The sequence below is a fragment of the Gobius niger genome (assembly GCF_951799975.1).
Source record: "Gobius niger genome assembly, chromosome: 12".
NCBI lineage: Eukaryota > Metazoa > Chordata > Actinopteri > Gobiiformes > Gobiidae > Gobius > Gobius niger.
In genome coordinates, this window is record NC_136863.1 from 33,246,344 (window position 1) to 33,318,432 (window position 72,089).

Here is a 72,089-nt window from a genome sequence, read left to right on the forward strand (position 1 = left end):
AAAAAACTATTTTTCTTTTTCCTAAATTGGCAGAAGTAATTTCAGTTTCAGCAACATCCCAAGGTGCTGTTTTGTGTCTACATACTGTATAATCTTTTAACCTCTTTATGATAGTGTTCTAGATGTGTATACTGTACCTGCTAAACAGGCCGAGGACCCGACAGCAGACCCACAGTGTCAGCCTGTAGTGGGTTTGTCTGGACAGTAATGTGCTCTGTGATGCGTCTCATTCAGCGCTGGCTCGCTGACCACACGCCTGTTTCTTCTTCATGCCTCTCCACTTGTACACATATGTTTGCCTCGGGGTCGGCTGTGAGCGCCCTTACAGACGTCACACCTGACAGCGCTGACCGCCGCTGCCCACGCTCATGTCCCCTCGTGACACACGTATCCGCGGCAACCAGCGCACGGCGTGTACGAGCACAATGGAGGACGGTGCGCCGGTCATGCACCGTCATTATTGCAGGATGTGAATGTATTTTTCGTGTTCCGTTTTAGTACTATTCGTGGGAAGGTGAAATGGTCGTTTGGCCAAAGTTCTGTTTAAAGATATTTTGCAACTATGTCACAACAAAAGAGATGACCGTAAATTCCAGACTATTGAACACACCTGAATTCTCCAGAGCGAAGATGCGTAAGGATTAATGACAGAGATCTTGGGGGCTTTTCTGTGTTTTAAGGCGTTCTGACGAAAGTTACAGCATTTAGAGGCTATTTTCCGCAGCCACACAGAGCCCAGTGACAGCGGGACTGAAGGCGGTGCGGAATATACTTTGAGCAGGGGCAAGTCCGAGCATACAGGGGCTGGGGCATCACAGGGGAACCACTGCCAGAACAACTGCCAGAAACTAACTAAACATAAAAATATAATTGTATATTTATGTTTCAGACTACAGAGAAAAGCAGCTCATGTTTAAAAGACTGTTGCCATTTTTCTTTCAGTAACCCCCAGTGTCCCAGTCATTTTGTACATAGACTGGATCATTTAAAATAAATATATTTTAAATTTTGTGGCTATCGAAATATTAATGAGACTTTAAATCCAAATACATAAGATTTTAAAAAGTTTGATATTGGCCTAAATTTTCAAAATTGCTAAATCTTGAGAAATTGAGTCAATATTTATTGACTAGGTTCGGGAGCAGGACCTCGCCTCAGCCTTCTGCATACCAACCACTCCTGCTTTCTCCTTGCCATGCCTCTAATTACCCACAAGCCTTAAGGTGCGTACACACCAAACGATTTTCGGGCGTCAAAAACGCGCCTAAGGCCCATAGCAAGACGCTTGTGCTTACCTAAAGTCAGACGCTTGTCACGCTCTGGCTGCACGTCAGTGTGTGTTCGTAGCTACAACAGGCGGGCGATGACTGCCCAAACACATTCCCAGCGTAGATTCAGCCACTGAAATAAGTTTTCTTGTCTTTTAATCCTGGGTGTTAAAGAAACACTGATGTGTCTTTGTAAAAGTCCCAGAGCTGCTGTAGCTCCGGTTCACAATGAAGCTAAACCTCCGTGACTTGTTTTCATTTTATTTTATTTTTTTCTTGGCCGGCATAGAATCTGCCCCGGTGGCTCAGCTACAATGTACGTCACTGTTGGAGAAAGCTCCTGATTGGTCGACGCTCGCAAATTTCTACAAAAAAGTTCAACATTTCCCAACTCTAGCGTGGGCCGCGCTGGACGCCCTGGAGGCGCGTCTAAAGCTTACGACGCGCGGAAAGCTTCAAAACGCGCCGCACGGGAGGCGCGTGACTCGCTGCGGGATATTTTGACGCTCCCTGAGGCGCGTCCTTTTCAATTTCATTTTCAATGTAAACCTGACGCTTTGCCGCGTTTGGTGTGAATGCACCTTTATATATACACCAGGCCAAGCCTCTTCACTCATGTTTGCTCGAAACTGTTGACCCCACCCTCCCTCCCTCTACGTCTGTTTTATCTTTCAGCCCTGATTCTTCTGCTGGGAGGGGGGTCCTGAAGAGCTGGGTTCAATCGAGACGGCGCCCCCACCCACAGTCTCACCCAGCACGTTTAAAACATCAATAAATTCTTCAACTGCAACTTGTTGTGGTGTGGTCCTTGCTAGTGAAAGCACTTCATAATTTCAAGTAGATTAAGCACATTTTGAAAAGAAGAATTAGGCTTAACGCTGACGTTTGTGACTTGAGACGACTTGCCGGCCAAAGAAAGACTTGACAAATCTTTCAGAGGAAGATGGATGTTTAAAAATGAGATTATATCATTATTTAAACCAGTCATAGGGTTTGCACCGGTCCCAGTTATTGACAGATGAGTGGGGTTCGTCTCCACCATCTCCAACTCTGTCATCTTTATTGTGTCTTTCTCACATCACAGTTCTTTCACCAGAAACAACTGAAAGTTTTTGGACCCAGGTGCATTGTTATTGATGCCAAGTCACGACACAATATTCAGTATGACCATAGAAACATATAAATCAGGCGTACTAGTTCATAGTCCGGTAGTTTTAGTGTTTTGCTACTGTCTTGTCCCCCAGTTCTATGATTGAATTAAAGCTCTACCAGAGAACTGTCTCAGGTCGCGTTCACACCTGAGACTCCGTTCGACTGGGGACCAACACTGTAACACTGTTTCACTTTTCTACCTGCCGCGGTTCACGTTCACACCTCTTTATTGTCTAGCGAATCCTCATTTTAGACGGAGAATCTTCTGCAGCCGGTGGTGGCGCTGAGGAGACGTACTGACAAACTGTGAACAGGAAACGCGCTTGTTTACACACTTTGTAACACCTGGCAGACTTAAAAGACTTAAAAGCTTCAAACATGCATCTGTCCTTTTCGTCGTCGTGCTCCTCGTTTGTTTTGGTTGTAACATAGCGGTGTTTCCACTCACGGAGGTCGCATGAGGAGGAATATTTGTGGCCGTGTTTCCGCATCAGCAAAGCCCTCATCATCCGCAAAATCATCAGAAGAAGCCTTTTGTTATGCAGCGCTAATGCGTGCTAATCACTGATTGTTAAGACTAGCATTTCTGTCAAGATAGAACACAAAATGCAAGACCAGGTCCAGAACACTGGACTTTAAACCCTTGTTCTTTGTCCCTGTGCATTTTTCAAGGTTCTGGACTTTTGTTGTTTTGCTGGAGAATGGATAACCACTGACTTTTGGCTGCACATGACTCACACAACCATCATCTTCTGAAATCCCATTTGAAATTAAATTAAGCTGAATGTAACCTTGACTCACCTATACTGATATCAGCCATCATTTCCGACGTTTATTTCATTTTCTCTCCATTAATGCCCCGAGCCCCATTCCTTTCTCATAAAGCCGTTCAAATGAACACCTCTGGAAGTCGTGTGATAAGGGACTAAAGAGGCCTCTGTGTCCTGGAGCAAAAATTAGAAAAAAAAAAAAAAGCATAAGAGAGAGAAAGGTGACACTTAGCGGGTCTGAGGCGAAACGGACTTACAACCTCGGAGAAGAGCGGAGCAAGGGCAAAAGCAGCAAAAATCCTATTTCCGCCTCCCCTTACGCTGACTGAGCGGGCGCCACGACGGGGCTGGATAAATGGAAGGACATCAGAGAAGGAGAGGGAGAGGGGGGGGATTATCCAGCTTCGGGATTTGGATTGAGGCCTTTGAGGAAATGCTGAAGGTGGGACGCAGGCAGAGAAGCTCTCACCTGTGAGCGAGAGTGTGGCAGGTCGGGATAAAGAGGAGAGAGGAAAGCTAAATCTATAAGCGCTCATGAAACGAGAGGAAGTGGAATAACACGTAGGCTACTGTGTGTCCACCTCACTGAATTGAATTTGTACAATTTGAGTAGTTTTTTTTGTTTCTTCAAAAGTTAACAGACAAATCACAGGATAGTTGTGTTGAAGGAGGTAAATCAATGAAAAACTAAAGGTTAAATAGTTTAGTATTTGAATAATCAAGTGAAAAATAAGTCTGTATTAAGCAAACAAGTAAACAAGAAGTAAGTAAATAGTTAAGTAAGTATGCAATTACACTAACAAGTAATTAAGTAGATACCAGCAAGTAAGTTTCTTGTTGCCCCAATGTGACGCTTTGAGTTGTCCTGTTGTTCCATGTTTATGCCAGTAGGAGCACGCGCTTTATAGAACTCTAAGTATAGGTTAAAGCGACTTTATTTAGGGAAATGATCTGTGTTTGACCCAGCCTTCGCCGCCGCGGGGCGACCTGAGGAGCAGTGGGCGACCGCAGTGCAGCATTTGGGAACTAATATCTAGATGTGGGGCCAGGCTGATGGTCAGAATCACCTTGGCTGGAGGATTCACCTATTGTGCATGTTTTGTTTTTTTGCATGTTTGAAACCCATCAACCAGAAACATGCAAACTCCACACAGAGAGAAGGAACGGTCCGGGAGTCAAACCCAGGACCTTATTCCTGACCTCTACACATCTCTCTACACAGTGTGCGAATTCAACCCTTTTACTGAAAACTCAGCTTTTCCTTAAAAGACTTATTGAAATTCTTCCCTGTTTGACCTTTTAGGTAAGGGGGCTCAAGTACCCCAGGGGTCCCAATGCTGCACTGGCCGAGAGAACCTCAGATAAAGTGATCTTTTTCATGTTAATTGTCCATAATGATAGATGCTGTCCACTGCTAACTACTCGGATACCCTGAGTGCAGCAGGCAGCCAGTCGCTGAGTCATTACTGATTTGTGTTACAGCTGCCCAGGGGAGGAGAGGCTGAATGAAATGAGGGTATTTTAATCACAAATGAAAGCTTGGCGAGGACATTCCTGAAATTAATGAAAACGTATTTCCATTTCTTGGCCATGTGGAACAGAAAGTCCCTTCAGGGCTTCTGTAGGTGACTTTGTACTGTAGACTTGGGAGAAACATGTGCAAACTGCAATGTAATGACAAGAGGCCAAGCAGCTGCTCTGACACCAGAGCTGGAGGACACACTCAATATTGGTACGAGTACAGTACAGTTACTTTGAAGGTCATGCTTCATTTATAAGCTTTATTGCCCTTAGCCATGATATTAGCTCATATATATCCATACATGCATATGCATACAAACATACATACATACATACATATTGTATATACATACATCTTCTAATATCCATGACTGTGCTGTAGTTTCCCGATTGAAATATTTTGGTTTTGTCTTATATATCATATAAACGATAATAGAAACCCAAAAATAGCAGTTTCCTGGTAATGAGAAACCCGGATTCTCCGACAGTAACCAGGATATAACTTCATGTATACGCTATTTTCCAGTTTTAAGCAACTTCCCATTCCTTGCTCATGCTCCGTTAATCGTAACATGTCGGTGGCAAGTCTGAAGAGCTCCTACTTCTGGGGTTAAGAGGAGACTTTTTTTATTTAAAACACCAAGCAACTAAAGGTGGTGAATTTAAATGGAAAGAAGCGTTGTTACGAGGATTTATGAAAAACTGTCGGCAACCGTTTCAAGATGGCTGGTAGTCCTCGGGACACAGAGAAGGGTCGGCCACGACTAAAGTTGTCCCTCCACTAAGTTTCGATGAACTCCATCATCTCCACTCTCTCCCACCAGCGGGAACCTTCACTCAGGGCTCCCTGGTCTGCGTCGGTGCCACAAACAGCCCCATTATAGTTAAAGGTACGGCATTATCCACAATCTGCAGTCGCTGTCGTCCGCCGTAGCTCAGGAGGTCGTGGATGAGCATTTAGCAGCCAAATGTTTTAACATTTAACAGCTAAACATTTAACAGCTAAACATTTAGCAGGTAAATGTTTTAGCTGCTAAATGTTAGTGGCTAAATGTTTTTGTCGCTAACATTTAGCAGCTATGTGAAAAGACATACAAGCCTACATTTTTGGGCTAAAATTTAGCCCAAAGTGGACATTCAAAAGAACAAGCCCCATAATAAGCTATGTATTTATGCATTTAAAATATTTTCACCGTATTCTGCTCAAATAGATTCCTTATTTGATCATGTAAACAGAGGATTTCAGTTTTCCAATTTCTCAGTGACATATAAACACTGTATCCCGAAAACTGCCATAACCATGGCTAGTGACCGGGAACATCGAGCACTTATTAACACACTCCATATGTTTCATGATATAAAATGCAGTTACACAAAAGGTCAACAGAGGGCAGACTTCCTGCAAAGTGAAACTTGTAATAGTGGTGCAGTTGGTAGTGCGGGTCATCTCATGATCGGAAGGTCGGGGGTTCGAATCCCGGCTCCTGCAGATGCACATTGTCGTTGTGTCCTTGTCACCCACCTTGCCTCCAGTGTCTGCATACATTGGAGTGTGAATGAGAGTGTGAATGGGTGACTAACCAACCACAACATCTCCAGGCTGGGGCCAAGACTTCCAGCCCAGTCGGAACATCTCCAGGACGGCCACAACAAATGCAGGCTGAGGCCAAGACTTCCAGCCCACGTCTGGCATCAGTGTAACTTTGGTTGTGTGTGAGTGCAAGTGGGTGCTGATGAAGTCAGTAAGACAACGGGTGTAATGCGTGTGGTGTTGTCAGTGAAAGTGTTGGTGTAAAAAGGCTATGACACTTCCAGCCGTGGTCTTGGACGTCCAGGCGGGCCCCCAGACATCCAGGAATGCGTGTGGCGTCTTCACTCTGGATCTAGCACCTCCTGACCAACCACAACATCTACAGGCTGGGGCCAAGACTTCCAGCCCATGTCTGGCATCAGTGTAACTTTGGTTGTGTGTGAGTGCCAGTGGGTGCTGATGAAGTCAGTAAGAAAACGGGTGTAATGCGTGTGGTGTTGTCAGTGAAAGTGTTGGTGTAAAAAGGCTATGACACTTCCAGCCGGGGTCTTGGACGTCCAGGTGGGCCCCCAGACATGCAGGATGCGTGTGGCGTCTTCACTTTGGATCTAGCACCTCCTGACCAACCACGACATCTCCAGGCTGGGGCCAAGACTTCCAGCCCGGTCCTAACACCTCAAGGACGGTCACGACATCTACAGGCTGGGGCCAAGACTTCCAGCCCACGTGTGGCATAAGTGTAACTTTGGTTGTGTGTGAGTGCAAGTGGGTGTTTATGAAGTCAGTAAGAAAACGGGTGTAATGCGTGTGGTGTTGTCAGTGAAAGTGTTGGTGTAAAAAGGCTGACACTTCCAGCCGGGGTCTTGGACTGCCAGGCGGGCCCCCACACATCCAGCCCGCGTTTGTCATCAGTGTAAATTTGGTTGTGTGTGAGTGCAAGTGGGTACTTTTGAAGTCAGTAAGACAACGGGTGTAATGTGTGTGGTGTTGTCAGTGAAATTGCTGATGTAAAAAGGCTATGACACTTCCAGCCGTGGTCTTGGACGTCCAGGCGGGCCCCCAGACATCCAGGATGCGTGTGGCGTCTTCACTCTGGATCTAGCACCTCCTGACCAACCACAACATCTACAGGCTGGGGCCAAGACTTCCAGCCCACGTCTGGCATCAGTGTAACTTTGGTTGTGTGTGAGTGCAAGTGGGTGTGCTGATGAAGTCAGTAAGAAAACGGGTGAAATGCGTGTGGTGTTGTCAGTGAAAGTGTTGGTGTAAAAAGGCTATGACACTTCCAGCCGGGGTCTTGGACTGCCAGGCTGGCCCCCAGACATCCATTATGCGTGTGGCGCCTTCACTCTGGATCTCGCACCTCCCGCCCAACCACACCTCCAGGCTGTGGTCAAGACTTCCAACCCGGTCCCAACAATTCCGGGCTTGCCACAACATTTGGCAGCTGGAGATAGGACTTCCAGTCCGGTCCGAACACCTCGAGGATGGTCAGAACACCTGAAGGTTTCGGGCCACGACATCCAGCCCGGTCCTAACACCTCCAGGATGGTCAGAACACCTGAAGGCTCGGGCCAAGACTTCCAGCCCGATCCTAACACTTCCAGGAAGGCCACAACCCCTCCAGGCTGGAGCCAAGACTTCCAGCGCGGTACACTCACCTCCAGGATGGCTACAACACATGCAGGCTCGGACCAAGACTTCCAGCCGGGTCTCAACACCTCCAGGCTGGGGCCACGGCTTCCAGGTTATGAAACTTCCAGCCCTTTTGGTTCAGATTAAAAGTCCTGTTTCCTTTTATGGGAAGTGTCAAAAACGTAGTCATTGGTGTGGAAATTAAAATTCCTCCATAGAGAATGAATGGGGGGCTTAACTGGGCACATCTCCCCGAAAATGAGTCCCAGAGGCTGGCTAGGCACAGCAGCAGGCCTGGTGGTCCCTCAGTTACCGGCCTTTCAATTATTTTTTTTTTAAAAACCTCCCCCCAAAAAACTTCCCAACAGTCCCTTGAGTGCAACCCTAATTACGAAATTGGCCCAAAAGCAGCGCACCCCTGCTGATTTTCTGGGGAATAAGGCTGCTTCCGGGCGAAAACCGTTATTGGGTGTACACCCAAGGGACGCCTTCATAAAGAATGAATGGGGGACTAAACTGGGTATAACTTCTGAACGGAAAGGCCCACAATCTGGCCAGACACACCGGCGTGTTCGGGCGAGTCCCCTCTATCAGCACATACACATTTGGTTTGGATTAGAATCCGTGCTTTCGTTTTAATGAAGTATACATCTTGGTGTGCAAAACAGGAATATCTACCCCAAAAAAAGGCACAGAGCCCAGCCGCACACATCAGTGTGACCGGGTGCTTCTCATCTCCTGGGCCATTAACCTTTTGGACTAATTAAAGAAAGATTCTGTCTCTGTAGTGACATAGAATATGTGACACATATGCCCCAGACTTTTCAACTGTAAAAAAAAAGCCTTTAACAGTTTTTTTTCGGCTTATTTTTTGCATCAGTGTGTGTGGGGTTCTCGCCTCTACGTGCCCATATATTTTTTTATGAGAAATGTCCAAAACTTTGTAATTAGTGTTGAAATTAAAATTCCTCCTTGAGAATGAATGGGGGGCTTAACTGGGAATATCTCCCCGAAAATGAGTCCCTGAGGCCGGCTAGGCACAGCAGCAGGCCTGGGGGTCCCTCAGTTACCGGCCTTTCAATTTTTTTTTTTTTAAAAACCTCCCCCCCAAAAACTTCCCAACAGTCCCTTGAGTGCAACCCTAATTAAGAAATTGGCCCAAAAGCAGCGCACCCCTGCTGATTTTCTGGGGAATAACGCTGCTTCCGGGCGAAAACCGTTATTGGGTTTACACCCAAGGGACACCTTCATAAAGAATGAATGGGGGACTAAACTGGGTATAACTTCTGAACGGAAAGGCCCACAATCTGGCCAGCCACACCGGCGTGTTCGGGCGAGTCTCCTCTATCAGCACATACACATTTGGTTTGGATTAGAATCCGTGCTTTCGTTTTAATGAAGTATACATCTTGGTGTGCAAAACAGGAATATCTACCCCAAAATAAGGCACAGAGCCCAGACGCACACATCAGTGTGACCGGGTGCTTCTCATCTCCTGGGCCATTAACCTTTTGGACTAATTAAAGAAAGATTCTGTCTCTGTAGTGAAATAGAATATGTGACACATATGCCCCAGACTTTTCAACTGTAAAAAAAAAGCCTTTAACAGTTTTTTTTTCGGCTTATTTTTTGCATCAGCGTGTGTGGGGTTCTCGCCTCTACGTGCCAATATATTTTTTTATGAGAAATGTCCAAAACTTTGTAATTAGTGTTGAAATTAAAATTCCTCCATAGAGAATGAATGGGGGGCTTAACTGGGAATATCTCCCCGAAAATCACCTCAAGGACGGTCACAACATCTACAGGGTGGGGCCAAGACATACAGCCCGCGTTTGTCATCAGTGTAAATTTAGTTGTGTGTGAGTGCAAGTGGGTGTTTATGAAGTCAGTAAGAAAACGGGGGAAATGCGTGTGGTGTTGTCAGTGAAAGTGTTGGTGTAAAAAGGCTATGACACTTCCAGCCGGGGTCTTGGACTGCCAGGCGGGCCCCCAGACATGCAGGATGCGTGTGGCGTCTTCACTCTGGATCTAGCACCTCCTGACCAACCACGACATCTCCAGGCTGGGGCCAAGACTTCCAGCCCGGTCCGAACATCTCCTGGACGGCCACAAAAACTGCAGGCTGGGGCCAAGACTTCCAGCCCGGTCCTAACACCTCAAGGACGGTCACAACATCTACAGGCTGGGGCCAAGACTTCCAGCCCGGTCCTAACACCTCAAGGACGGTCACAACATCTACAGGCTGGGGCCAAGACTTCCAGCCCACGTCTGGCATCAGTGTAACTTAGGTTGTGTGTGAGTGCAAGTGGGTGTTTATGAAGTCAGTAAGAAAACGGGTGTAATGCGTGTGGTGTTGTCAGTGAAAGTGTTGGTGTAAAAAGGCTATGACACTTCCAGCCGGGGTCTTGGACGTCCAGGTGGGCCCCCAGACATGCAGGATGCGTGTGGCTTCTTCACTCTGGATCTAGCACCTCCTGACCAACCACGATATCTCCAGGCTGGGGCCAAGACTTCCAGCCCGGTCCGAACATCTCCTGGACGGCCACAACAACTGCAGGCTGGGGCCAAGACTTCCAGCCCGGTCCTAACACCTCAAGGACGGTCACAACATCTACAGGCTGGGGCCAAGACTTCCAGCCCACGTCTGGCATCAGTGTAACTTTGGTTGTGTGTGAGTGCAAGTGGGTGTTTATGAAGTCAGTAAGAAAACGGGTGTAATGCGTGTGGTGTTGTCAGTGAAAGTGTTGGTGTAAAAAGGCTATGACACTTCCAGCCGGGGTCTTGGACTGCCAGGCTGGCCCCCAGACATCCATTATGCGTGTGGCGCCTTCACTCTGGATCTCGCACCTCCCGCCCAACCACAACACCTCCAGGCTGTGGTCAAGACTTCCAACCCGGTCCCAACAATTCCGGGCTTGCCACAACATCTGGCAGCTGGAGATAGGACTTCCAGTCCGGTCCGAACACCTCGAGGATGGTCAGAACACCTGAAGGTTTCGGGCCACGACATCCAGCCCGGTCCTAACACCTCCAGGATGGTCAGAACACCTGAAGGCTCGGGCCAAGACTTCCAGCCCGATCCTAACACTTCCAGGAAGGCCACAACCCCTCCAGGCTGGAGCCAAGACTTCCAGCGCGGTACACTCACCTCCAGGATGGCCACAACACATGCAGGCTCGGACCAAGACTTCCAGCCGGGTCTCAACACCTCCAGGCTGGGGCCACGGCTTCCAGGTTATGAAACTTCCAGCCCTTTTGGTTCAGATTAAAAGTCCTGTTTCCTTTTATGGGAAGTGTCAAAAACGTAGTCATTGGTGTGGAAATTAAAATTCCTCCATAGAGAATGAATCGGGGGCTTAACTGGGCACATCTCCCCGAAAATGAGTCCCAGAGGCTGGCTAGGCACAGCAGCTGGCCTGGTGGTCCCTCAGTTACCGGCCTTTCAATTTATTTATTTTTAAAAACCTCCCCCCCAAAAACTTCCCAACAGTCCCTTGAGTGCAACCCTAATTACGAAATTGGCCCAAAAGCAGCGCACCCCTGCTGATTTTCTGGGGAATAACGCTGCTTCCGGGCGAAAACCGTTATTGGGTGTACACCCAAGGGACGCCTTCACAAAGAATGAATGGGGGACTAAACTGGGTATAACTTCTGAACGGAAAGGCCCACAATCTGGCCAGACACACCGGCGTGTTCGGGCGAGTCTCCTCTATCAGCACATACACATTTGGTTTGGATTAGAATCCGTGCTTTCGTTTTAATGAAGTATACATCTTGGTGTGCAAAACAGGAATATCTACCCCAAAAAAAGGCACAGAGCCCAGCCGCACACATCAGTGTGACCGGGTGCTTCTCATCTCTTGGGCCATTAACCTTTTGGACTAATTAAAGAAAGATTCTGTCTCTTTAGTGAAATAGAATATGTGACACATATGCCCCAGACTTTTCAACTGTAAAAAAAAAGCCTTTAATAGTTTTTTTTCGGCTTATTTTTTGCATCAGCGTGTGTGGGGTTCTCGCCTCTACGTGCCCATATATTTTTTTATGAGAAATGTCCAAAACTTTGTAATTAGTGTTGAAATTAAAATTCCTCCATAGAGAATGAATGGGGGGCTTAACTGGGAATATCTCCCCGAAAATGAGTCCCAGAGGCCGGCTAGGCACAGCAGCAGGCCTGGGGGTCCCTCAGTTACCGGCCTTTCAATTTTTTTTTTTTTAAAAACCTCCCCCCCAAAAACTTCCCAACAGTCCCTTGAGTGCAACCCTAATTACGAATTTGGCCCAAAAGCAGCGCACCCCTGCTGATTTTCTGGGGAATAACGCTGCTTCCGGGCGAAAACCGTTATTGGGTGTACACCCAAGGGACGCCTTCATAAAGAATGAATGGGGGACTAAACTGGGTATAACTTCTGAACGGAAAGGCCCACAATCTGGCCAGACACACCGGCGTGTTCGGGCGAGTCTCCTCTATCAGCACATACATATTTGGTTTGGATTAGAATCCGTGCTTTCTTTTTAATGAAGTATACATCTTGGTGTGCAAAACAGGAATATCTACCCCAAAAAAAGGCACAGAGCCCAGCCGCACACATCAGTGTGACCGGGTGCTTCTCATCTCCTGGGCCATTAACCTTTTGGACTAATTAAAGACAGATTCTGTCTCTGTAGTGAAATAGAATATGTGACACATATGCCCCAGACTTTTCAACTGTATAAAAAAAAGCCTTTAACAGTTTTTTTTCGGCTTATTTTTTGCATCAGCGTGTGTGGGGTTCTCGCCTCTACGTGCCCATATATTTTTTTATGAGAAATGTCCAAAACTTTGTAATTAGTGTTGAAATTAAAATTCCTCCATAGAGAATGAATGGGGGGCTTAACTGGGAATATCTCCCCGAAAATGAGTCCCAGAGGCCGGCTAGGCACAGCAGCAGGCCTGGGGGTCCCTCAGTTACCGGCCATTCAATTTTTTTTTTTTTAAAAACCTCCCCCCCAAAAACTTCCCAACAGTCCCTTGAGTGCAACCCTAATTACGAATTTGGCCCAAAAGCAGCGCACCCCTGCTGATTTTCTGGGGAATAACGCTGCTTCCGGGCGAAAACCGTTATTGGGTGTACACCCAAGGGACACCTTCATAAAGAATGTATGGGGGACTAAACTGGGTATAACTTCTGAACGGAAAGGCCCACAATCTGGCCAGACACACCGGCGTGTTCGGGCGGGTCTCCTCTATCAGCACATACACATTTGGTTTGGATTAGAATCCGTGCTTTCGTTTTAATGAAGTATACATCTTGGTGTGCAAAACAGGAATATCTACCCCCAAAAAAGGCACAGAGCCCAGCCGCACACATCAGTGTGACCGGGTGCTTCTCATCTCCTGGGCCATTAACCTTTTGGACTAATTAAAGACAGATTCTGTCTCTGTAGTGAAATAGAATATGAGACACATATGCCCCAGACTTTTCAACTGTAAAAAAAAAAGCCTTTAACAGTTTTTTTTCGGCTTATTTTTTGCATCAGTGTGTGTGGGGTTCTCGCCTCTACGTGCCCATATATTTTTTTATGAGAAATGTCCAAAACTTTGTAATTAGTGTTGAAATTAAAATTCCTCCATAGAGAATGAATGGGGGGCTTAACTGGGAATATATCCCCGAAAATCACCTCAAGGACGGTCACAACATCTACAGGGTGGGGCCAAGACATACAGCCCGCGTTTGTCATCAGTGTAAATTTAGTTGTGTGTGAGTGCAAGTGGGTGTTTATGAAGTCAGTAAGAAAACGGGGGAAATGCGTGTGGTGTTGTCAGTGAAAGTGTTGGTGTAAAAAGGCTATGACACTTCCAGCCGGGGTCTTGGACTGCCAGGCGGGCCCCCAGACATGCAGGATGCGTGTGGCGTCTTCACTCTGGATCTAGCATCTCCTGACCAACCACGACATCTCTAGGCTGGGGCCAAGACTTCCAGCCCGGTCCGAACATCTCCTGGACGGCCACAACAACTGCAGGTTGGGGCCAAGACTTCCAGCCCACGTCTGGCATCAGTGTAACTTTGGTTGTTACACTGATGCCAGATGTAATGTAAAAAGGCTATGACACTTCCAGCCGTGGTCTTGGACGTCCAGGCGGGCCCCCAGACATCCAGGATGCGTGTGGCGTCTTCACTCTGGATCTAGCACCTCCTGACCAACCACAACATCTACAGGCTGGGGCCAAGACTTCCAGCCCACGTCTGGCATCAGTGTAACTTAGGTTGTGTGTGAGTGCAAGTGGGTGTGCTGATGAAGTCAGTAAGACAACGGGTGTAATGCGTGTGGTGTTGTCAGTGAAAGTGTTGGTGTAAAAAGGCTATGACACTTCCAGCCGGGGTCTTGGACTGCCAGGCGGGCCCCCAGACATGCAGGATGCGTGTGGCGTCTTCACTCTGGATCTAGCATCTCCTGACCAACCACGACATCTCCAGGCTGGGGCCAAGACTTCCAGCCCGGTCCGAACATCTCCTGGACGGCCACAACAACTGCAGGCTGGGGCCAAGACTTCCAGCCCGGTCCTAGCACCTCAAGGACGGTCACAACATCTACAGGCTGGGGCCAAGACTTCCAGCCCACGTGTGGCATCAGTGTAACTTTGGTTGTGTGTGAGTGCAAGTGGGTGTTTATGAAGTCAGTAAGAAAACGGGTGTAATGCGTGTGGTGTTGTCAGTGAAAGTGTTGGTGTAAAAAGGCTGACACTTCCAGCCGGGGTCTTGGACTGCCAGGCGGGCCCCCACACATCCAGCCCACGTCTGGCATCAGTGTAACTTAGGTTGTGTGTGAGTGCAAGTGGGTGTGCTGATGAAGTCAGTAAGACAACGGGTGTAATGCGTGTGGTGTTGTCAGTGAAAGTGTTGGTGTAAAAAGGCTATGACACTTCCAGCCGGGGTCTTGGACGTCCAGGCGGGCCCCCAGACATGCAGGATGTGTGTGGCGTCTTCACTCTGGATCTAGCACCTCCTGACCAACCACGACATCTCCAGGCTGGGGCCAAGACTTCCAGCCCGGTCCGAACATCTCCTGGACGGCCACAACAACTGCAGGCTGGGGCCAAGACTTCCAGCCCGGTCCTAACACCTCAAGGACGGTCACAACATCTACAGGCTGGGGCCAAGACTTCCAGCCCACGTCTGGCATCAGTGTAACTTTGGTTGTGTGTGAGTGCAAGTGGGTGTTTATGAAGTCAGTAAGAAAACGGGTGTAATGCGTGTGGTATTGTCAGTGAAAGTGTTGGTGTAAAAAGGCTATGACACTTCCAGCCGGGGTCTTGGACTGCCAGGCTGGCCCCCAGACATCCATTATGCGTGTGGCGCCTTCACTCTGGATCTCGCACCTCCCGCCCAACCACAACACCTCCAGGCTGTGGTCAAGACTTCCAACCCGGTCCCAACAATTCCGGGCTTGCCACAACATCTGGCAGCTGGAGATAGGACTTCCAGTCCGGTCCGAACACCTCGAGGATGGTCAGAACACCTGAAGGTTTCGGGCCACGACATCCAGCCCGGTCCTAACACCTCCAGGATGGTCAGAACACCTGAAGGCTCGGGCCAAGACTTCCAGCCCGATCCTAACACTTCCAGGAAGGCCACAACCCCTCCAGGCTGGAGCCAAGACTTCCAGCGCGGTACACTCACCTCCAGGATGGCCACAACACATGCAGGCTCGGACCAAGACTTCCAGCCGGGTCTCAACACCTCCAGGCTGGGGCCACGGCTTCCAGGTTATGAAACTTCCAGCCCTTTTGGTTCAGATTAAAAGTCCTGTTTCCTTTTATGGGAAGTGTCAAAAACGTAGTCATTGGTGTGGAAATTAAAATTCCTCCATAGAGAATGAATCGGGGGCTTAACTGGGCACATCTCCCCGAAAATGAGTCCCAGAGGCTGGCTAGGCACAGCAGCTGGCCTGGTGGTCCCTCAGTTACCGGCCTTTCAATTTTTTTTTTTTTAAAAACCTCCCCCCCAAAAACTTCCCAACAGTCCCTTGAGTGCAACCCTAATTACGAAATTGGCCCAAAAGCAGCGCACCCCTGCTGATTTTCTGGGGAATAACGCTGCTTCCGGGCGAAAACCGTTATTGGGTGTACACCCAAGGGATGCCTTCACAAAGAATGAATGGGGGACTAAACTGGGTATAACTTCTGAACGGAAAGGCCCACAATCTGGCCAGACACACCGGCGTGTTCGGGCGAGTCTCCTCTATCAGCACATACACATTTGGTTTGGATTAGAATCCGTGCTTTCGTTTTAATGAAGTATACATCTTGGTGTGCAAAACAGGAATATCTACCCCAAAAAAAGGCACAGAGCCCAGCCGCACACATCAGTGTGACCGGGTGCTTCTCATCTCTTGGGCCATTAACCTTTTGGACTAATTAAAGAAAGATTCTGTCTCTTTAGTGAAATAGAATATGTGACACATATGCCCCAGACTTTTCAACTGTAAAAAAAAAGCCTTTAATAGTTTTTTTTCGGCTTATTTTTTGCATCAGCGTGTGTGGGGTTCTCGCCTCTACGTGCCCATATATTTTTTTATGAGAAATGTCCAAAACTTTGTAATTAGTGTTGAAATTAAAATTCCTCCATAGAGAATGAATGGGGGGCTTAACTGGGAATATCTCCCCGAAAATGAGTCCCAGAGGCCGGCTAGGCACAGCAGCAGGCCTGGGGGTCCCTCAGTTACCGGCCTTTCAATTTTTTTTTTTTTAAAAACCTCCCCCCCAAAAACTTCCCAACAGTCCCTTGAGTGCAACCCTAATTACGAATTTGGCCCAAAAGCAGCGCACCCCTGCTGATTTTCTGGGGAATAACGCTGCTTCCGGGCGAAAACCGTTATTGGGTGTACACCCAAGGGACGCCTTCATAAAGAATGAATGGGGGACTAAACTGGGTATAACTTCTGAACGGAAAGGCCCACAATCTGGCCAGACACACCGGCGTGTTCGGGCGAGTCTCCTCTATCAGCACATACATATTTGGTTTGGATTAGAATCCGTGCTTTCTTTTTAATGAAGTATACATCTTGGTGTGCAAAACAGGAATATCTACCCCAAAAAAAGGCACAGAGCCCAGCCGCACACATCAGTGTGACCGGGTGCTTCTCATCTCCTGGGCCATTAACCTTTTGGACTAATTAAAGACAGATTCTGTCTCTGTAGTGAAATAGAATATGTGACACATATGCCCCAGACTTTTCAACTGTAAAAAAAAAAGCCTTTAACAGTTTTTTTTCGGCTTATTTTTTGCATCAGCGTGTGTGGGGTTCTCGCCTCTACGTGCCCATATATTTTTTTATGAGAAATGTCCAAAACTTTGTAATTAGTGTTGAAATTAAAATTCCTCCATAGAGAATGAATGGGGGGCTTAACTGGGAATATCTCCCCGAAAATGAGTCCCAGAGGCCGGCTAGGCACAGCAGCAGGCCTGGGGGTCCCTCAGTTACCGGCCTTTCAATTTTTTTTTTTTTAAAAACCTCCCCCCCAAAAACTTCCCAACAGTCCCTTGAGTGCAACCCTAATTACGAATTTGGCCCAAAAGCAGCGCACCCCTGCTGATTTTCTGGGGAATAACGCTGCTTCCGGGCGAAAACCGTTATTGGGTGTACACCCAAGGGACACCTTCATAAAGAATGTATGGGGGACTAAACTGGGTATAACTTCTGAACGGAAAGGCCCACAATCTGGCCAGACACACCGGCGTGTTCGGGCGGGTCTCCTCTATCAGCACATACACATTTGGTTTGGATTAGAATCCGTGCTTTCGTTTTAATGAAGTATACATCTTGGTGTGCAAAACAGGAATATCTACCCCAAAAAAAGGCACAGAGCCCAGCCGCACACATCAGTGTGACCGGGTGCTTCTCATCTCCTGGGCCATTAACCTTTTGGACTAATTAAAGAAAGATTCTGTCTCTTTAGTGAAATAGAATATGTGACACATATGCCCCAGACTTTTCAACTGTAAAAAAAAAGCCTTTAATAGTTTTTTTTCGGCTTATTTTTTGCATCAGCGTGTGTGGGGTTCTCGCCTCTACGTGCCCATATATTTTTTTATGAGAAATGTCCAAAACTTTGTAATTAGTGTTGAAATTAAAATTCCTCCATAGAGAATGAATGGGGGGCTTAACTGGGAATATCTCCCCGAAAATGAGTCCCAGAGGCCGGCTAGGCACAGCAGCAGGCCTGGGGATCCCTCAGTTACCGGCCTTTCAATTTTTTTTTTTTTAAAAACCTCCCCCCCAAAAACTTCCCAACAGTCCCTTGAGTGCAACCCTAATTACGAATTTGGCCCAAAAGCAGCGCACCCCTGCTGATTTTCTGGGGAATAACGCTGCTTCCGGGCGAAAACCGTTATTGGGTGTACACCCAAGGGACGCCTTCATAAAGAATGAATGGGGGACTAAACTGGGTATAACTTCTGAACGGAAAGGCCCACAATCTGGCCAGACACACCGGCGTGTTCGGGCGAGTCTCCTCTATCGGCACATACATATTTGGTTTGGATTAGAATCCGTGCTTTCGTTTTAATGAAGTATACATCTTGGTGTGCAAAACAGGAATATCTACCCCAAAAAAAGGCACAGAGCCCAGCCGCACACATCAGTGTGACCGGGTGCTTCTCATCTCCTGGGCCATTAACCTTTTGGACTAATTAAAGACAGATTCTGTCTCTGTAGTGAAATAGAATATGAGACACATATGCCCCAGACTTTTCAACTGTAAAAAAAAAAGCCTTTAACAGTTTTTTTTCGGCTTATTTTTTGCATCAGTGTGTGTGGGGTTCTCGCCTCTACGTGCCCATATATTTTTTTATGAGAAATGTCCAAAACTTTGTAATTAGTGTTGAAATTAAAATTCCTCCATAGAGAATGAATGGGGGGCTTAACTGGGAATATCTCCCCGAAAATCACCTCAAGGACGGTCACAACATCTACAGGGTGGGGCCAAGACATACAGCCCGCGTTTGTCATCAGTGTAAATTTAGTTGTGTGTGAGTGCAAGTGGGTGTTTATGAAGTCAGTAAGAAAACGGGGGAAATGCGTGTGGTGTTGTCAGTGAAAGTGTTGGTGTAAAAAGGCTATGACACTTCCAGCCGGGGTCTTGGACTGCCAGGCGGGCCCCCAGACATGCAGGATGCGTGTGGCGTCTTCACTCTGGATCTAGCATCTCCTGACCAACCACGACATCTCTAGGCTGGGGCCAAGACTTCCAGCCCGGTCCGAACATCTCCTGGACGGCCACAACAACTGCAGGTTGGGGCCAAGACTTCCAGCCCACGTCTGGCATCAGTGTAACTTTGGTTGTTACACTGATGCCAGATGTAATGTAAAAAGGCAATGACACTTCCAGCCGTGGTCTTGGACGTCCAGGCGGGCCCCCAGACATCCAGGATGCGTGTGGCGTCTTCACTCTGGATCTAGCACCTCCTGACCAACCACAACATCTACAGGCTGGGGCCAAGACTTCCAGCCCACGTCTGGCATCAGTGTAACTTAGGTTGTGTGTGAGTGCAAGTGGGTGTGCTGATGAAGTCAGTAAGACAACGGGTGTAATGCGTGTGGTGTTGTCAGTGAAAGTGTTGGTGTAAAAAGGCTATGACACTTCCAGCCGGGGTCTTGGACTGCCAGGCGGGCCCCCAGACATGCAGGATGCGTGTGGCGTCTTCACTCTGGATCTAGCATCTCCTGACCAACCACGACATCTCTAGGCTGGGGCCAAGACTTCCAGCCCGGTCCGAACATCTCCTGGACGGCCACAACAACTGCAGGCTGGGGCCAAGACTTCCAGCCCGGTCCTAGCACCTCAAGGACGGTCACAACATCTACAGGCTGGGGCCAAGACTTCCAGCCCACGTGTGGCATCAGTGTAACTTTGGTTGTGTGTGAGTGCAAGTGGGTGTTTATGAAGTCAGTAAGAAAACGGGTGTAATGCGTGTGGTGTTGTCAGTGAAAGTGTTGGTGTAAAAAGGCTGACACTTCCAGCCGGGGTCTTGGACTGCCAGGCGGGCCCCCACACATCCAGCCCACGTCTGGCATCAGTGTAACTTAGGTTGTGTGTGAGTGCAAGTGGGTGTGCTGATGAAGTCAGTAAGACAACGGGTGTAATGCGTGTGGTGTTGTCAGTGAAAGTGTTGGTGTAAAAAGGCTATGACACTTCCAGCCGGGGTCTTGGACGTCCAGGCGGGCCCCCAGACATGCAGGATGTGTGTGGCGTCTTCACTCTGGATCTAGCACCTCCTGACCAACCACGACATCTCCAGGCTGGGGCCAAGACTTCCAGCCCGGTCCGAACATCTCCTGGACGGCCACAACAACTGCAGGCTGGGGCCAAGACTTCCAGCCCGGTCCTAGCACCTCAAGGACGGTCACAACATCTACAGGCTGGGGCCAAGACTTCCAGCCCACGTCTGGAATCAGTGTAACTTTGGTTGTGTGTGAGTGCAAGTGGGTGTTTATGAAGTCAGTAAGAAAACGGGTGTAATGCGTGTGGTGTTGTCAGTGAAAGTGTTGGTGTAAAAAGGCTATGACACTTCCAGCCGGGGTCTTGGACTGCCAGGCTGGCCCCCAGACATCCATTATGCGTGTGGCGCCTTCACTCTGGATCTCGCACCTCCCGCCCAACCACAACACCTCCAGGCTGTGGTCAAGACTTCCAACCCGGTCCCAACAATTCCGGGCTTGCCACAACATCTGGCAGCTGGAGATAGGACTTCCAGTCCGGTCCGAACACCTCGAGGATGGTCAGAACACCTGAAGGTTTCGGGCCACGACATCCAGCCCGGTCCTAACACCTCCAGGATGGTCAGAACACCTGAAGGCTCGGGCCAAGACTTCCAGCCCGATCCTAACACTTCCAGGAAGGCCACAACCCCTCCAGGCTGGAGCCAAGACTTCCAGCGCGGTACACTCACCTCCAGGATGGCCACAACACATGCAGGCTCGGACCAAGACTTCCAGCCGGGTCTCAACACCTCCAGGCTGGGGCCACGGCTTCCAGGTTATGAAACTTCCAGCCCTTTTGGTTCAGATTAAAAGTCCTGTTTCCTTTTATGGGAAGTGTCAAAAACGTAGTCATTGGTGTGGAAATTAAAATTCCTCCATAGAGAATGAATCGGGGGCTTAACTGGGCACATCTCCCCGAAAATGAGTCCCAGAGGCTGGCTAGGCACAGCAGCTGGCCTGGTGGTCCCTCAGTTACCGGCCTTTCAAATTTTTTTTTTTTAAAAACCTCCCCCCCAAAAACTTCCCAACAGTCCTTTGAGTGCAACCCTAATTACGAAATTGGCCCAAAAGCAGCGCACCCCTGCTGATTTTCTGGGGAATAACGCTGCTTCCGGGCGAAAACCGTTATTGGGTGTACACCCAAGGGACGCCTTCACAAAGAATGAATGGGGGACTAAACTGGGTATAACTTCTGAACGGAAAGGCCCACAATCTGGCCAGACACACCGGCGTGTTCGGGCGAGTCTCCTCTATCAGCACATACACATTTGGTTTGGATTAGAATCCGTGCTTTCGTTTTAATGAAGTATACATCTTGGTGTGCAAAACAGGAATATCTACCCCAAAAAAAGGCACAGAGCCCAGCCGCACACATCAGTGTGACCGGGTGCTTCTCATCTCTTGGGCCATTAACCTTTTGGACTAATTAAAGAAAGATTCTGTCTCTTTAGTGAAATAGAATATGTGACACATATGCCCCAGACTTTTCAACTGTAAAAAAAAAGCCTTTAATAGTTTTTTTTCGGCTTATTTTTTGCATCAGCGTGTGTGGGGTTCTCGCCTCTACGTGCCCATATATTTTTTTATGAGAAATGTCCAAAACTTTGTAATTAGTGTTGAAATTAAAATTCCTCCATAGAGAATGAATGGGGGGCTTAACTGGGAATATCTCCCCGAAAATGAGTCCCAGAGGCCGGCTAGGCACAGCAGCAGGCCTGGGGATCCCTCAGTTACCGGCCTTTCAATTTTATTTTTTTTAAAAACCTCCCCCCCAAAAACTTCCCAACAGTCCCTTGAGTGCAACCCTAATTACGAATTTGGCCCAAAAGCAGCGCACCCCTGCTGATTTTCTGGGGAATAACGCTGCTTCCGGGCGATAACCGTTATTGGGTGTACACCCAAGGGACGCCTTCATAAAGAATGAATGGGGGACTAAACTGGGTATAACTTCTGAACGGAAAGGCCCACAATCTGGCCAGACACACCGGCGTGTTCGGGCGAGTCTCCTCTATCAGCACATACATATTTGGTTTGGATTAGAATCCGTGCTTTCTTTTTAATGAAGTATACATCTTGGTGTGCAAAACAGGAATATCTACCCCAAAAAAAGGCACAGAGCCCAGCCGCACACATCAGTGTGACCGGGTGCTTCTCATCTCCTGGGCCATTAACCTTTTGGACTAATTAAAGACAGATTCTGTCTCTGTAGTGAAATAGAATATGTGACACATATGCCCCAGACTTTTCAACTGTAAAAAAAAAAGCCTTTAACAGTTTTTTTTCGGCTTATTTTTTGCATCAGCGTGTGTGGGGTTCTCGCCTCTACGTGCCCATATATTTTTTTATGAGAAATGTCCAAAACTTTGTAATTAGTGTTGAAATTAAAATTCCTCCATAGAGAATGAATGGGGGGCTTAACTGGGAATATCTCCCCGAAAATGAGTCCCAGAGGCCGGCTAGGCACAGCAGCAGGCCTGGGGGTCCCTCAGTTACCGGCCTTTCAATTTTTTTTTTTTTAAAAACCTCCCCCCCAAAAACTTCCCAACAGTCCCTTGAGTGCAACCCTAATTACGAATTTAGCCCAAAAGCAGCGCACCCCTGCTGATTTTCTGGGGAATAACGCTGCTTCCGGGCGAAAACCGTTATTGGGTGTACACCCAAGGGACGCCTTCATAAAGAATGAATGGGGGACTAAACTGGGTATAACTTCTGAACGGAAAGGCCCACAATCTGGCCAGACACACCGGCGTGTTCGGGCGAGTCTCCTCTATCAGCACATACATATTTGGTTTGGATTAGAATCCGTGCTTTCTTTTTAATGAAGTATACATCTTGGTGTGCAAAACAGGAATATCTACCCCAAAAAAAGGCACAGAGCCCAGCCGCACACATCAGTGTGACCGGGTGCTTCTCATCTCCTGGGCCATTAACCTTTTGGACTAATTAAAGACAGATTCTGTCTCTGTAGTGAAATAGAATATGTGACACATATGCCCCAGACTTTTCAACTGTAAAAAAAAAAGCCTTTAACAGTTTTTTTTCGGCTTATTTTTTGCATCAGCGTGTGTGGGGTTCTCGCCTCTACGTGCCCATATATTTTTTTATGAGAAATGTCCAAAACTTTGTAATTAGTGTTGAAATTAAAATTCCTCCATAGAGAATGAATGGGGGGCTTAACTGGGAATATCTCCCCGAAAATGAGTCCCAGAGGCCGGCTAGGCACATCAGCAGGCCTGGGGGTCCCTCAGTTACCGGCCTTTCAATTTTTTTTTTTTAAAAACCTCCCCCCCAAAAACTTCCCAACAGTCCCTTGAGTGCAACCCTAATTACGAATTTGGCCCAAAAGCAGCGCACCCCTGCTGATTTTCTGGGGAATAACGCTGCTTCCGGGCGAAAACCGTTATTGGGTGTACACCCAAGGGACACCTTCATAAAGAATGTATGGGGGACTAAACTGGGTATAACTTCTGAACGGAAAGGCCCACAATCTGGCCAGACACACCGGCGTGTTCGGGCGGGTCTCCTCTATCAGCACATACACATTTGGTTTGGATTAGAATCCGTGCTTTCGTTTTAATGAAGTATACATCTTGGTGTGCAAAACAGGAATATCTACCCCAAAAAAAGGCACAGAGCCCAGCCGCACACATCAGTGTGACCGGGTGCTTCTCATCTCCTGGGCCATTAACCTTTTGGACTAATTAAAGAAAGATTCTGTCTCTTTAGTGAAATAGAATATGTGACACATATGCCCCAGACTTTTCAACTGTAAAAAAAAAGCCTTTAATAGTTTTTTTTCGGCTTATTTTTTGCATCAGCGTGTGTGGGGTTCTCGCCTCTACGTGCCCATATATTTTTTTATGAGAAATGTCCAAAACTTTGTAATTAGTGTTGAAGTTAAAATTCCTCCATAGAGAATGAATGGGGGGCTTAACTGGGAATATCTCCCCGAAAATGAGTCCCAGAGGCCGGCTAGGCACAGCAGCAGGCCTGGGGATCCCTCAGTTACCGGCCTTTCAATTTTTTTTTTTTTTAAAACCTCCCCCCCAAAAACTTCCCAACAGTCCCTTGAGTGCAACCCTAATTACGAATTTGGCCCAAAAGCAGCGCACCCCTGCTGATTTTCTGGGGAATAACGCTGCTTCCGGGCGAAAACCGTTATTGGGTGTACACCCAAGGGACGCCTTCATAAAGAATGAATGGGGGACTAAACTGAGTATAACTTCTGAACGGAAAGGCCCACAATCTGGCCAGACACACCGGCGTGTTCGGGCGAGTCTCCTCTATCGGCACATACATATTTGGTTTGGATTAGAATCCGTGCTTTCGTTTTAATGAAGTATACATCTTGGTGTGCAAAACAGGAATATCTACCCCAAAAAAAGGCACAGAGCCCAGCCGCACACATCAGTGTGACCGGGTGCTTCTCATCTCCTGGGCCATTAACCTTTTGGACTAATTAAAGACAGATTCTGTCTCTGTAGTGAAATAGAATATGAGACACATATGCCCCAGACTTTTCAACTGTAAAAAAAAAAGCCTTTAACAGTTTTTTTTCAGCTTATTTTTTGCATCAGTGTGTGTGGGGTTCTCGCCTCTACGTGCCCATATATTTTTTTATGAGAAATGTCCAAAACTTTGTAATTAGTGTTGAAATTAAAATTCCTCCATAGAGAATGAATGGGGGGCTTAACTGGGAATATCTCCCCGAAAATCACCTCAAGGACGGTCACAACATCTACAGGGTGGGGCCAAGACATACAGCCCGCGTTTGTCATCAGTGTAAATTTAGTTGTGTGTGAGTGCAAGTGGGTGTTTATGAAGTCAGTAAGAAAACGGGGGAAATGCGTGTGGTGTTGTCAGTGAAAGTGTTGGTGTAAAAAGGCTATGACACTTCCAGCCGGGGTCTTGGACTGCCAGGCGGGCCCCCAGACATGCAGGATGCGTGTGGCGTCTTCACTCTGGATCTAGCATCTCCTGACCAACCACGACATCTCTAGGCTGGGGCCAAGACTTCCAGCCCGGTCCGAACATCTCCTGGACGGCCACAACAACTGCAGGTTGGGGCCAAGACTTCCAGCCCGGTCCTAACACCTCAAGGACGGTCACAACATCTACAGGCTGGGGCCAAGACTTCCAGCCCACGTCTGGCATCAGTGTAACTTTGGTTGTGTGTGAGTGCAAGTGGGTGTTTATGAAGTCAGTAAGAAAACGGGTGTAATGTGTGTGGTGTTGTCAGTGAAATTGCTGATGTAAAAAGGCTATGACACTTCCAGCCGTGGTCTTGGACGTCCAGGCGGGCCCCCAGACATCCAGGATGCGTGTGGCGTCTTCACTCTGGATCTAGCACCTCCTGACCAACCACAACATCTACAGGCTGGGGCCAAGACTTCCAGCCCACGTCTGGCATCAGTGTAACTTAGGTTGTGTGTGAGTGCAAGTGGGTGTGCTGATGAAGTCAGTAAGACAACGGGTGTAATGCGTGTGGTGTTGTCAGTGAAAGTGTTGGTGTAAAAAGGCTATGACACTTCCAGCCGGGGTCTTGGACTGCCAGGCGGGCCCCCAGACATGCAGGATGCGTGTGGCGTCTTCACTCTGGATCTAGCATCTCCTGACCAACCACGACATCTCTAGGCTGGGGCCAAGACTTCCAGCCCGGTCCGAACATCTCCTGGACGGCCACAACAACTGCAGGCTGGGGCCAAGACTTCCAGCCCGGTCCTAGCACCTCAAGGACGGTCACAACATCTACAGGCTGGGGCCAAGACTTCCAGCCCACGTGTGGCATCAGTGTAACTTTGGTTGTGTGTGAGTGCAAGTGGGTGTTTATGAAGTCAGTAAGAAAACGGGTGTAATGCGTGTGGTGTTGTCAGTGAAAGTGTTGGTGTAAAAAGGCTGACACTTCCAGCCGGGGTCTTGGACTGCCAGGCGGGCCCCCACACATCCAGCCCACGTCTGGCATCAGTGTAACTTAGGTTGTGTGTGAGTGCAAGTGGGTGTGCTGATGAAGTCAGTAAGACAACGGGTGTAATGCGTGTGGTGTTGTCAGTGAAAGTGTTGGTGTAAAAAGGCTATGACACTTCCAGCCGGGGTCTTGGACGTCCAGGCGGGCCCCCAGACATGCAGGATGTGTGTGGCGTCTTCACTCTGGATCTAGCACCTCCTGACCAACCACGACATCTCCAGGCTGGGGCCAAGACTTCCAGCCCGGTCCGAACATCTCCTGGACGGCCACAACAACTGCAGGCTGGGGCCAAGACTTCCAGCCCGGTCCTAGCACCTCAAGGACGGTCACAACATCTACAGGCTGGGGCCAAGACTTCCAGCCCACGTGTGGCATCAGTGTAACTTTGGTTGTGTGTGAGTGCAAGTGGGTGTTTATGAAGTCAGTAAGAAAACGGGTGTAATGCGTGTGGTGTTGTCAGTGAAAGTGTTGGTGTAAAAAGGCTATGACACTTCCAGCCGGGGTCTTGGACTGCCAGGCTGGCCCCCAGACATCCATTATGCGTGTGGCGCCTTCACTCTGGATCTCGCACCTCCCGCCCAACCACAACACCTCCAGGCTGTGGTCAAGACTTCCAACCCGGTCCCAACAATTCCGGGCTTGCCACAACATCTGGCAGCTGGAGATAGGACTTCCAGTCCGGTCCGAACACCTCGAGGATGGTCAGAACACCTGAAGGTTTCGGGCCACGACATCCAGCCCGGTCCTAACACCTCCAGGATGGTCAGAACACCTGAAGGCTCGGGCCAAGACTTCCAGCCCGATCCTAACACTTCCAGGAAGGCCACAACCCCTCCAGGCTGGAGCCAAGACTTCCAGCGCGGTACACTCACCTCCAGGATGGCCACAACACATGCAGGCTCGGACCAAGACTTCCAGCCGGGTCTCAACACCTCCAGGCTGGGGCCACGGCTTCCAGGTTATGAAACTTCCAGCCCTTTTGGTTCAGATTAAAAGTCCTGTTTCCTTTTATGGGAAGTGTCAAAAACGTAGTCATTGGTGTGGAAATTAAAATTCCTCCATAGAGAATGAATGGGGGGCTTAACTGGGCACATCTCCCCGAAAATGAGTCCCAGAGGCTGGCTAGGCACAGCAGCTGGCCTGGTGGTCCCTCAGTTACCGGCCTTTCAATTTTTTTTTTTTTAAAAACCTCCCCCCCAAAAACTTCCCAACAGTCCCTTGAGTGCAACCCTAATTACGAAATTGGCCCAAAAGCAGCGCACCCCTGCTGATTTTCTGGGGAATAACGCTGCTTCCGGGCGAAAACCGTTATTGGGTGTACACCCAAGGGACGCCTTCACAAAGAATGAATGGGGGACTAAACTGGGTATAACTTCTGAACGGAAAGGCCCACAATCTGGCCAGACACACCGGCGTGTTCGGGCGAGTCTCCTCTATCAGCACATACACATTTGGTTTGGATTAGAATCCGTGCTTTCGTTTTAATGAAGTATACATCTTGGTGTGCAAAACAGGAATATCTACCCCAAAAAAAGGCACAGAGCCCAGCCGCACACATCAGTGTGACCGGGTGCTTCTCATCTCTTGGGCCATTAACCTTTTGGACTAATTAAAGAAAGATTCTGTCTCTGTAGTGAAATAGAATATGTGACACATATGCCCCAGACTTTTCAACTGTAAAAAAAAAGCCTTTAATAGTTTTTTTTCGGCTTATTTTTTGCATCAGCGTGTGTGGGGTTCTCGCCTCTACGTGCCCATATATTTTTTTATGAGAAATGTCCAAAACTTTGTAATTAGTGTTGAAATTAAAATTCCTCCATAGAGAATGAATGGGGGGCTTAACTGGGAATATCTCCCCGAAAATGAGTCCCAGAGGCCGGCTAGGCACAGCAGCAGGCCTGGGGATCCCTCAGTTACCGGCCTTTCAATTTTATTTTTTTTAAAAACCTCCCCCCCAAAAACTTCCCAACAGTCCCTTGAGTGCAACCCTAATTACGAATTTGGCCCAAAAGCAGCGCACCCCTGCTGATTTTCTGGGGAATAACGCTGCTTCCGGGCGAAAACCGTTATTGGGTGTACACCCAAGGGACGCCTTCATAAAGAATGAATGGGGGACTAAACTGGGTATAACTTCTGAACGGAAAGGCCCACAATCTGGCCAGACACACCGGCGTGTTCGGGCGAGTCTCCTCTATCAGCACATACATATTTGGTTTGGATTAGAATCCGTGCTTTCTTTTTAATGAAGTATACATCTTGGTGTGCAAAACAGGAATATCTACCCCCAAAAAAGGCACAGAGCCCAGCCGCACACATCAGTGTGACCGGGTGCTTCTCATCTCCTGGGCCATTAACCTTTTGGACTAATTAAAGAAAGATTCTGTCTCTTTAGTGAAATAGAATATGTGACACATATGCCCCAGACTTTTCAACTGTAAAAAAAAAGCCTTTAATAGTTTTTTTTCGGCTTATTTTTTGCATCAGCGTGTGTGGGGTTCTCGCCTCTACGTGCCCATATATTTTTTTATGAGAAATGTCCAAAACTTTGTAATTAGTGTTGAAATTAAAATTCCTCCATAGAGAATGAATGGGGGGCTTAACTGGGAATATCTCCCCGAAAATGAGTCCCAGAGGCCGGCTAGGCACAGCAGGAGGCCTGGGGGTCCCTCAGTTACCGGCCTTTCAATTTTTTTTTTTTTAAAAACCTCCCCCCCAAAAACTTCCCAACAGTCCCTTGAGTGCAACCCTAATTACGAATTTGGCCCAAAAGCAGCGCACCCCTGCTGATTTTCTGGGAAATAACGCTGCTTCCGGGCGAAAACCGTTATTGGGTGTACACCCAAGGGACGCCTTCATAAAGAATGAATGGGGGACTAAACTGGGTATAACTTCTGAACGGAAAGGCCCACAATCTGGCCAGACACACCGGCGTGTTCGGGCGAGTCTCCTCTATCAGCACATACACATTTGGTTTGGATTAGAATCCGTGCTTTCGTTTTAATGAAGTATACATCTTGGTGTGCAAAACAGGAATATCTACCCCAAAAAAAGGCACAGAGCCCAGCCGCACACATCAGTGTGACCGGGTGCTTCTCATCTCCTGGGCCATTAACCTTTTGGACTAATTAAAGAAAGATTCTGTCTCTGTAGTGAAATAGAATATGTGACACATATGCCCCAGACTTTTCAACTGTAAAAAAAAAGCCTTTAACAGTTTTTTTTCGGCTTATTTTTTGCATCAGCGTGTGTGGGGTTCTCGCCTCTACGTGCCCATATATTTTTTTATGAGAAATGTCCAAAACTTTGTAATTAGTGTTGAAATTAAAATTCCTCCATAGAGAATGAATGGGGGGCTTAACTGGGAATATCTCCCCGAAAATCACCTCAAGGACGGTCAAAACATCTACAAGGTGGGGCCAAGACATACAGCCCGCGTTAGTCATCAGTGTAAATTTAGTTGTGTGTGAGTGCAAGTGGGTGTTTATGAAGTCAGTAAGAAAACGGGGGAAATGCGTGTGGTGTTGTCAGTGAAAGTGTTGGTGTAAAAATGCTATGACACTTCCAGCCGGGGTCTTGGACTGCCAGGCGGGCCCCCAGACATGCAGGATGCGTGTGGCGTCTTCACTCTGGATCTAGCACCTCCTGACCAACCACGACATCTCCAGGCTGGGGCCAAGACTTCCAGCCCGGTCCGAACATCTCCTGGACGGCCACAACAACTGCAGGTTGGGGTCAAGACTTCCAGCCCGGTCCTAACACCTCAAGGACGGTCACAACATCTACAGGCTGGGGCCAAGACTTCCAGCCCACGTCTGGCATCAGTGTAACTTTGGTTGTGTGTGAGTGCCAGTGGGTGTTTATGAAGTCAGTAAGAAAACGGGTGTAATGCGTGTGGTGTTGTCAGTGAAAGTGTTGGTGTAAAAAGGCTGACACTTCCAGCCGGGGTCTTTGACTGCCAGGCGGGCCCCCACACATCCAGCCCGCGTTTGTCATCAGTGTAAATTTGGTTGTGTGTGAGTGCAAGTGGGTACTTTTGAAGTCAGTAAGACAACGGGTGTAATGTGTGTGGTGTTGTCAGTGAAATTGCTGATGTAAAAAGGCTATGACACTTCCAGCCGTGGTCTTGGACGTCCAGGCGGGCCCCCAGACATCCAGGATGCGTGTGGCGTCTTCACTCTGGATCTAGCACCTCCTGACCAACCACAACATCTACAGGCTGGGGCCAAGACTTCCAGCCCACGTCTGGCATCAGTGTAACTTAGGTTGTGTGTGAGTGCAAGTGGGTGTGCTGATGAAGTCAGTAAGACAACGGGTGTAATGCGTGTGGTGTTGTCAGTGAAAGTGTTGGTGTAAAAAGGCTATGACACTTCCAGCCGGGGTCTTGGACGTCCAGGCGGGCCCCCAGACATGCAGGATGCGTGTGGCGTCTTCACTCTGGATCTAGCACCTCCTGACCAACCACGACATCTCCAGGCTGGGGCCAAGACTTCCAGCCCGGTCCTAACACCTCAAGGACGGTCACAACATCTACAGGCTGGGGCAAGACTTCCAGCCCACGTGTGGCATCAGTGTAACTTTGGTTGTGTGTGAGTGCAAGTGGGTGCTTATGAAGTCAGTAAGAAAACGGGTGAAATGCGTGTGGTGTTGTCAGTGAAAGTGTTGGTGTAAAAAGGCTATGACACTTCCAGCCGGGGTCTTGGACTGCCAGGCTGGCCCCCAGACATCCATTATGCGTGTGGCGCCTTCACTCTGGATCTCGCACCTCCCGCCCAACCACAACACCTCCAGGCTGTGGTCAAGACTTCCAACCCGGTCCCAACAATTCCGGGCTTGCCACAACATCTGGCAGCTGGAGATAGGACTTCCAGTCCGGTCCGAACACCTCGAGGATGGTCAGAACACCTGAAGGTTTCGGGCCACGACATCCAGCCCGGTCCTATCACCTCCAGGATGGTCAGAACACCTGAAGGCTCGGGCCAAGACTTCCAGCCCGATCCTAACACTTCCAGGAAGGCCACAACCCCTCCAGGCTGGAGCCAAGACTTCCAGCGCGGTACACTCACCTCCAGGATGGCCACAACACATGCAGGCTCGGACCAAGACTTCCAGCCGGGTCTCAACACCTCCAGGCTGGGGCCACGGCTTCCAGGTTATGAAACTTCCAGCCCTTTTGGTTCAGATTAAAAGTCCTGTTTCCTTTTATGGGAAGTGTCAAAAACGTAGTCATTGGTGTGGAAATTAAAATTCCTCCATAGAGAATGAATGGGGGGCTTAAGTGGGCACATCTCCCCGAAAATGAGTCCCAGAGGCTGGCTAGGCACAGCAGCTGGCCTGGTGGTCCCTCAGTTACCGGCCTTTCAATTTTTTTTTTTTTAAAAACCTCCCCCCCAAAAACTTCCCAACAGTCCCTTGAGTGCAACCCTAATTACGAAATTGGCCCAAAAGCAGCGCACCCCTGCTGATTTTCTGGGGAATAACGCTGCTTCCGGGCGAAAACCGTTATTGGGTGTACACCCAAGGGACGCCTTCACAAAGAATGAATGGGGGACTAAACTGGGTATAACTTCTGAACGGAAAGGCCCACAATCTGGCCAGACACACCGGCGTGTTCGGGCGAGTCTCCTCTATCAGCACATACACATCTGGTTTGGATTAGAATCCGTGCTTTCGTTTTAATGAAGTATACATCTTGGTGTGCAAAACAGGAATATCTACCCCAAAAAAAGGCACAGAGCCCAGCCACACACATCAGTGTGACCGGGTGCTTCTCATCTCCTGGGCCATTAACCTTTTGGACTAATTAAAGAAAGATTCTGTCTCTGTAGTGAAATAGAATATGTGACATATCTTCCCCAGACTTTTCAACTGTAAAAAAAAAGCCTTTAACAGTTTTTTTTTCGGCTTATTTTTTGCATCAGTGTGTGTGGGGTTCTCGCCTCTACGTGCCCATATATTTTTTTTATGAGAAATGTCCAAAACGTTGTAATTAGTGTTGAAATTAAAATTCCTCCATAGAGAATGAATGGGGGGCTTAACTGGGAATATCTCCCCGAAAATCACCTCAAGGACGGTCACAACATCTACAGGGTGGGGCCAAGACATACAGCCCGCGTTTGTCATCAGTGTAAATTTAATTGTGTGTGAGTGCAAGTGGGTGTTTATGAAGTCAGTAAGAAAACGGGTGAAATGCGTGTGGTGTTGTCAGTGAAAGTGTTGGTGTAAAAAGGCTATGACACTTCCAGCCGGGGTCTTGGACTGCCAGGCGGGCCCCCAGACATGCAGGATGCGTGTGGCGTCTTCACTCTGGATCTAGCACCTCCTGACCAACCACGACATCTCCAGGCTGGGGCCAAGACTTCCAGCCCGGTCCGAACATCTCCTGGACGGCCACAACAACTGCAGGTTGGGGCCAAGACTTCCAGCCCGGTCCTAACACCTCAAGGACGGTCACAACATCTACATGCTGGGGCCAAGACTTCCAGCCCGCGTTTGTGATCAGTGTAAATTTGGTTGTGTGTGAGTGCAAGTGGGTACTTTTGAAGTCAGTAAGACAACGGGTGTAATGTGTGTGGTGTTGTCAGTGAAATTGCTGATGTAAAAAGGCTATGACACTTCCAGCCGTGGTCTTGGACGTCCAGGCGGGCCCCCAGACATCCAGGATGCGTGTGGCGTCTTCACTCTGGATCTAGCACCTCCTGACCAACCACAACATCTACAGGCTGGGGCCAAGACTTCCAGCCCACGTCTGGCATCAGTGTAACTTTGGTTGTGTGTGAGTGCAAGTGGGTGTGCTGATGAAGTCAGTAAGAAAACGGGTGAAATGCGTGTGGTGTTGTCAGTGAAAGTGTTGGTGTAAAAAGGCTATGACACTTCCAGCCGGGGTCTTGGACTGCCAGGCTGGCCCCCAGACATCCATTATGCGTGTGGCGCCTTCACTCTGGATCTCGCACCTCCCGCCCAACCACACCTCCAGGCTGTGGTCAAGACTTCCAACCCGGTCCCAACAATTCCGGGCTTGCCACAACATCTGGCAGCTGGAGATAGGACTTCCAGTCCGGTCCGAACACCTCGAGGATGGTCAGAACACCTGAAGGTTTCGGGCCACGACATCCAGCCCGGTCCTAACACCTCCAGGATGGTCAGAACACCTGAAGGCTCGGGCCAAGACTTCCAGCACGATCCTAACACTTCCAGGAAGGCCACAACCCCTCCAGGCTGGAGCCAAGACTTCCAGCGCGGTACACTCACCTCCAGGATGGCCACAACACATGCAGGCTCGGACCAAGACTTCCAGCCGGGTCTCAACACCTCCAGGCTGGGGCCACGGCTTCCAGGTTATGAAACTTCCAGCCCTTTTGGTTCAGATTAAAAGTCCTGTTTCCTTTTATGGGAAGTGTCAAAAACGTAGTCATTGGTGTGGAAATTAAAATTCCTCCATAGAGAATGAATGGGGGGCTTAATTGGGCACATCTCCCCGAAAATGAGTCCCAGAGGCTGGCTAGGCACAGCAGCTGGCCTGGTGGTCCCTCAGTTACCGGCCTTTCAATTTTTTTTTTTTTAAAAACCTCCCCCCCAAAAAACTTCCCAACAGTCCCTTGAGTGCAACCCTAATTACGAAATTGGCCCAAAAGAAGCGCACCCCTGCTGATTTTCTGGGGAGTAACGCTGCTTCCGGGCGATAACCGTTATTGGGTGTACACCCAAGGGACGCCTTCATAAAGAATGAATGGGGGACTAAACTGGGTATAACTTCTGAACGGAAAGGCCCACAATCTGGCCAGACACACCGGCGTGTTCGGGCGAGTCTCCTCTATCAGCACATACACATTTGGTTTGGATTAGAATCCGTGCTTTCGTTTTAATGAAGTATACATCTTGGTGTGCAAAACAGGAATATCTACCCCAAAAAAAGGCACAGAGCCCAGCCGCACACATCAGTGTGACCGGGTGCTTCTCATCTCCTGGGCCATTAACCTTTTGGACTAATTAAAGAAAGATTCTGTCTCTGTAGTGAAATAGAATATGTGACACATATGCCCCAGACTTTTCAACTGTAAAAAAAAAAGCCTTTAACAGTTTTTTTTCGGCTTATTTTTTGCATCAGTGTGTGTGGGGTTCTCGCCTCTACGTGCCCATATATCTTTTTATGAGAAATGTCCAAAACTTTGTAATTAGTGTTGAAATTAAAATTCCTCCATAGAGAATGAATGGGGGGCTTAACTGGGAATATCTCCCCGAAAATGAGTCCCAGAGGCCGGCTAGGCACAGCAGCAGGCCTGGGGGTCCCTCAGTTACCGGCCTTTCAATTTTTTTTTTTTTTAAAACCTCCCCCCCAAAAACTTCCCAACAGTCCCTTGAGTGCAACCCTAATTACGAATTTGGCCCAAAAGCAGCGCACCCCTGCTGATTTTCTGGGGAATAACGCTGCTTCCGGGCGAAAACCGTTATTGGGTTTACACCCAAGGGACGCCTTCATAAAGAATGAATGGGGGACTAAACTGGGTTTAACTTCTGAACGGAAAGGCCCACAATCTGGCCAGACACACTGGCGTGTTCGGGCGAGTCTCCTCTATCAGCACATACACATTTGGTTTGGATTAGAATCCGTGCTTTCGTTGTAATGAAGTATACATCTTGGTGTGCAAAACAGGAATATCTACCCCAAAAAAAGGCACAGAGCCCAGCCGCACACATCAGTGTGACCGGGTGCTTCTCATCTCCTGGGCCATTAACCTTTTGGACTAATTAAAGAAAGATTCTGTCTCTTTAGTGAAATAGAATATGTGACACATATGCCCCAGACTTTTCAACTGTAAAAAAAAAGCCTTTAACAGTTTTTTTTTCGGCTTATTTTTTGCATCAGCGTGTGTGGGGTTCTCGCCTCTACGTGCCAATATATTTTTTTATGAGAAATGTCCAAAACTTTGTAATTAGTGTTGAAATTAAAATTCCTCCATAGAGAATGAATGGGGGGCTTAACTGGGAATATCTCCCCGAAAATCACCTCAAGGACGGTCACAACATCTACAGGGTGGGGCCAAGACATACAGCCCGCGTTTGTCATCAGTGTAAATTTAGTTGTGTGTGAGTGCAAGTGGGTGTTTATGAAGTCAGTAAGAAAACGGGGGAAATGCGTGTGGTGTTGTCAGTGAAAGTGTTGGTGTAAAAAGGCTATGACACTTCCAGCCGGGGTCTTGGACTGCCAGGCGGGCCCCCAGACATGCAGGATGCGTGTGGCATCTTCACTCTGGATCTAGCACCTCCTGACCAACCACGACATCTCCAGGCTGGGGCCAAGACTTCCAGCCCGGTCCGAACATCTCCTGGACGGCCACAACAACTGCAGGTTGGAGCCAAGACTTCCAGCCCGGTCCTAACACCTCAAGGACGGTCACAACATCTACAGGCTGGGGCCAAGACTTCCAGCCCACGTCTGGCATCAGTGTAACTTTGGTTGTGTGTGAGTGCCAGTGGGTGTTTATGAAGTCAGTAAGAAAACGGGTGTAATGTGTGTGGTGTTGTCAGTGAAATTGCTGATGTAAAAAGGCTATGACACTTCCAGCCGTGGTCTTGGACATCCAGGCGGGCCCCCAGACATCCAGGATGCGTGTGGCGTCTTCACTCTGGATCTAGCACCTCCTGACCAACCACGACATCTCCAGGCTGGGGCCAAGACTTCCAACCCGGTCCGAACATCTCCTGGACGGCCACAACAACTGCAGGCTGGGGCCAAGACTTCCAGCCCGGTCCTAACACCTCAAGGACGGTCACAATATCTACAGGCTGGGGTCAAGACTTCCAGCCCACGTGTGGCATCAGTGTAACTTTGGTTGTGTGTGAGTGCAAGTGGGTGTTTATGAAGTCAGTAAGAAAACGGGTGTTATGCGTGTGGTGTTGTCAGTGAAAGTGTTGGTGTAAAAAGGCTGACACTTCCAGCCGGGGTCTTGGACTGCCAGGCGGGCCCCCACACATCCAGCCCGCGTTTGTCATCAGTGTAAATTTGGTTGTGTGTGAGTGCAAGTGGGTACTTTTGAAGTCAGTAAGACAACGGGTGTAATGTGTGTGGTGTTGTCAGTGAAATTGCTGATGTAAAAAGGCTATGACACTTCCAGCCGTGGTCTTGGACGTCCAGGCGGGCCCCCAGACATCCAGGATGCGTGTGGCGTCTTCACTCTGGATCTAGCACCTCCTGACCAACCACAACATCTACAGGCTGGGGCCAAGACTTCCAGCCCACGTCTGGCATCAGTGTAACTTTGGTTGTGTGTGAGTGCAAGTGGGTGTGCTGATGAAGTCAGTAAGAAAACGGGTGAAATGCGTGTGGTGTTGTCAGTGAAAGTGTTGGTGTAAAAAGGCTATGACACTTCCAGCCGCGGTCTTGGACTGCCAGGCTGGCCCCCAGACATCCATTATGCGTGTGGCGCCTTCACTCTGGATCTCGCACCTCCCGCCCAACCACAACACCTCCAGGCTGTGGTCAAGACTTCCAACCCGGTCCCAACAATTCCGGGCTTGCCACAACATCTGGCAGCTGGAGATAGGACTTCCAGTCCGGTCCGAACACCTCGAGGATGGTCAGAACACCTGAAGGTTTCGGGCCACGACATCCATCCCGGTCCTAACACCTCCAGGATGGTCAGAACACCTGAAGGCTCGGGCCAAGACTTCCAGCCCGATCCTAACACTTCCAGGAAGGCCACAACCCCTCCAGGCTGGAGCCAAGACTTCCAGCGCGGTACACTCACCTCCAGGATGGCCACAAAACATGCAGACTCGGACCAAGACTTCCAGCCGGGTCTCAACACCTCCAGGCTGGGGCCACGGCTTCCAGGTTATGAAACTTCCAGCCCTTTTGGTTCAGATTAAAAGTCCTGTTTCCTTTTATGGGAAGTGTCCAAAACTTTGTAATTAGTGTTGAAATTAAAATTCCTCCATAGAGAATGAATGGGGGGCTTAACTGGGAATATCTCCCCGAAAATGAGTCCCAGAGGCCGGCTAGGCACAGCAGCAGGCCTGGGGGTCCCTCAGTTACCGGCCTTTCATTTTTTTTTTTTTTAAAAACCTCCCCCCCAAAAACTTCCCAACAGTCCCTTGAGTGCAACCCTAATTACGAACTTGGCCCAAAAGCAGCGCACCCCTGCTGATTTTCTGGGGAATAACGCTGCTTCCGGGCAAAACCGTTATTGGGTTTACACCCAAGGGACGCCTTCATAAAGAATGAATGGGGGACTAAACTGGGTATAACTTCTGAACGGAAAGGCCCACAATCTGGCCAGACACACCGGCGTGTTCGGGCGAGTCTCCTCTATCAGCACATACACATTTGGTTTGGATTAGAATCCGTGCTTTCGTTTTAATGAAGTATACATCTTGGTGTGCAAAACAGGAATATCTACCCCAAAAAAAGGCACAGAGCCCAGCCGCACGCACACATCAGTGTGACCGGGTGCTTCTCATCTCCTGGGCCATTAACCTTTTGGACTAATTAAAGAAAGATTCTGTCTCTGTAGTGAAATAGAATATGTGATACATATGCCCCAGACTTTTCAACTGTAAAAAAAAAAAAAGCCTTTACCAGTTTTTTTTTCGGCTTATTTTTTGCATCAGCGTGTAATGCGTGTGGTGTTCCTTTCCTGTAAAGCGATTTGAGCCTGATGAAGGGAGAAAAGCGCTTTACTGTATACGTTTAGTGCAAGGAAGTGAGTTTGGCCATGAACAGAATCTGTTGGTTTGGTGATGGTAGACTGTAAATTTTAACGGAGTGTAACCCGCATTTCCTGAAGCAGTTTTAATTTTGCGGGTCTGCTTCCCGTACAGCCACAGCCCTGTTTCCTTTTATCTGTGGGGTTAATCCCAGGTCACTTCCTCCTCCCCACTACTCCCTGTGACTGTGGCTGGTGGCGTGTGGTTTTGGGAGCTAAGGCTACTACTAGCGCCGATTCCACCCTGATCTACGCTCATACGCTCAATACGCTCATATTGACACTCCTATAATGGGTGAGTTTTTAAAGTTCGAAGCTGTTTATGAATGATGGCGTGATGTTTACAAATGCATTGTTTTAACAGCATCACGCTTGTGATGACCGTTCGAGCCCCACACCTTCAAATCTCTCGGGCTTGGACCACTTTTACCCAAGTATCTTAGATAGTCTTCAACGGTGAGTTTCCGACACAAACTCGGTTTATTATTTATGTTTATAGCGAGTGATTTTAAGTTACATTTTGCAGTTTTGATTGCGTGATCCAAGCCTCGCTACCGCTCCCGTTCCAAGCTCCTTTGAGCCTCTTTGATTGTTTACGTTTGTTTATGTGCTGTGCTAACGCGCAAAGCACCGCTTCTAGCGCTTAATCCATGACATTATTTAACTTAATATTTAAGCCGAATGGCGGGGAACGGTTTCTTTTGCTATAAGCGATCCTTGGTTTTGCGCTTTTGCACCGGTTTTGTGCGCACTTGTGATTCCTATTTATAGCATTAAAGCGGCTATGAGTTTCCGCTTTATTTACTTTTTGACTTTTGACGTAGCTACGTGTTTTTTCCTATTGTTGCGCAACTTTATAGACCTGAGAATCTGCTTCAGTATTTTAATCCCTACTCAAGTAATTTACTTTATTCTTGGATTTCTTGAGTATTTTGAACCTTTGAAGTGCACTTGATTTGTGAAATGGTTTTCTAATGTAATGAAACCGTATTATACAACTATTTAGCTGTTAAATAGTTATATTCTATGTAATTTATCTGTAAAATCTACAGAGGTAAATATAGATAATTTAGCATATGCTCAACTTATGCTCAGTTGTTTCATTTTGACCTATCCAGGTCGGGTTTTTGTAAAGGACTGAACCAACCAATCCACCCTTTTTGAATTGCAACCTTTCAACTTTACCTCTTGATGGCGAGCTATTGACCTGCCAAAGTGGTAGGATTAATCGAACCTGAACTGAACTGAAAACTCAAAGAAAAGCAACCTCTTTGAAGTGCATTCTGCACCGCATTGTTTTTGTATTTGTGTGTATTGTTTTGTAATTATATCTGACCTATCAATAATATGTATATATATACACTTGCATAACCTCCTATATTTATTATTGTATACCGTATACATATATCCAATCCAATCCAATCCAACTTTATTTATAATGCACTTTAAAAACAACATAGTTGACCAAAGTGCAGAACACAACAGCAAAAGGTCACAGTAAAAATTAAGAGCACATAGGTAAAAAGAATACAAGGAATACAGGCAAAAAAGATAAAATACAAAAGATTCTTAACTCAATTAAAAGCTACAGTAAACAGATAAGTTTTAAGAGCCGACTTAAAAACAGAAAGTGACTCGGCCTGTCTAAGGTGCAAGGGCAGTGCATTCCACAATGACGGGCCTGCAACTGAAAAGGCACGATCGCCTCTCAGTTTCCTTTGAGACCTTGGGACGACTAACAAAGATTGGTCTCCCGACCTGAGGCTGCGAGCCGGAGTGTAAGGCTGAATAAGGTCGGACAGGTACGAAGGTGCAAGGCCGTGAAGGCATTTAAAAACAAATAAGAGGATTTTAAATATATATATTGAATAAACTATTATATTGGAAACTATACCACTATATATATATTCAATACATTTTTTTGAAACGTTCCTCCTGTATATGTGTTTTATTCACACACTCTGGCTCCGTGGCCGAATCTTCTTCTGGCACAGTCAACCCTTCTAGTCATAAAGCGTTACAGGAGCACCATGGAAATCTCCCTGTGACGTACCAACGGAATGTGGCCGAGCATTTGTGTGGAAACCAAGTAAATATGTAGGATTACAATGTGCGTCGCAGGCTTTGCTTTTGATGAGGGTTTAACAGTATAACACGAGCCAACATAGTTTTTCAATAAGTTATTCCTACAGGTGCCAGCAAGAGGAGCCCTGGTCAAAGTCTTCACCAGCTCTAGCGCCTCTGTTTCATTGTTAGTACTTCAAACTATAAAATATAAAACACCAATGCTGAGGTTTTGAAGTCTATTTTTAAAGCCCCATTAGCTTTATATGTCCACTTTAAGCTTAGACACAGCAGGTGAATATGTGTGTGTTTCAAAACCCAGCTTTTTAACTATGCCATGTACACACGTTAACCTAACAGCATAATGGCAGCCGTTACTTGTGCTCAATTAGACATTTTGCTCGTCCATTCATTAGCATTCCCAGGCTAATACGCGCAATTAGCCGCACTTCAACAGTTTTAGCATCGCCGTGTGCCTGGCAGTAACAATTAAGGCGTCCTCCTCAGCATTTGCGCGGGTCTGAGAAAACAGTGGTCTCAGCAGGCGTTGAAAACCATGACCCTGTGACATTGCTTTGTTTACATGAGGAAATCCAGCCCTCGTGAAAGACGCCACGGCGCAGTGTTTACATAAGAAGCAGGGAGAAGCAAAGAGATGCAGTCGCAGCACGTCGCTCTCGATGTATTTATTGTGAATCATTGTATGTATGTGTTGGGTAAGGAGTGAGCTACACATCAGTTGAAGGCCAACAAAAAGCTGAATCCAACAATGCTAACACGTAGAGCCGGCAGCCAAAGAATATAAAGCTGCATAAACAAGGCTTAGCAGAAATGTCGTCTTTCCATTTACTGCTTTATTTTAATGTACAAGACGTGTGTCCAAATGCTCCCAACTTATTACCAGAGTGTATCATTTACTAAGAGTACAGAGGTTTAGTTTAGTTTAGTTTATTTGAGCAACAGATGCATACAGGTATAGTATACATATAACATACAGAATTTTTCACAACATAAGAGGTATTAGTGCTGCTCAAAAGGAGAAGGAAGAAGTTAGTTATAACTTATAAGGCCCTAAGGTTTTAGCTGCATGAGCATGTGCTCAACGTGTGCAGCGTAATGCCACACAAGTATTATAAAAATCAACTCAAGCTGTTTGTCATGTGAAGGCGAGATGCTGCAGGTGTATAGGAAAAATAAAGTAAATAAATGAATAAAATCAGGAGATCTCAGTGGAAAACTATTGCTGTGCATTAGTGCTGTGCAATTATTCGAATCAATCTGTGCTGCGTTTACCTCCTGATGAACCAAGAGAGTAGCAGCAGCCGACTCACACTCCCCCCAGCCGCCTCTCGCTCTCGCCGGGTCTCACTTTCGGGGATGGCCTGTGGGTTAGGGTTAGGGTTACTATAAGTCTACCATAAGCTCATCGTAGACTTGCTTTATTTCATGCTAGCAGCTAGCCCCGTTGTCAAATCTGTTTGATGCCACTTTTTCTCATTTATCTGTCAGATAAAAGCTGACAGACCCTGGCCAAACCAGGGAACATCAGCCAAGACATGAGACACAGACACAGAGCGGAATAAGCACAGGCTGCCCCGTAAAGTCAGACCCGACACCCGGGAGGAGCGGGAGGTGGCCACGAAAGTTTTTCTGTTTCTGTTCCTTAGTGATGAATTACTTTTGGGACACTGAGACGTTTTCTCTTCGTCGTGTCGGGATCAGCCCCACACAACACAGGTGTGAGCACTATTTCTTCACCATATCATCAATGATCAGTAACACAAACAATTAGACCCCTGACACACAAGATGGCGCCATATGGAACTGTGCAGGAGTGTGACGTCAATGGAAAACTATCTATAGAGACCCAGGGTCGATGGTCTGGGTGTTTACGCTTTGAAAAACATGTTTGTGAATCAAGTCTTAGGCCACAACTAATAAAAGGAGGCTGCAACTGTCTAATACATATATTTAGAGCATTAAGCTTGACAGAACTTGTGTCGCTTGCTCCATTGTTGGGCTGATTCCTGTCTTGTCTTATTGTATACGGTAAAATTGGCGGGGGAAAAAACAACAACATCCGGCTCTTTTCACAATTGAAATCCGGTTCGATCCGTTCACCTGAAAGAGCCATTCAAAAGAGCCACTCGGTCATGACCGTCACATCACGAGCTGCCCTACTCCACTTCCTGTTCACGGGCGCCATGTCGGTCCCGTTTTGTGCTACACGTGGATACCAAACATGCCAATATCTGTGAATGAATACGAAATAGTCAGTTTAGCATAAAAAAATTCATGAAAAGACAGCCACTTAGTTCACGCACTGTTATTTTTTTATCAATCCCCTTGACTGCGGGCTCGTGATCGGGTCACTATGAAACGATTCCCTTCTATTTTACACATTACACATCAACCTTTCCTCCAAAATAGCTGGAAAAACAAACCGCACAAATGACAGTGCACCCAGGCAATTAGTCGTGTGTGATTCCTAAATTGTGGTCCCGCTGGCAGCTTGTCCAAATAATAACACGGCCCAATGTTGGAGGGAAAATTGCGACTATAGAGACAAACAGGCAGCAGAAAGGAGAGAGGGTGGAGGGCTAATTAGCGGGAAATATATGGTTATTTCATGGCATTGTTTAAACATTTATGTTCTCCGAGTCGTGCCGTCGGCCAGGGAACAAGTATGAGCTACATTATGTAAGAGATTCTATAAACGAGTCCTCTCTGAGTTTTCTGCAGCAATCAGATGCACCGTGGCATTGAGGATGGGAATGAAGGCAAACATGGATGGATATAGGGGCGTTTGTGAGTAAATAATAGATAAGGGTGAAGGCAATATATTCAAGCGGTTGTGCTGAAGGTGTTGCAAAATATGTTTCTTCAGTGTAAGCAGAAACGATTTATTTCATCTATAGAATTTGACATTTTGCGAAGTTTCTGTGATCATTATTTTAGGTCATCCGTCATTCTTTTGGTTCATCTGTCAAACTCAGTGAGCCTCTGGAGAAATCCCTCTCTTGAATGATTGATTTTCTACAGACGTGAATTTGAGGACCCTCTTCGAATCCGGACGATTGATATAAAAGGGGCTTTTCCTCATGACAAAGAAAGATCACACATAGTTTGGGGATGTTGCAAACATCAAGCAAACTGCAAAATCAGCGCAACTTTTCCAAAAGCCGCGCATACACAACTACTCCTTAACTTTGTAACCTACCCTCAACAAAGTTTATGTTGGGTGAAATCTGTTTTACTTTTATTAGTGGTGGAACTTCCATTGGGGTAAATGATTCAGACTGAAACAGGGGCTCAGCAAGGGTTGCCTCTCACTCGTCTCAGTCTCTCTCTTGTGTCTGCCTGCTGGAGCATTACTTATCCATCCATCCATCCATTTTCTTCCGCTTTATCCAGGGCTGGGTCGCGGGGGCAGCAGTCTCAGCAGAGATGCCCAAACTTCCTGATCCACACACACCTCCTCCAGCTGTTCTGACCCCGAGGCGACACCAGGCCAGCTCGGAGACATAGTCCCACCAGCGTGTCCTGGGCCTTCCACGAGGCCTTGTCCCACTAGGACATGCCTGGATTACCTCCCACAGGAGGCGACCAGGAGGTATCCGGAACAGATGCCCGAGCCACCTCAGCTGCTCCTTTCGACGTGAAGGAGCAGCGACTCTACTCCGAGCTCCTCCCGGGTAACTGAGCTCCTCACCCGATCTCGGAGGGTGCGCCCAGACACCCTGCGAAGGAAACTCATTTCGGCCGCTTGTATTCGCGATCTTGTCCTTTTGGTCATGACCCAAATCTCATAACCATAGGTGAGGGCGGGAACGTAGATCGATCGGTAAATCGAGAGCTTTGCCCCGACTCAGCTCCCTTGAACATTGAAGCATTACTTATCTGACAGATAAATGCTGCGTGTGCATTTACATCGCTTCTTTTCCCTCGCGTGATCAGGTGGCGTTTGTGTGAGGTACTTTTATTACATTCATTGTGTCGTCTTGTTTCAAAAAGGTTCTTTTAGAAAGACACTAAGTATAACACATTTAAATACCTCGCTTCTCCAGTAACCACCACACGGCGGCAGCCGTGGCCACACTGACAGAAGCAATAAAACTGTCAGCCTGGGAAGAACAGCTGATGAGAGATGCATCATGTAGGTCTGGAGACGCCTCTGAGGACGTGTTAGGTTGTTATACTAAGTGTCTTTCTAAAAGAACCTTTTAGACAAAGTGTGAGGTGCTTGCTTTGCGGCAGGAACTTACTGTTGATATGACATGTTAAGGTTTTTTACTTGTTAATTTTCAGTGAGAGTAAATGCTACGCTGACAGAAAAGACAAAGGCAGAGAGGGATATTGTACATCCCACTACACAATGGAGATCATTTGTTTCACTCAAACTTGGCTGTAAATAGTGTTTAAGGTTCGCCAGCCCGCAGTTAGCTTTGCCTGTTAGCCTGTTAGCTTCTTCTCCGTGATTCCATTAGTGTGTATTGGTGACTTCCGACCCGGTGCAGGGAAGTTGCAAATTCTGGTTTTCTGGCCAGAGACACCAGGGGGAGATGAAATACCCTGATTAAAGAAACCAAGCCCGCCATCCGTTTTGTTCCGGGCTGTGTTTTATCAGAGTTGTGAGGACTCAAAAGGCTCTCACAGCGACCAGTGTCTGTTGGCCGTGGACAGTGGGCGGAGCAGACAGACAGACAGACAGACAGACAGACAGACAGACAGACAGACAGACAGACAGACAGACAGACAGACTTGGGGGAACAGAGCAGTTGCAGTAACACTTTCATTAAACACCATTACATCATCCCAAATCTTTGCCGGATCCTCCAAAACAGTTCCCGGATCCTTTACCCGGAAACTGACGCTGCAAAGCACGAGCTGATGTCCAAACCCTGCCCTTCTGTTCAAGGCTAGGCAACATTAACCACATGTGCATCATTCGTAGATGACACATTGTTATCAGAACGTCCTTCCACTGGGAAACCTTTAAAGCTGAAACTGGATTTGTGGAATTCAGAGGAGGATCGCAAACTCCTGGCTGTCTGAGAGAGATGTAGAGCAGGCCCTTCAGTGCGCTGTGGAAGGAGTGCTGCGTTTGTAATGCTAAAGGGTGGGTGTGTTTGAAAACCGCAGTCCGAAAACCACAAATAAACCAGCTTTTAGACGATATTCTCTAGCTGTGTGTCTGTGTCGCAAGTGCATGTGGCGCCTCCGGTTATTAGACAGCTCCCCCTCGGTCACCAAACTCTCCATGAACCTAAAGGGGGCTGGCTCCAACTAAGCGGCGGCATTTGAATTGTAGATACGTGGGCGAAAGCAAGTCGGTATGAATTATTTATGTCATCACACAGCATTATAATTAAATGCATTAACACAAAATAGCCCCGGTTAATTATTCACATGTTTTGTTTTTGTTTTTTTGTGAAGGAAATGTCGCCATGTAGTTTGTCGAAAACGGAAAGATTGCATGCATAACGAGGAGAGGGATTTCCATAATGGGGACGGTATTGAGGGGGGGGAGGACACAGGAGGCGAAACTTTGAGTGGAAAGTTAAAGGAAGGGTAAGTAGGATGCACTATGAAGTACAAGTACAAGTGAAGCTGGGTTACTTTTAAGTGAACTTTCATAACTGGCTTTGAAAATGCAGAGGCAACGAAATCCAGAAAACACAAATGTTAGCGCTCCAGCAGTAGAGAAAGAGACCCCCAACGTAACAATGAGTCCACAAACTCCAGGTATGTGTTGGATGAGAGACAGCGGCCATCGTTGATGTCAAGATTTTTAGCTAGTTTTCTCAGTAGACTTAACGAGAAAAAGACAGAAGTTATTGTTTTTAACAACAGCAAATCTGCAAGTGACGCTCTTGGCTCTCTGGCTCCTCCCCTTCGAGCCTCTGCCAGAAACCTTGGGCTAGTTTTAGACAAACACCTTCAAATCTGACAAACAAATCAATTCTGTGATAAAAGCTTCTTCCAGCTGAGATTTCTAATTAAAGTGAAAGTTTATCTTCCGCACAGCGATTTTGAGCGAGTTATTCATATGTTTATATCGTCGCGTCTCGACTCCTCACTCAACCGCCTACAACAAGTCCAGAACGCTGCTGCACGTTTACTGACAGGGACGAGGAGGCGGGAACATATCTCCCTGTGCTGGCCTCCCATTGGCTGCCTGTCAGCTATAGAATTGACTTTAAGATCTCGATGCTTGTGTTTAAACATCTTCATGGATCTGCTCCTGAGCATCTCTCTGAGCTTTTGTCTGTTCATGCCCCAGTCAGATCAGTAAGGTCTGCGAACCAGCTGTCTTTGAACGTGCCCAGATCCCGTTTAAAGACGCGAGGAGATCGAGCGTTTAGTGGAACAGTCTCCCCCTAAACGTCCGAGCTGCTCCGACCATAGAAACCTTTAAGACTGCCCTTAAAACCCATCTGTTTGTGTTGGCGTTCTATTCAAGCTGAGCTGTATTTTAACTCTATTGTGTGTGCTGTTTTCTTGTTATATTGTTACATGTGAAGCACTTTGGGCACCTAGTGTTGTTGTAAACGTGCTGTACAAATAAAGTTGACATTGACTGTAAAATGAAGAATGGACTTTTTGCGGCTGACTTCTTCCTGTAACAAAAAGGAAACGGCAGCAGGTTGAGGAAGTTCCTGGCTCCGCTTTTAAGTCATTACAGACTTTGACCTCGTGTCTTAAAGGAACAGGCCACCGTTCAGCATACTGAGATATGTTCTTACCTGAGCTTAGATGAGTTGATGTGTACCTGTCAGGTCTTTACGCATGCGCTCAGTCACGCAACAACACTGAACATGTTGTTAGCATAACATCTCTCAGTGTGCAAAAACGGTGGCCTATTCCTTTAACATGCGCAACAAAGAACTTAACTAAACATCTTAGTTTTAATGTCAGAGTCTCAAACAAAGAAGACTGAACTCTTTGTGATGTTTTTTTACCTTTTGTCCGCTTGTGAGCCGGAGATTTCCAGGAAGTAACAACATCGCGCTGCAAAGGCCTTTTCCCCATTCACAAATACTGACATGTTTTGTATCCACGTCGACTGCGAAAGGCGAGAGAGTTCCTTTTCTGGGAGACGGCAGCGGCTAAAGACAAGAGAAATATACAACACACAAGTGCAGACATTACTTCAAATGAGGTTTTCCCGACACTCTTGCAAAAACATCTTCACTTTAGTCGCTCCTACAGACTCCAAACTGTCATGTCTTGGACTTAACAACATGTTTAATGTAGAATTCAGTTTATTGAGCTTTGAACAGCAGATTTTTACAGATTTCTTTTCTTTTTATTAACAGCTTATTTAAAACCTACACCAGCCAAACATTCAAACCTGGTCAATCCGTTTTTCAAATATCTTCACTGAAAATATAGCCAATTTCTTGCTCATGTCTGTGCCAATAATCTACAGCACAAGTTTCAAATGATGATTCCAGATTTTTTTTTTATTCCCCTAAAGACCTGCAGCGTCTCACCTTAAAGTTACTCAAGTAAATTAGTTAAGTAAGTTAGGAAATAAGAGACCTTAACTACCTTTGCAACTGCGTTTGGGTAAAGGATCGGTGTCTCTTGTCTCATGTCTTGCATTGTTTCTTGTTAAACGTTTTGCTGAAGTTTGTAATTACAAGAGCTATTTTTGAAAACTACTAAACTAAAGACAAGCCGGGTTCACTATTAATGAGCACAACCAGGTCACTTTGTCGTCACTATGTCGTCCCTCTGCCAAGAAATGTAAACAAGCGGCTCAGAGAGGCATGCTGGGTAACTGTGAGTTCATTGGAAACAGTTCACAAAGCAACAAAAGGTCACGCGGACACAAAGCTCTTCCTGTAGGTTACATGACCGACTGAAAACAGGCAATCCAATTAGTCTCTTCATGGACTTCCACCTTTTGTCCTGCTGGACAAATATTTCTAAGAATGTTATGATTGAACGTAATTTACATAAGGGCTTGAAAGAATTGCATGGCGAAGAATTGGCTTTACTACATTCAGCCGTCTCTTTAACCATAATGTAGGAGTCTCATGAGGAAATATGAAGCCCAGGCGTTAATTCAACCTTGTAGACTAATTTGAGCATCACCGACCTCCAGCCAATGATCGCTCCTGAGAGGGCCACACCTCCACCTCAGCCTTTAGCGTAAGAGCAGCACCTCCGTAGCAGCCAATCATCGCCCTCCTTTTAAGCCTCTAGCAATCATGTGGGGGCCCCCGACCCCCACACTTTTGAATACAGTTACCCGGCAACAGGACTCAGCTAAACCATGCATCAAATTGTAGCCTCTAAGCTCTAACACTAGCAACTAACTCCTTAACCTTTCATGGGTCGACTGTTAGATCTGTGCAGTTCGGGAACTAGAGCTTCAGCAGCATTTTGCACAATCCGTCCGTCCTTAAACAGGGGAAAGGGAAGTGACATCACCAACAGCTGTTTTTCTTCTTCTTTAAAGTTATTGGTGGAATGCAGGCCAAACAAAAGTGCATGTCGCCCCCTAGTGTACAGTGTCCAACAACAACATAGTGTCCAAACAAAGACATTTAAGGAGAAAATAAATCCAAATGAGCCATTATTTTATCTCAACAGCTGTTTCATAAAGCTACAGTTGCAAACTAGCCATGTGGCTTAAGTTTCTACTAAAGCAAAGCACAAACTGCCTTCATTTAAACTATTTACTGAGTTTCCTCTTTAACACTGACATGTGACTGAGCTGTGGTGACGACAACATGGATTTGGCCACTTTTCTAAAGTTTGGCTTGGGCATTATTTTTCATCCTTATTTTTATTATTAAATGTGCTCCTGTCAATCAACAGTGGTTGCGCATGAATCACTCGGGGGTGGGGCGAGGGGGGTGGAGGGTTTGGCGCAGTGGCTTATGGGATGGCACATAGCTCCTAAGCGCCGGTAAGGGACCATCAGAGGTCCCTATGCTAAAGTGGCTAAGAAAGTTAGCATTGAGGCTTCTTTCCCTAACTACTTCCTAACTGACAGACCAATTCGGACGCTTCTTATAATGGCGGACGTGACGTTGATGCACATCTGTCTTGGCGTACGAGCTCTTTCCAATTTACTGCTTTCGGACGGAGCCAGAGCCTGCACTCTGACAATTGAGAAACGACCGTGAACTTCCGGAATAAGGTGCGGCTGCAGTGGCTGGTTTATTGGTGTTCAGATGCACCAATCAAGATCAGGAACAAACAGCCAACCAGAAGAGAGCAGGAAACCAGTCCTCCAATCCCAGGCCAGAGCTCACACACCCAGGCTTCCATTGGGGAAAAGGGGAAATTAGCCAACTTAATACAAAAAGGAGGGACGCCATGACTGTCCTTTGTGTAATTAATCCGTATTTTTTGTTGACGTCTCTTGTCTGTGAAAGGTGCCACATAATGAACTTCGCTTGCTTCCGTCCAGCTGGGGGCGCCGTAGGTTCCCCCCCTCAGCACATGACCCCCTTAGAAAAGCGCTTATAAAATCTCTGTGCAACTTTCCAAGTCAAAAAGTCACGAAGTCTTTGGGGCTTGTAACTGACCTTTAAGATCTGTATAAAACTCATGTGCAATACAGTGAGTTCATTAATCATCACATACATGTTTTATGCACGGCTTCCTTCCGCTCACCAGACGGACGCTCGGCTGATTTCACCCTGCGGAGATGATCCAGACGTTTCAAGTGTTGCAACATGCCGTCGAATCGCTCCGTCCACATTACCGTCCTCATATTAGACCTGTCCAGAACAGACTGTGCATGACGAATGGCCCCTTCTCCTGCGGCTTCTTCCCCCGCGCGAGACTCTGCTTTTAATTAATGGACAATAAAATCAATTGCCTCGATCCAATCATTCAATCTACGGCTTCATCACGGATAATTTAATGTCTCAGCTCTGTTTGTGCCGGAGCCGGACTAATTAAGTCTATGTTAATGCAAAGGCTCGGCTCGCATGAAGACGTGTTGAAACGGCTGTAATCTCATGTTCCCATCACACCCTGGTCCATTTTCCATTTTCTGGAAATGATTTATAACAGATCATGACACATCCAACGGAGATGATAATATGCAACGCTCGCTGTTGATCCAAAGTGGAGGATTTTACGGGAAGAGAAAGGCGCGCGATAAGAAAGCTGACAAGTGTCTTGGGTCAACACCTCTTCCACCACTTATCCCTTCACTCCTCCTGATTCTAATATTAAACCGAGCCGAGCTTTTATACTCCCCCTGGTACTTGCATTACACATTAGGCTCACGCAACAGCCTGACATTCTGTATTAAAAGCAGAACGGGTGTCTAAGCCATTACTGCCAAGATGTACAATAGGGGACGGTGATCATGGGTGTTTGAAAAGCCACACTTTTTATTATGTTCATGTTTTCCATCAAGTTACGGCTCTGAGTTTAGTATGACAGTGATGTTGGCTTTACTCAAATCCTCTTTGTTCTGATATCAATGGTTATAATTGTCGCAGCCGAGGCTTAACTCAAATCAAAATGTAGCGACTTTAATAATTACCAACAACGCCACCTTGGATTCTGGGCCCAAGGAACCACGATTGTTTGTTTACAAGGTCACGGGTTCGAGGGGAGCATGAAAATGGACAGGCAAAGCAAAGGTTATAATATAAAATAGAATTTATTTTAGTTTTATTGAAAATGCATTTCATTCAATTTATAAATCTACTTTAAAATCATTTGTTGACACACGCAACCGCATTCACACTCATTCGTATCCCCATCCACTCAAACAATGAACAAAATAAGACAAACTCAATTCAATCAAGTCCTTTTGCACAATGTGGCGCTCACACGGTGGAGACCAGGAGAGGAACCAAGTATTACAGCAGCCGTTGCGCATTAGGGCCACGCAGATGGTGATAGCCTTGTTACCTGGGCCGTTTCTCAATCCTCAGCCTGCAGACTCCGGACTTGTGAACTCCGGGGTACGGACTTGCGGGTGCAGACTCGGAGAACGGACTTGAGGAGTTCACGAGTGTGGACTCAGCTTTTTCAGCGTTTGGAATGAGTGAACTCGATGACATCACAGGAAGTAGCTCCTGAACACAGGGCTGTGAGCTTTTAGAACATTAAATCACCTCATATGAAATTAAAAGGGTGACACTGCAGGCGACGTGGAAATATGTTTTTAAAGACATAAATGATTCACTTTTGCAATAAACAAAAATACATGTTTACATTTTATACAATTTCACATTATTTTTTACAATTATAGCCTATAAATAAGGTGTTATGTGGAAAGTCATTAAAAAATCTGATGTGCAAACTGAAACAATAATAATAATAAAAAATAGATCAAATATGAACTTGTTTGGGGCAAATTATTCTGAAAAAAACAAACAAACAATTTAGACTTTAAAATATGTAACTGTTTTGGAAGTTCCCATATAAAGATGTGTCTGCAGAGCCCCCTATATAAAACAATGTAAAAGTCAAATGCATTTGTCCTCAATGACCTGTTCATGACGTTAAGACTTTAAATGAAACTGTTGCTGATGTTGTGAGAAAATGAAGCATGTTCAAAGTTGTTTCAACATCTGCTCAGAAAACCATCTTAAACAGGAGACACGTCTCTGAGGATAAAAGACTCTTAAACCGGGAACGTCTCCGCCTTTATTTACATGCGCGCGATCAGCTGTAGTTCAGCTGGAGGCTCGATGCGTGGGGAGGCGGGGCTCGGTGTGAGGAGGAGGGGCCGCTGCAGGCGGGGGCTCGCGGTGAGCCACGTGCTCAAAACCAAACGGATTGTGGGAAATATAGCTGGCGGAGACGCACAAGTCTCCTCTGATGCATCCTTGGTAAAACGGGCGGAGCAAGTTCTCATCCGGGGATGACAGGAGAGATATGGAGCTGGAGACGCATATGGAGGAGAAGAAGGACTCACGAAGACATCAATGGTGAGTAGTGCTTTTGTGTCGCTGTTGTTGTGAGTAAAATGGCGATAACCTAGCTTACCCATATAATAAAATATGAGAGTGATGGATTGTGACGCTGCTGCGGTTGGTTGAGGTGTGATGCGTAATGGCGCAGAGCGCGCGCTGGTACAGACGTTCAGTTCCTCCATGTGTGTGGCAGGGCTGAAGATCTGGGGCTGCTTTTGTGCTAACATTTAGCATGGGGGCTAATTTTGCAAGTTTGTGATTAATTTCTTTGCGCTTGAATTTTGGAATCGTCATCTCAGTTGGTCAGATACACTGCGTACAATAAAGCACATGTTTGTCATCCAAAAGTTACTTTTAAAAACACATAGTATTTAACCTTTTTAACCCGAAAACTTCCACTATGTTTTCCTGGGGGGAGTCTTGGCCCTGGTGGAAACTTATTGTGCATGTTTTTAGTGGTAGGGCAAACTAAACACAAAAAGGCTCAACTTAAAGAACAACTAAACACCCCTTCCAGAGCTTGCTCCACCCACTCCCAAAATTCAAAAAACTCCGCGAAAGAGGCGTGGCAGGAGGCTTTGGGGGGACGCGGGGAGGGTGAGTGTGTGGGCGGTGTCTGCTCTGTTTACAGTCTCAGACCAAGCCCCCAAAGTTGACAGGACTGACAGACTCCCGCTACCGGGCGCCGTTACGCGATTTTTTTCCGTAGGATAGTTGGTACACTCTCATGACTTGTGACTGGTTGATGTACCAACTATCCTACGGGAAAAAAAATAGCGTCCGCACTCGCTCGCTGTCATGACTGCATCCAGAGAGAGAACGCGCTAGCTCTGTAGCATCGCACCGTTTCTCTACGGAAATTATTCCTGCACCACCTCCTGTGTGAGCATCGCAGGGGCCTCTGCTCTACTGGTTTAACTCATGAGCTCAACAATATGAAACCTGAAGAATCTCAAACTGTAGTAGTTTAAGTGTTAGCATCGTAGCTAAAGGCTAAGTTATACTACCATCCCAAGCGAGCTGAATAAAATACGTTGAAATATATGTTAATAAAATCGTCATAGGCTATTTGTCATAAAGCATGATATGAAGAGCACCTCACTGTCCCCTCAGAGATGATAGACACTGTTGTATATAATTATACACATTACTATTGCAAGATAGTTCATTTATTCATTTAAAGTACAGTCCAAAAACATGTCACACAAGTGTTTGTCTCCAAAATAAAGACAATGAAACAAGAACCAATTTGTGGATCAGTTTCAGCATGTCATTGAAGATGAAGCACACCATCCTCCAGATCGCTTTCTTTTTAGAATCAGAATAAGCTTTTATTGCCATTGCAATGTTTTGTAATGCCAATGTATTTGGGGCAGTGGTGCATCATGAAACTGACTTTTAAACAAACTATAAAACTTCTAGGCATGTCAAAAGAAGTAAAAAAAACGAGATATAGCAATGTAAACAATATCAGCATCAATGTACTCAGAGTATATAAAATACTGTATCGACGACACAAAGCAGCGCAAGTTGGTGGATTAACAAATGCATTAACAGCATAATAAGTAGCAAGTGTAAGTATTTATATAAGCAGCTAGTGCAAACATAACAGTTGAAACATCAGGTAGCATGTTATTTACTGATCAGAAGTCCGGCAGCATCGTATACTCCTATGCAACAGGTTTACAGAATATTCTAGGCACAATAAACTGATAATTCATGTACAGACTTGCAGACGTGATCTACTTTTACCCCCTTGATACAACTGAAATGCATGTTGTTTGCACAGTTCTGAATGTAATGTTCATAACTAATATGTGTTCTGTTTGATTGTGACACTTGAACCCACAAAACGCATTTACTTTAAAAAGTGTGATCATGAGGGTGACAAAATATGACCACCTAAAAAAAAAAACATATCTAAGTGGAAAGTCTCTGGGCCACAGCGCACAGTGAACGGCTGAACCTCTGCAGGGTCTTCTGTGGGTCTCACCAGATGGTTTCCAGGGAAGCTGATCTTCAGTCTTTACTGTAGTTATGTCGCCTCAACCTGAGGGGGAAAGTGCAATTATTTAAACTGACTAGCAGTTTATACTTCCATACCTACATTAATCTTCTACCCATCGCCATATGCACACAAGTGAATTGTCAGGCGGCTCTGCTCATCCTGCCTCGTCATTTCATAAGTTTCATAAGTTTGTATAAGTGTCTTGTCCAAATAAATAAATAGATCAGAAAAGGAGAGGCAGAGTGCTTACCGTAGTAGGATAGTAAATGCTAAAAGATAGCAAACAAACTAGGTGCTATTAGAGCTCTTGAGGCCAAGCATACTATAAAGCGAAAGAGCATTTGCTGAGGCACTTTGAATTTGTAGATTTACTTTATTTACAGCGTGACCAATAGATCTGATTACATGGCAGACAGTGAGGTACTGATGGACAGCCACTGAATCATGAAAATCAAAAAATTGTGCCAGAGAAAAGACTTCACTGGAGGTGTTTTTGTTGTGAAGCTGTACACTAATACTAGCCTTTAGCTCTGAAATATAAAGTCCTCCTCAATAAACCCAGATGTTTCCTGCAGTCAAGAATTTACATCCAACGTTATGTTTTTAACACGAAGCGAGAGACTTCGATCCAGTATGTCACTGTCGGTGATGTTTTCTTCAACTATTTATTCCTTTAGACAAAACCTCATCGGGAAAAAAACAGACAGGATACGCAAGCGCCGACTGAGGATCCACTCAGAAGTCACGTGTCATTTGCGTGCGTAGCGCCTATAGATTGGTAACCGCTGCTCACCTCACGTCAAGTCATTCAGATGTAGTCAAAGAACTGGACGCACACCCTCCAAAGCTGAGGTCTTCCTCCTCAACGCAAACAGCAGGCTGTTGAACAAAAGCATAAAAGATATAATGAAGTTACTATAAACATTTAATCACAGAGAACTGTAAAAGTGTACAATGTGTTTACCTCAAGTTTGGGAAAGCTCTGAGTTTATGCATTTCAATTCTTGTAGCTTCTCATTTAGACTTGGAGTGCAGTGAAGCCAGCTGTAGTCTGAAAGTGGCAAATATAAAACATAAAGTTAGTCATGAATATAGTAGATTTCTACAGCTCCAAAAGTCATCAGTATCTAAGTCAATTTACTATTCTGTACTTTATTTGAAATACATTTCCTCACAGGGACAGTGTAGCAGTGTTTTTGTTGAGAATGCATTACTTTGACTCCACTATATTTCTACAAAATCCATGAAGTCTCCATAATTCTCCATAATAATGGTCCATAATTCATGTCAAATAGATTTTGCACTACATTACTTTGACTTGGAATTAATTTGATGTAATGTAATTTACTCAATTGTTTCACTAGCTGTGCAGATAAAAATATGAGTCAGTCAAACTGATCAATAAGGTTTCACTGCCTACAGCACCCAACTCCAATCACGTCTCCAAATCCTCAGAACTTGAACATATAGCCTTGTCCAACTACGCTATAGATTTTGACTGATCCCTTTCAAATTATTTTTACTTTACAGACCAGATCGTTTGCTGCAATAATAGTGTCTACCCTGGCTAACAACATTAGCACTATTTTTACCAAAGCTACAACACGAGCTAACATAGCTTTATCTTTTGGCAAAAGCACTTTGCCAACACAAACTTATGCTCATGAATGCACAGGACAGCTCACTCACCTTCGAAAAGCGCTGTTATCCGTAGCGGTGCCGGTGTTAGCTCCCAGCTAGCAGCATGCTAGCTCCATAGGCTTGAGTGAAAAATACATGACAAAATCGGCCCATTTGGAGGAAAAGTTCTGTGTACATTGTTAGTTACACCATCCAGGAGAAATGACATGTCGTTGATTGTCCAGTAAAATCCAACAACGACCAAAAAGCAGAAACTAGACGGCTAACAACACAAGAAGCTGCTCGGACAGACCAGACGGCCAATGCGCATTTCCTTGTTGCTACGTGACAGGGGCAGCGGCAGAGGCCTGTGGGCGGGACATGGGCGGGACATGGGCGGGAGCACACAGGCAGAACTGATGACGAAGGATGGTACCGAGACGAAATGTGCCACCGTCACGGCCAACCGCGAAATTCAAATGTAGAAGCTACTGTTCAACCACAAGAGGCGTTAACCATGCGGTTTTGGACACAAAAGGTTGATTTTGAACAAGTTTGCACAAAATGTCAAACTATTGACTGGGAAAGTTAGTTAACTCTATTCCACACCCATATACACTGTTTATCAGCTAAAAAAAAGTGGATTTGGTGTTTAGTTGCCCTTTAACCCGGGATTAAACCTGGTACTTTCTTGCTGTAAAGAAAGAGCTCTAACCTCTCGGCCTCCATTCCCCCTAACACTTTGACTTCAATATTCATCCTAAATTTCTTCACATTTTATTCTGTTGAGGTGTTCATGTACTAACTCATATATGTATTTTGAAATCCTCATTCTGTGCCGAAGACCGAATGGTAACTTGGAATAGTTGCCTCATGTGTAAAGGCACCGGCACATGCTGACTTCAAGAAGCTTTGGCCACGTGCGCGCAACATTACAAGTATCAGACGAATGTTGTGGCTGCAAAATCCACAACATTATTTCCTCTAAGCCTCTTACAGGCGAGCAGCTGCACACGCTCAGTGGAGTGAGGAGAGCCTAATGCGTATTACAAGCAAAACCCACTTCAGCATGCTTTTACTTTAAATATTTTCAAACTCTACTCCTGAGGATAAAGGGTTGGTGGGAAGGAACTTTGAGACTTTGAGGATGAGAGATGAAACAACAACTTAGTACAGATGAGTTCATATTATCTTATATATTACAGTGGCTGGAATAGGAGAGAACATACTTGGAAAGGACTATGAAGAAACAACACGACTACTTTTCGGAAAACCTTTTTATTTGGGCAAGAGGTAGAATTTCGATAGCTGTTACCGGGCAACCATAGTGCACCAATGAGCCAAAATGTTTTACCATATTTTCCGAACTAAAGGTTGCACTTTTTAATAGTTTGGCTGAGGGTGTGTATATATATATATATATATATCAAAACATACACATTTCACAGGGAATTCTAGGCTTGTGTACCTGCTCCGACTGAACACAAAAGCCCCCAAAAAGAAAATCATATTCTGCAGATTACAAGCTACAAGTAGTGGAAATATGAAACCGAAAACGGTCATCGAGCAACAGAAAGAAAGTTCAGAGTGAGCGAGAAACATACGAGGGACTGGCAAAAAGCTCTTACTGCAATGTAGGGCTGTCATGGTATGAACATTTTACCTCACAGTTATTGTGACCAAAATTATCATGGTTTTCGGTTTTATCGCGGTATTTTTTTAAATGTGTGTTAATATGTTCAAAAAAGCATTGATAGTCCTGCACAAACTGGAATAGTTTCAATGAAGTTTAACAGTGCTTATTACATTAAAAAAATACAGACAAAGCCTTTTTAATCAAAGTAAAGGAGCTATAACAATGTGTTGTTGATGTTTCGAGGGTGTTACATGTACTATTTATAGCGTCAGAAACGAAGATAAACCGTCTATATCAGGAAAACTGTTGTTGTCCTTCCAGTGAGCTTTCGCTTTGCAGATTTGGGAAAAAGCCATCATTATTAAATTCATAAAACTGCGGCGAGAGTGAATCTATTGCAATCTGCCACCGGGACCCCCGTAACGCACTGTGCCATTGTGCGGAGGTATCCGGACACGGCTTATGCTGGCGGTGGCGCTGCAGCCGCACTATGGGGCGACTCGTTACATTTTCCTTCAACCCAAAGTCCCACATCAGCATTCCAGCTAAAACGCTAACGTTAGCTTCCTGCTATAGAGCTGTGGGAGACGGTCACGCTAACGTTAGCTTCCTGCTATAGAGCTGTGGGAGACGGTCACGCAGGAGAGTCACAGGTTCGAAGTCTTGCTGCTTCAGAGACACTTTTTCCTGCTCGTTCCACAAACAGGAAAACTGTCTGTATCAACTGTCCTTCAGCTTCTTAAACACACAAACATGTCCAGACTTCAGGCTCGTCTCTGAGGCTGATCCTGCGCTGTCGTGTCGGACATGATTCCAGCTTCCAGAAGGTTTAGTTTTGGTTGTAGCTACAGAGGCGCCTGCGGCAGCTTCAGCAGATGAAACGGCGCCTCATAAGGCTCATTTTGCCTAAACCGCGGGCGCCGTAATCCACCGCGGTAACAGATTTTTTCAAAAACAAGACGGTAATTATTATTTACCGCTACACCGGTAACCGTGACATCCCTACTGCAATGAAGGAAACAAATGAAGCTAATCGCGGGATAAAAGCGAGACGGTCACGGCTCGAGGAACGAGTTTGCAAATGGGTGCTTGAACAGTGTGCTGCCGGGAGAGGCTTGTCAATGGTGCACCAGGGTGGCTTGTGCGACTTATAGTGTGACTTATAGAGTGACTTATAGTCCATAAAATACCTTACTTGTTCATACATATGATACAATTTCTTTCAATTGTCTTTACCAGTGTTAAACGTTTGTACTATGCAAAAAGAAAGATTCTATGGAGCTGATCCTGTGTCATTAATGATGAGAGCTTAAAAATGTTGCTTTTTATCTTTAACATTAATTGAATCTCTGGTGTAAAAACTATGATTCTCCTCTCAAACTCACTAACGATTAGTAAAACAAGAAATTCTGTCACTTTCAATACTTCTAGCCAATTTAAGAGGCAGTGTAATGGCAAACTGCAATGATAAACCAACCGAACAATACTTTCACAGAGCTGTATTGCAGTTCTGTATTTGATCCGTCATTTCCAAATAAAACAGACCGGAATATCTCCGAGCGCAGCGTGCGCTTTGACACCAGGCGTATTTTTCAAAAGGAACTTTTCATAAGGCAATCGCTCAATCTTTTATCAGAGCGAATGCGTAAGTCTCTTCCTCCACTCCGAGAACTCCCCCGCTGAGGTGTCCCGCCTCCACACACCTGCCACAGAGCGCTCCTTCACTCGCTATAGGCACAGCAACGAGCACACACACAGCAAAGGCTAATGCACTTCACATAGACGGATCAATAGCTTCAAGTCGCAACACAAATACATAATAAATACGGTGTGAATAAATCAATAAAACCATGTCCAAGTGAAAAAACAAACATGCAAATGACAACTTCAGGACTATATGAGTACGGTGAAGTTATTCCCCAGAATGTGGCCTTGGCTTTTAGCGCAGACCTTTGTTCAGTCGCTGCCGAGGCCGTGCTGCTGAACGGCTGGTCGGTGGGCAGATGGGACAGACTCATGGTGCGTGGAGCAGTGAGTAACTTAGGAAACAAGCGGATTCAGGAGGAGGGACCTAAAGCAGAAAGAAAACACTCTGTCATAACGGCATGTACTGTGGAAGTGAGTCAGAAATGGAACTTTTTACAAAACATTTCCTCGCCCAAGATAGTCTGTGTGGGCCTGCTTTACACGGGCTATTCGTATTTAGAAATGATTGCGTTATTTATACATGCTGCATGACCCACCTCCAGATTTTGGTTTGGAGAAAATGAAGGATTTTCTTAGTACTAAGTAACTTTTTTACCTTAGTAAATCCTTTCTGTAGTTCCTCTGGGGGTGATACAAGTGTTGATGGGATGATTGGAGGGTCTTTCATCTCCCCATGGTGTCTGATCAGAAAACCAACCATTTCACACTCGTTGTGAAATTAAACAAACCAAAGCCTATAGTCTGAGGACCTGTCGCAACTTTGGAGAAAAGAAGTTCCAAAGTGCCCTGGAAAACAGAAACACAACATCTTTGTTTTGGCTCCCATTTTTATTGCGCTGAACTCAAAGACATGAAACATTGTCTATATATTCAACAGACCTATTTCTCTCACATTTTGTTCACACATCTGGCTGGTTATGGCTGGTGAACACTGTGCAACTTTTTTTTTGTCTCATAAGATTTTTAGATGTCACATTGCACAACGTGGAGATAGTAAAGTCGTGAGCTGCACTTGACTCCGCTGTGCGATGGTTCAAAGAGACAATCGTTGCTACGATCAAAGAGAATGTCAGGCTACAGAAGGCGTGTGTTTAGCTGAGGTGACTGTCACATGCTAGCAGTGTTTATTTTGACTGAAAAGCGCAGGGAAAGACCTGTAAAGTGTGGAGTCGGGCCCGGTCATGCCTGGCCTCTGTTGCTCATGGCTCTGGTGGCGGTGCCGTGTTGACCAGACACTTGATGGAGATCCAGGATGTCTCACTCTGCGACTCGCCTTCCGAAACATCAGACACTGCCTGATGTGGGTCAAAGCTTGTCTTTGGTCGTACAATGGTTCTATTTTAAATGTTTGCCCCCGTCTCACTGTACGACCTAAGACCTGAGATTTTGAGCTACGACCTAAGATTTTTCCCACGACGTGTAATCGTTCGACGGCTAAAATCATGCAGTGAACACCCGGCTTTAGTGAGCACTTCTCCTTTTCCGTTATGATCCATACCTGTCACATATTTATCAAGATACTGATTTGACTTGGGCTGTCCACTCTGAAATGTTCAGTTTTGCTTTATTGCTTTATTATAAGCCTGTCCATCTCTGGTGCAGCACATCTCCTTCGCATAGAGTTGATCAGGTTGTTGAGTGTGGCCTGTGGAATGTCCTCCTCAGTGGAGTTGCTGGATATGGGCAGGAACAGGAACACGCTGCCCCATCCAGAGCATCCCAAACATCTACAATGGGTGACACTGTAACCTCCATTTAGTGGCATAAGAAAGTTTTGCACCAGAAAGTCTTTCTCTTTACACACGTTTTAAACAACTGTAAAGCCTGGTTTCCGTTAATGTTAAACTTTCAGCTGTATATTGCTCCTGTGATAATGCTGGGTTAGGTATAATTAAAGAAACTGGCAGGGTTTCGTCAGATACATTTTAGAATTCTTTATTAATGAGGGCCTGACTTTGATTGACAGGCCGTTAGCATCAGAGCTAAAGGCACAGTTACAAACAAACTATATATAATGGTGTCATATAGTATTAACAAAATCTTTTTTTACTGAGTGTTTGGGTGTTTGGAATTTCAATTATCTGTTAACTTCAGGTGTTGTTGAATTTCATTTTTTCATTTTATTTATTTATTTCATTCAAAAGTGATGTTATGCAAACACAATAAAACTGCCAAGCCAACACAGTATGAATGAAACGGAGCAGAGGAGAAGAACAAGTCTTATAATATCTGCCCCTTTTGTTACTTCACACTGTTGTCCTTTGGAAAATGGTATGTATTTATGTCTACATAGATATATTTACAGTCTTATGTATATACATATATATATATTTACAGTATTAACAGATGTTTTTGTATTCTATATTCAGTTTTTTCAATATATAAAATACAGAACCTTCGTATTCTTGAACGTTTACAAATGGTCAATAAGAAACAAACCGTCGTATTCATGTTTGTTCAAATCAAATATCCCACATTATTCATGTCCAAGCACTTCATACTTTTTTAACATTGTAGCTTTTATGTGTATTTTAAACTCCAGGACAGTTTCTGACTTTTTTCTGGAGTTTATTCCATAAAGTGATTCCTGTCACTGTAACAGTTCGTTCCATCGCTTTAGAATTGAACCTGGGTTTGTTAAAGATGTTCCTTTCAGATTATAGTGACTTTCTCTTTTCTCAAACATTTCTTGGATGTTCACTGGCAATATTTTTCTATTTGCTTTATACACAACCTGGAGGATATTATAGTCTACTATATCCTCAAATTTTAGTAAATTACATTTAATAAAGAGTGGATTTGATGGATCTCTATATCTAACATTATGTATTGTTTTCAGAGCCCGCTTTTGTAGAACAGCGGTTGTTTATACGTTTTACAGGTTGATCCCCACATTCCCACACAGTAAGTTAAATATGGTATAATCATTGTGTTGTATAAAGTGAGTAAAGCGGATTGATTTAGAGAAAAATTCACAATGAATGTACGTTTGATCTTAATATCGCACAATCGTTTCAGCTTATCGTCCTCTATCTGAAGCCAAAAGTTGCAGAATCACTTCACAGAACAAAGTAATAGTAGCTCTGGTTATATTTCAAGTCTACCTCGAAACTTTCAACCTTCTGCGTTCTTAGAAATGATCACAAAAGCGTACACCAAGACTTCTACTTCTGTGCACGACTTCTCCAAATCCTTTGATACGCTCGATAATCAAATGGTAGAATACAACTGTGCCTCCCTCCAAATGACTCACTCCGAACTAGTAAAAAAAGAAAAGAAAAAAACTCCTTTCTACCTCCGAGCCCGACTTTCAAAGGGAGAATCTTTGAAGCGCACAGTCTGTACAGTCCCGGGATCGCGCGGCCGCTGGAGGTTTGTGCAGTTGATGAACTCTGCGTGACTTTGGCTGGTGCGTGCGCTGCTTCGGCGGGAATCACGGTGGACGGGTTCTGTGCCGAAGGGGGCGCGCACAGAGAGGTGAGGGGTGCACTGTGCTTAGGGGGCCGTGGCTCGGGGAAAAGTTTGAAGCAAATGATGGAGGAGAAAGAGCACAAAGACGAAAATCAATATGTGCAGCCCTGGATGGGTATTCCCCCGGCCCCCCGAAGCAGGTTGTCTGAAGGAGTTTGGATGCTGCTCCTTCCCTGTTGTGCTCTTCTCCAGACGCACTTTATCTCATGCCAGAATCGCTTTTTTCCATGTTGGCCTCTTTTTTGGGGGAGACTTTAGAAACGGATGAAATGATAAAACGATGAATAGGCTGCAGTCATGAGAAGAACTTTATATATTTTGAAGGCAGTGGATACTTGGCTGGGAGCGACTTTTCGTTTGTTTACACTGTTGTGCTACGAATTCGTCAATTTCCCGAGGATGTTATCAGATGATTTTGCAGTTCCTGATACTTTTTGATTGATTGAATGTCGCTCTGTAACTCAAATTCACATTTTCTGCTTACACCGATTGGTTAGTGCGATTTGTAGTTTGTATAGATCTATGAGTTGGTTTGTCTTCCCTATCCCTGTTCCAAACTCTAATCCTGAAGTCTGACGTTTTCACAGCAAATGTCCCTCTTGATATTTAGCACAAACCATAGCGTAAGCTTTAATGTTGCCGTGCAGTAACGTGAATGTTACCACGTGATACCAACTGATTCATTCGGCTCGTTATGGCACAATAGCGCGAACAGTTCCGGCTAAATATCCACTGCTTATTTGATAAATGTCGTATATATTGTAACAAAATAATGTTGAAATATTTGACTAAACCAGGGGTGTCAAGCCTACAGAGATGATTTAATCCTTCCCTCGTGAGTGACTTATAGCCCCAAGTATAATTTTTAGAGTATGTACAAAAAAAAAGGTCTCTTGCCCATTCCTGAGTCGAGTTTTGAATAACTAGAATGCTCATTCTAGCCACTATTAAAAAATGTTTTTAAAAAGGAAAGAGTTCCATACGTGTCCAGCAGAGGGCACTGGCATAATGAGAGCTCATGGTATGAACAACACATTATAGCCACTTGGTAAATGGACTGTCTGCCTCAGGGCGGCTGTGGCTTCAATAACAGCTTACCAGCACTGAGTGTGGAGTGAATGAATAATGACTATATAGCACTTTGAGGAACTTGTGACACAGGCTTGTAAAGTGCAATACAAGCGTAAGCCGCTGTTATTGAAGAAGCTACAGTCGAGTTGGGGCTTTGACCAAATCACAGCTTATTATTATTCATTTAGTGGGAAAAACTATATTTATATGCGGCCCGTGACCCAAAATGAGTCTGACACCCCTGGACGACACCGTTTCAAGAAGGTATATAACTCAAGTCAAACTTTTGCAATCATTTAAGCAATGACCGCTAGCTGCTCTGCTTTTTGGCAACAACACTAGGGGCCGCCATTGCTGAAGTACATCCATACTGCTGCTAGTCCCCCATTGAAATGCATTGGACTTTAGACACGTGAAAAACTTTAGAGCCTAAATCTCGTACTAATGAGGGTCGGACTGTTAGCATTGGAGCAGCACGAGCTACACGTCACGCAAGGGCCGAGTCTACAGTGAAGATCCCGCCCTTATGACCTTTTTAGGAACATGCTTCGTCAGAGCTGGGGAGGAGGAGTCTGTAAACCTGCCTTGATTTCCCTCTCGAGCGATTTCATTGTGGAAAACGGGGAGGAGTGAGCAGGAGACGTCTATTCTTTTTAACGGTCTATGCTTTTAAGTTACCAGACACTTTTTTGGTGTAAGTGAAAGAATGTGTAAATCCCAGTCAGATGGAAGAGCTCTACAGTATCTCTGTGATTTTGCGCTATATCGTCTTCCCGAGTCATCTGATTTTGCATAATACAATTTTTTTCGCTATATTGTGCAGCTCTACACTGAAGACCTTAGCTGAGCGGACACAGAGCTTTATGGATGTTGAAAAGTATTGGCTTTACAGCTTCTCTCGCTTTGACACATTTCTCAAAAGCAAAACAGCTCACACAAATTCCTGAACGAGGTTTCATCTACTCAAAACCAGATATGATCGCAGCAAAATGTGTTACATCCGGTCTTTGCATCGAAACTCTGTCACATGATTTCTCACATTCATGCTCCAAACACAACAGATAGAAACAGCTCAGTGACGGCAGCGAACACTGGTTTAGCTCAGTGAGCATTTGGATTCACACTTTACTCATATGATGGGATGGAAGAAAGGTGACACTTTGAATCTCCTAACACTCCTAACACTCTCCTACTGTGGGACTATGGTGGAACACATAGAGACATGCAACACTACTTATAATATGGTACCAATGCACATTTTGTACTGTGGTTTACTGTATGTGATGTATTGATTACAGATAAGAACTTCACTTGTGGAGTAGCATTACTTCACTTTGAGTATGTAAATGCTTTATTTGTCATTGTACAACGCAATAGTGTGTTGGTCCTGAGCCGCTGTGACTGAGCCACCGTGGGCCAACCTGATCTGCATGTTTTTGGAGGTCGGGGAAACCGTAGCCCCCGGTGCACCGCCTCTAACTGCGGGCAAAGCTAACTGCGGGCTAACGTCACTTTAAACAGTATTTACAGCCAAGTTTGAGTGAAAAAAAATATTTCCATTGCATAATTGGATGCACAGTTAACCTCTCTCCCTTCGCCTTTCCTGTCAGCGCAGTATTTACTCTCCAAGACAATTAATAAGTTAAAAAATCGTAACTTGCTACGACACCTGCAGTTGCGCTTATGGCCTCTAGGGGGAAGAGTTACTTAGTACTGCTTTAACAGACACTTGGCTGTTTAACACTCATGTTTTTGCAACTGCGCAGTCGGTGGTTCAAGAAAATTGTCAAAACGAGCATTGTCAACTTCATTTCTATTTTCAAGACAAAATTAATATTCACCTGGTGTTTTTTTTATGCTTTATTAGACAGGACAGCACAGGGTGAAAGGGACATTCAGCAAATTGTCGGAGCATGTGCGGCCTCAATTAATCCTATATTTCCCATCTTTTCCGGCTTTTAGCTCCATTTCTCTCTTGCCAGAACCCCTGATTTCACCATTGAGCTTGTTACCATCCAGACTGAAGCCGAGGAGTGCACACGCCCGCCTTGCACTCCTCTGCGTGACCTTTCCCTGCGCACCTCATTAGCAGCAGTAGTGTGTGTGCGTTGAGTTCCGCCAGTCTCGGATTATTGATGCATCGGTGTCCACATTCACAAACGCCGTTACCTAGAGCTGATAAACGACGGTTAGCTTGACCACCCCGCCACCCGACCACCCACTCCCTCTTTCCTTCACTCCCAGGATCCCTCGCTGCCGCACGCCTCTGGCTTTTTTCCAGCGCCGTATCGATGCGCGTTGAGACCCAAGCGCCGCTGTCCTTGGCGCCCTTTGACCCCGCTCGACCGATCTGCCTGGGAGCGGAACAGCGATGCGCGTGGGAGGCGTGCGGCCCGGACCGGCGGACTCACCTTCCCTCGTCCTCTAGAACCGGTCCATGGATGGATTTGCTCAGGGATGCGGATCTTTCAGCGTTTGGTATTTGTCAAGTGTATAGCGCTGGTAAACAAAGTAATTGTTTCGAGCAAATGGGGTCATTTGTGGGAAACCGATATGTGCCAAAGAACGACAACTCGATGAGAGCGGCTGCTTCTCTTAATAGTGTGTTCTTGCCTTAAGGCGAGACACTGCAGGTGAATAGGGGAAAATAATAAATGTAGAGATATCAGTTTGAAACTTTTGCTGAACATCACAGATATAAATATGAGAAAAAAATGTATTGCATTTTTTCAGTAATTTTATGTTTTCACATAAAAATAAGGCATTTTGAGCATTAAAATGGCCAAAATTGCCTATATTTTGGGCAATGAAATCAAAATAATGAATTGAGCCAGATTAATTTTATGCTTTTATTTTATTGACATATTAGAAACTAAGATTTTTTTTTTCAATAAACGAATCATCAGTGAAAAAATCTGTAAAAACTCAAATTTCGCCTGTTTTTTTGTTTGTTTCAAAGCTGAATAAATCAGGCTAGAAATTAGATATTAAAAAATCCCTCTGAAAAAACCTTCAAAATCTTGTCAGGTCTCAGACTGTAAAGTGTGGAGTCTGTGGGAGCTTCTATAAGGGCTCAGGCTCTGCCCGAGTGCGGCTTCTCTCATTCAGAGAAAACCAGCCCTGAAGTTTTGTAGCGAGTGCGCATGCTCGGCCCGTTCTTCCACTTTTCCGCTCCAGCGTCTCGTAGGAGGAAAAACACCATATTTGGGTGAAAGCGTCATCACGGGGCCCCTTAGCAGGACACGTGGATGTCAAATCTGTCAATATTTATGAATGAAAACCCGCGGGAAAGACGGCCTTTCTACTTCCGGGTCGCCCCCACCTCGCAGACAAAACATCATCAAATAAACATCATCATTTTTATATCTGACATGAAAACTAAGATGTAAAGGGAGGAAAATAGATCAAAATCTCCACTTCGACCACTGCGTGAAAAAACAATACTTTCACCTGCCGGGTCTCGCCTTAAGCAACACCTTAAAGCCATCATTGAACCTAGGGCAATTTTTTTTTCGATTTTTATCTTTTCATAATAAAATGAATACACGTTCCTGATTCATGAACTTAGACACACATTTTATACAAACCTCAGCTCAAACAAAATGACAAGTTTTCCTCCAGTATCATTTATTTATTCAATGTCTCACACAATTGGCAAAAATAGCTGCTGTTTCTGCCCAAGAACCGTCTGCAAAGTATAAAGACCCATGACGATTGTTGAGATTGACCATAGTAGAGTTTGTGTATATATGTAGTATGTACATAATGTAGCAGTATGTATGTAGTATATGTACATAAGTATAATACACACATTTTTATCAATATGAATTAGAGCGAAACATCACCAACTTGTCTCCGAGATATTGTGGCTTTGATTTACCAGGTGTCACTCATCATGGGGTCAAACGTTGGGGAGTGTGACCATTGCGCAAAGTCTTCCTCATGTCATTTTGGAATATGCCTGTGCCATCAGGGAAGAAGAAACCCATTGTTGGACACATTATGCTACTGAACATAGACCTGACCAACTGCCGCACACCCAGATCAAAACAGTTACACCGACATCTAGGTGGCAACTTTTTTTTAATTTAAGCAGTGCATGTGCAAGCTCAAAAACTGTTGTGAGCCTAAAAAATACATTAAGTAATTAATTAGACAAGAACGAGCGGCAAAACGAGGCTTGTGAAAATTGGTAGGAAGTAGGGACAGTCCTGGTTGGCCCAAACTTGGTGGGGACATGTCCATCAAAAGCTATAGGCCTACGCTTTGAACCATTGCAATGTGAAGACGAGTTCTGGCTTTTTTCTAATATTTCTCAAGCTTAACAGTGATAAAACCGAGGTCCTCCTCATTGGCAAGAAGTCCATCTTATCCAAAACTGACAGCGTCTCCATCAACATTGACAACTCAGCAGTCCTCCCCTCCCCTCAGGTTAAGCGTCTGGGTGTCATCCTGGACAGCACTCTCTCCTTCCAGGCCCGTATCAGCAACATCACCCGCCTCCGCCCCTCCCTCACCCCCAATACAGCTGCCATTCTGGTCCACAGTCTTGTCACATCCCGGTTAGATTACTGTAACTCACTCCTCTTTGGTCTCCCCCAAAAATCACTCCACAGACTTCACCTCATCCAAAACTCCGCCGCCCGAATAATCACCAGAACCCCGTCCACTCATCGCATCAGCCCAGTTTTTCAGCAGCTCCACTGGCTCCACATCAAACATCACATTCAATACAAGATCCTTCTCCTCACCTTCAAATCTCTGAATAACCTGGCCCCTCCTTATCTCACTGAGCTCCTTCATGTGCCTCCTCCCTCCTCATCCTCCGGTCCTCCTCTGCCCCTCAGCTGTCTGTACCTACTGCCCACTTAGCCCCCATGGGTGCTCCAGCTTTTAGCCGCTCAGCCCCAAACCTCTGGAACTCACTCCCCGCTGAACGTCAAATGACCTCTCTGCCCCTTTTTAAATCTCGCCTCAAAACCCACTTATTTAAATTTAGCTACTTACTTTGATGTGTTTTATTTTGTTATGATTTTATCATTGTAGCTCATGTAAGGTGACCTTGGGTGTTTTGAAAGGCGCCGATAAATAAAATGTATTATTATTATTATTATTATTATTATTATTATTATTATTATGAGTTTGCTTTCCTGAGGTCTTGCTCTTTACACCCAGTTTAAGATAAATATTCATTCCACTTGGCCAATATGAGCCAAATCTTAGTCTGGAGCAGTTTGAGGATTAGCCTATATAGTGTTGAAGAGCTAACCAAACCTCTGAGCATTTTGCCATGAGTCGGAGTGTTACTGACAACACCACAAGGTCAGGATCACACAGAAACATCCAGCAAGCGTCCAAAAACCCTTCACTACTCTCCCTAACCTTTCGGATCAACTCCATATATAAACTATAAGCTGAAATAAATCTCCTGTTGTCTGGAACATGCCATCCCCACGTCAGAGAAACCTGGCGAGACGGCACATAGCAGCACATCCGTCACGGGTCCCTGCCTCGCCCTCGATGAGGCAATCAGTCAAGATGTCAGCGCGAGCATGTGTCAGAGCTCTGGCAGTGATGGAGGCCAGGGGCCGAGGCAGAATGGGGGCGGATTCTGGTGGATTCTTTTTTTTTTTTTTTGGCAGGAAGAATCCTCAGTGGCAGGTCTCAGCAGCGCAAGCCAAAAAAGACTTCTTGGAGAGTAACTTCAGGTGAAAGGAGAGACGGCCATTCGGGATGCGTGCAATAGCAGATGCAAACGGTGAAAGACAATGCAAGGCTTTCCCAGCAGTGTTTCTCAGTCCTTCCTACTAAAGTTCTTCAAAATTCAAAATGACTTGTTTATTATCTCATTTTGACATCTTATTTGCATATTCTTTAGACAGACACCCTGTAGCGTGGACGTATCTCGGAAGATGTGCTTTTGTGAGCATTTAATGATCTGTTTAGGAAAGTGTGATTGTAAATGGTTGTTTTTTACCACTTTGAAGCACTTTGCGACATTGTGTTTGTGAAAAGCGCTATACAAATAAAGTTTACTTTCTTTTCTCAGTCGTACAGGAGTTGATGAAGTCGATGAAGGTTCTTGAGTCATCTTCTGTACTATTGAAGTGCTGTATTTTCCTACACATTATAAGGATTACAAACACCAATATTAGCAACTGCCATTTTAATAAAGTTTCTTTTTACAGTAGATAAATATTGTAAGAAATGTTCCCAGGGAAAGGTTTGTGTCCTTTTGGGTCCCTACCCTCCATTTGGGAACCAACCACACACGACATCACTGGTCAGAAAACAAATCAGCGTCTCTGGCTCTTCTCAACTTGCGGAGAAAGTAGAGTCCCAGCCTCTGTTATGTGGAACTTCTACAGAGGGACTATAGAGAGCCTCCTGACCAGCTCCATCACTGTGGTTCTTCTACAGAGGGACGATAGAGAGCATCCTGACCAGCTCCATCACTGTGAGGTTCTTCTACAGAGGGACGATAGAGAGCATCCTGACCAGCTCCATCACTGTGTGGTTCTTCTACAGAGGGACTATAGAGAGCATCCTGACCAGCTCCATCACTGTGTGGTTCTTCTACAGAGGGACTATAGAGAGCATCCTGACCAGCTCCATCACTGTGTGGCGGCGGAGAAGATCTGCGGAGCCCCTCCCCCCTCCATTAAGGACATGCACTCCACCCGTCTCACCCACAAAGCCATCAAAATCACCAGAGACCCTACGCACCCATCACACAGTCTCTTCAGGGAGGAGATGGTGGAATCCACGGGCCAGGTCCAGTCGACTGAAGAACAGTTTCATACACCAGGCTGTCAGGAAGCTGAACTCCCTCCCTTCTATCTAATGCATTACACAGTCCGTCCAGGATTGAATGCACTGATTTTGCAGTGTTTGCTTAATTTTGGAAATAGTTGCAATCACAACATTGTGAAATCCTGGAGGGACTTATTATTATCGAACTGAATTGGACCAGTTCGGATGTTAAAGGGGGGGTATTCTGCAAAATGGACTTTTTCAAGCTTTCCATCATGTTATTCTGTCACTCCCTCATTAAAAACATGGCTGAAGTGTTGCCTTGGCACATTCACGTATTTCTGAGTAATCTGTAAAAACTCTGATGGCGGCCATTTTAGGGATAGGTTTGCCTGAGTCCTCCTAGGAACGCCCCCACCTCCTGGAGACGCCTCCGAGCTTTCGTCACCAGCCGAGTAACCAACCACTGCTCCTCAGCAGAACCCCCTCCCCACTGATGCCACAGACAGCGTGTGGAGGGGGCGTGTCTAAAGGCTCAGAGGTTCTTAAAGAGACAGAGGCCTATTTCAAGACATTCACTACAGCCATTTTGAGAGAGACATTTTATACAAGGCAGTTATTCTAATTTACTGCATTTACAGACCAACAGAAGGTTTGCTCATCATTGTAGTGTGATATAGACTGGTGCCGTGGGACTGAAGAAAGCAGAACAACCCCTCTTTAATCTGTCTTTGCCAGCATGCCATTAGCCCAAATAAAAGCTTGTGTTTTCTATTCTAGACAGTCAAACCAACTCTGCTGTTTTCATACACAGAAATGATTTTACACTGGTAATTCATCAAAGCCACCATTAAACCAAATGCTCTTCCAAACACCAGCCGTGGCATTCGTCTTGGCTTAGGACTGGGACTAGGACTTTAACACTGGGGGCTTTAGTTTCTCTAACTGCCCCAGACGACTGTAACCCCGCTTCACCGTGTCTGAGAGAACGTTAGCATTACTTAACTGTGAGAAAATGTCATACACATAAGGATAATTGCCGATAACGCAATGCAGATCGAAACACCACTCGCCGGCTCTGTCAGGGAGCAACACAATCTCAATTTGCTGCGTGACTCATCCGAGCGGCTGAGGTTTTTTTTGTTTTTTTTTGTGCGACCAAACATTTATTACAAAACAAGCAATTACATCTCAGACTAAACGCTGCTTAACAACGGTTATCGGATTGTTTCAGCACACTTGAATGCCTCCTCTGTCTGCTCCCCCCATCGCTGTGGGCTGGTGCTGCTTCCACAATTACCCTCACAGCAGAGCCTCTCGTCGGAGTGAAATGGAGATGTGGGGGACTTTCTACTCGCCGGGGGCTATTGACGCAGCCAATGAGCGGGGCCCTGCATCCACCAGAGGAGAGACGCGGTGTTTTGGCGCTGGCTATAGGGATTGGAGCAGCTGAGGAACAAGCATTGATTATTGTTACATAATTGAACGTTTATCACTGTCGTATCCCATTTGAAAAGCATAAACCTAATGGTGTTTTCTAACGGAGTAAAATTTGTGTTGTCCAACCAGCATATGAAGTAGACGTATACATGAAAAAGGACTTTTGTGGTGTGCATCTACTTATTAAACTTTATTCAATACCTAAACCTTCAGTGATATTGAGAACAAGACTTGTTTGTGTACACTCCAAGTCGCACTGGAGTCCGTCGTGTCTACAGAGTGCAGACGATGGATCAAGAACCTTTGTCTACGTGAGGAATTTAGTGTCTGTAGTTGCCAGAGGTGGGAGACTCGAGTCACATGACTTGACTCGAGTCAGACTCGAGTCGCAATTTTCGGGACTTGAGACTTACTTTACCAAAGCTGCAAAAAGACTTGACTTGGGACTTGCTGTTTGTGACTCGAGACTTAACTTGGACTTGAGGCCAGTGACTCTCAATGACTCGCTGTGACTTTATAGTTATTATTTATTTGAGTGAAACTGTCGAAAGATCAGGATTCATTGCAAAGCGGCGCATCTATGTTTACGTTATGGTCATTAGCCACATGTGCGTTCGCTTTCCCAA